Genomic DNA, 72,089 nt, shown 5'->3' on the forward strand with positions numbered 1-72,089 from the left:
AACACCAACCTTGTCGCTCTATTGACTTCAAACACATCCGGACAACCCCTCTGTGGAATCCTCTTCATCGTATCAATGATATAGACCTCATCAGACATGAGACAAATAAGTCCCTTTTATAATTAAACTTCACACTTCACTCTTTTGGGAGTTTGCCTCTTTCGAGCATCACTCGGAAGCTTCTCCTCATCTTTACCCGAGTCCGACTCGATGAATTGCAAATCATCCATTCAAAACTATACTTCTCGTATTCTGACATGTCCGTTCTCGAAGCTTGTAGTACGCTTGGGGGCTACGCCGCACTCGGGGGCTGCATCTCATTTGGAATGACACTCTCCTGAGTGGTCGAGTACTTCATCATCAGTCAGATCCTTCACTTCAACAAGTGCATTCGATCCGTCACTTTGACAAGTTTTATAATCACCCAGACGCTCTGCACGCCATATTCATTCCTACTCAGACTCAGTTGGCACGCCGGTCTTGTTGTGTCGCAACCACACTACACCGACCTCATCGCTACATTAGCTTCGAAAGCATCTGGCTAACTCCTTCGAAAACCATTTCAGCCACTTGGCTGGACACGCAATCTTTCACTCGGCTGCCCCGCGTGTCATCACTCGGCCACCCCGCGCATCACCACTTGGCTGGACACGTAGTCCTTCACTCGGCCACCTCGCGCATCCTCACTCAAACGCCCCACACGGCGCCACTCGGTTGTGCATGTCTTCACCACTCGGCCACCCCGCGCGTCACCACTCGGTTGTGCATGTCTTCACCACTCGGCCGCCCCGCGCGTCGTCACTCTGTTGTACACATCCGTACCCCTCGGTCGCCCCGCGCGTCGCCACTTGGCTGGATATGTAATCCTACATTCGACCACCTTGCACGTCATCACTAGTCGGCCGCCCCGCGCGTCGCCACTCGGTTGGACACGTCTTCACCACTCGGCCGCTACGTGCGGTGCCACTCGGCCACCCCACGCGTCACCATTCGGTTGGACACGTATTCACCACTCGGCCGCTCCGCGCATCACCACGCGGTTGTGCACGTCTTCACCACTCGGACCGCCCCGCGCGTCGTCGCTCGGTTGTACGCATCATCGCCCCTCGGCCGCCTCGCGTGCCACCATCGATTGGACATGTCTTTACCTCTACACCCCCAACACGGGAATGACTAAGTTACTCGTATGATCAAACCTCATATCACACTCTGTAGCAAACTTACCTCTTTCGAGCATCACTCGGGGGCTACGCACAGCCGTTGGCCACGCTGCCCTTAGAGGTTATGCCCATTCGATCAACCCATTGATCGCATCAGGAATATATTTCTGACCATACATGCTCGTTCCGCCGAAAATCTATAAGGGTAGTACTGTCCACTCGGACGATCGCCCAAATCATTTCTTGAAGTCAACTTCAGGACTGCAAAAGGGTGAAAATGACTCTCCTCTACAGATACACTTGGCCCTTATCCTAGGCTCCAAGGCGTCAGTTTCACAAACTTGGAGTCAGATATGGCATGTGTTGGTGTTCCCCCGGGATAATGAGTGGCATCTCTCTGGAGACTCAGCCCACACACTAGCCTCGCCACTCGGGTTTCATGGCACGTCCATGACAGACCACTAGTCTATCTCCCCCGGGAGACATACGAGTGCCACCAAGTTTTTCCTAGTCAACATACCCCGATCAGTTGGGAAGCACGTCCACTCGGACAAATACCCCTTTCACGCAAAATCCAACGGTCAATATAAGAAGTATTACTAGAACGATTACTCCCTAGAGTGTCCAGCTTTTTTCTACAGTCGGCAGTTTCAAAGCCGAATTCATTCACCGTGCCGAGAGCATGAAGATTTACCTGCTTGACCGAGTTCCAGGTTGAATTTGTTCCGTGTCGAGTGCACATAGATCAGTCCGTCTGACTCAGTTCCAGGCTGAGCTTATTTACCATGTCAAGCGCCTGAAGATGCATCCGATTGACTCAATTTCAAACAAAGATATTTACCGTGCCGACTGCATGGAGGTTTACCGGGAGACTTAAACCCTCTGCCAGACTCATCTAGTCCGACAGAGGCTCAGGGACTACACCCAGTGGGTGCACTCAGTGTGCCCCCACTGGAAGAGAACTCAGAAGGAAACATTTTGCTTGATGTAAAACCAGCTCTAGAATTACTCTACCTCCGAGTCAGAGAAGAACAAGTTCGATCAGTACCTGCTAAGAAGATTTTTAGTTCTCTCAGACCCCCGCTGACTGCCCGCAGTCAACGGCGGTCTCGGGGACTACACCTAGTGGGTGCACTCAGCGTGCCCCCACTGGAGTAATCTCCACTCGGTACGGCCTGACCAGTCCGAGTGACGAACAACAACAAAAAAGGACAGGCTCTAAGACTCCCGCCGACTGCCCGCAGTCGACGGCAGTCTCGGGGACTACACCCAGTGGGTGCACTTAGCGTGCCCCCACTGGAATGGTATCCACTCGGAACGGTCCGCCCGGTCTGAGTGACGGCCAAACAAAAAAAAGACACGTTCCAGGCGTGAAGAAATTCCGAGTAATCAGTTACTCGATGCAGGACCAGCTCCAAATCGCTCCAAAAAATTCATATAAGATGAGTTTAACATTCCTTCGTTGGACCTGTTCCGAGCCTTCTTCTAGGACTCAAAGCGTCACACGTTTGGATCCAGAACCGACTCATATTGACGTTCCCCCAGGATAAAGAATGGCATCTCTCCGAGAGAACAGTCCATGCGTCAATCCTGTTGCCCGGATTTAATGACACACCCATACTTTGATCACGAGTTAACCTCTTCCGAGAGATGAACAAATGTCACCTAGTTGCTCCTCGCGGGCACTTACCCCCAGATCAGTCGGGAAGCATAGTGCCAGAATCCATTGAGATTTTGTTCAAACCATGGTTGTCTGAAAGCACGATGACAAGTACCGAGTATTTCCATAATCACTCGGACCAAATTGTGTCTTCCACAAACTCGTTCTGCAAAATCGCAATCGATTCGGGGGCTAATGTTGGGGATACACATAATAGGTAGGCCCACGAAGGGTCGAAATATCATAAAGCATGGGGTCCACACAACATGTGGGTCCAGATAAATTTCATACAGGCATACTATCCACTCGACCAAGCAGCATACCATCCACTCGACCAAGATGACAGTTCGCCACTCGACCGTATGACTCACTCGGATATACGAAGACCAGTAGGCAGCAAAGCAGTCGGCATCATTCTCATAGTGAGGGCTTGGTAGTGGGCTGGTATTATGGCATTCATGCCCCACTTTGTAACATAGGAGGTGGGGGTGGCGCACTCTATATAAGCCACCCCACCACTAGACGAGGGGGCCTTTTTCTTCCACCTCTCTCTCTTTTTCACCATTAGTCTCACGACTATGGGGATCCATTCTCCTCACATTGTAATCTCCGGATACATACTAAGATAAAACAAAGCCTCTCCGGAGCACGAGACGTAGGGTTGTTATCTCCACCGTGAGAGGCCCGAACTCGCTAAAACCACCGTGTCACCCATATGCATCTCGATAGATCATGCTCCTTTATCCTACCCCTTTCTTATTGTCGAAACCGTTACCACAACAGCGGCCCCCCTTTTTCCTTCTCCCTCTCCCTCTCTTTCCTTCTCTCCTATTCCGAATAAGAAAGAGGAGGGGAATCCTACTTGGATTGGGGAGTCCTAGTAGGATTCCCCACACCTGGCGCGCCCCCTTAGGGCCGGCCACCTCTTCCCTCCCCTCCTTTGTATACGTGGCCAGGGGGCACCCCATAGACACACAAGTTGATTGTTTAGCCGTGTGTGGTGCCCCCCTCCACAGATTTCCACCTCGGTCATATTGTTGTAGTGCTTAGGCGAAGCCCTGCGCCGGTAACTTCATCATCACCGTCATCACGCCGCCGTGCTGACGAAACTCTTCCTCGACCTCAGCTAGATCTAGAGTTCGTGGGATGTCACTGAGCTGAACGTGTGCAGATCATGGAGGTGCCGCACCTTCGGTGCTAGGATCGGTCGGATCGTGAAGACGTACGACTATATCAACCGCGTTGTCATAATGCTTCCGCTTTCGGTCTATAAGGGTACGTAGACAACACTCTTCCCTCTCGTTGCTATGCATCACCTAGATAGATCTTACGTGTGCATAGGAAAAATTTGAAATTACTACGTTCCCCAACATCCTCATGGTTCCCCATCGTCAGTCCTACGTGGTGGACGTGCCCGATGCCCCCATATTTGTCCCATAGTTGGGTTGGATATGAGGGGTGCCGGTCAGCCTGGGCGTTTGAGGCGCCCGTTTGGGTCAAATTTTCATGACCGGCCTCAAACGCCCGGGCGGGCTTTTGAGGCGCCCGTTTGGGTCAAATTTTCATGACCGGTCAGTGACCGGGCGGGCCGCCCGGGCGTTTGAGGCCGGTTTGGGGCACCCGGCTATAGATTCTCTAAGTCCCAACAATCGGATTCTGAGCCAAGGACTAGCAGCCGACAATAGGAGACGAAGGGAGCAGTTGGCTATATGCTAGCAGTCGATGGCTACGTAGGTTACCTCTCGACCACAATGTCTTAAAGATGCAGTCACCTAAGGGTGGAATAATCTAGTTACAATGTCTTAAAGATGGCAGTCACCCAATGGTGGAATAATCTAATTAAATACATCAGCTAATAGTAATAAATGTCAAAAAACAGTCGGCCACACCCGAGGCCATAAACAACATTAATACCAGCCCATTATGTACCCCTCCTAGCACACTCTATATAAGCCAGGAGGGGAGCATCTGGCTGAGGGTGAAAGATCCATGCCTTTTACATTACGCCAAAAGCTAAGAGCACAATATCACCTCCACCATAGTTGGCCCAAATCTGTATAATTCCTTGCGCGTGCTTCTACCTACACCGTTTGATAGATACTATTGCATCTACATTCTTACACTGTAGTATTGTCGGGATCACGTGAACCGTCATCTAGGGCCGCCGTCCCGTCATTCATGTCCTGAGCCACCGCCAACCCTCTGCCTCATAACGCCCCAACTATGGAGGGAACATTGGAAGGCAACTCCTTCCACTTCTGACCAAACATCAGCCACCGGACCTAAGTCAACGCCTCCATCGCTGGCGTGCATCCGATGCAACCGCCAAACCACCGACATCATCGCGCCATAGCGACCCATGGCCCTACCAACGGCCACACAGGCCGCCGCCACCACCCCACACTACTAGTCGACGCCCAGTCACCGGATCTAACCGGAGATGGCCAAGCATAGAACCACCATCGGCCACACACTACTGGGGAAAAGCCTATACACAGAACTTTAGCAGTAGCGCATGTTAAAAAAAGGCGCTACTGCTAGACAGCAGTAGCGCGTGCGAAATAACCGCGTTGCAGATACACATATAGCAGTAGCGTGTCCCTTTGTAAAAGCGCTACTACAAAAATTCCCACCACTAAGCCGATCAGCTACACATAGTAGTAGTGCTCTTTTAGAAACACCGTTGCCGCTAATTTTGTTGTAGCAGCGCGTTTATGTGTAAGGCGCTACTGCTAACGAAAATAAAAGAAAATGAAAAACAAGTAGAAAAGTAAATGAAAATGAAAGAAATAGAAAAAGGTAAAAAATAAAATGTAAAGAAAAATAAATGAAAAAAGGGAAAAAGAAGAAAGAAATAGTAGTAGCGCATTTGAGGAAACGCGTTGTAGCTAACTTAGCTACAGCGCGTTTTCAGGAACACGCTATCGTTATGTTTCACTTAAACAGCGGTTTCCCTCCCCCCCCCCCCCCGGCCACCACTTCTCCCCCAAATCCCTCTCCCTTGCCGTTGTCTCCCCAATTAGCCATCGCCCCACTTCGTCGTTGTCTCCTGTCGGCATGGACGCCCGCAACCTCACCGTCTCCCTCCGAGGCCGCCGTCATCCTCGGCGCCGCCGCCCGAGGCCGCCCTCAGCCTCACTGCCGCCGCCCTCGACCTCACCATCGCCGCCCTCGACCTCACCATCGCCCGAGCCCGCCCAGGCCCGCCGCTGCCCATGCCCGAGCCCGCCCTCTCCGCCCCTGCCTCCGTCACCGAGCACCTCCCCGCCACCGTCTCTCCCCTCTCTGTAAGTCCCCCACCCCCCCCCCCCCCACTCCTCTCTCTCTCTGCATTTTAGAGCAAAAATTAGTAGAGCAAAAGTTAGTTTATAGCAAAAAATTTAGTTTAGAGCAAAGGATGTTAAGTAGTAGATGTTAGAGTAAAAATTAGTTTAGAGCAAAAAATTTGGTTTACATCAAAAGTTAGTTAGGGCAGTAGGGTTTAATTAGGGTAGATGCTGCTTGTAGTATATAGTGATACTAGTGGATGTTAATTAGGTTAGGGCAGTAGTGGTACTAGTAGATGTTAATTAGATGTTTTTTAGTTAGGGCAGTAGAGCTTTGCTAGGTTAATTAAGTTAGTAGTGCTGCTAGTGGTAGTGGTACAATATGTTAATTAGGTGAAGTTAAATGAATAACCTAAATGAATGAAATTAGTAGTTAACTGAATGTTTTTCCTTTCATCAGTATAGAGCACTAAAGTTAACTGAATATGCTCTATTAGTAGTTAAATGAATTTTCTTCTACACTTTGTTTTTGAATTAGCTTGTGAAATTTGGACATGTGGTTGCTCGTGTATACATGTGTTGCGGTGTCGAAGATGGATATTTGAACACTGTTTCCAGGGAATGAAGCTGAGTGGCCTATGTTTTGCCGGAATGTTGATTCATTTCCATTCCAGCAAATTTCAGGTTCCCGATTTGTCCATTTTTTAGCAAAGGTCATGCCAAAAAATTTCGTGAATTTCGGCATGACTTGTGCTACAAACTAGGACATATCAATTGCCTGGGATTTGCCGCACCGGGAAGGAGTCAACGTTCCTGCAAAACATAGGCCTTTTTTATGTCATTATTCATTTTATTAGGTCTAGAATTAATTGACTAGATTTAATCGTAGGAAACATAGCTACCAACGATTAAGGATAGGGTTCTGGTTATTGCGACGATGTCTACCTGGCGGCAGATGAATTTTTGACCCTTGCCGACGATCAACCGATGTTGTTGCTGGGCCCACCGGTCGCATCGGGGACTGAAACCGACACGCAGACCGGTGCCGAGACTGAGACCGGCACTAAGACCGAGACCAGCGTTGAGACTCAGACCGGCATTGAGACCGACGCTGAGACTGAGACCGACGCTGAGACTGAGACCGGCGCTGCCTCGGGGAGCGGAGCCGGTGTAGAACCGAAAGCAAAGAGGCAACGGCATCCTAACAAACTAAGGACTACTAGACTGGTGGTCACGGAGGTGGACGACGACAATTTTGAGCCAAACGCACCCGAGGAAGTGCGCGCGTGCTACAACAATCAAATAGGCTGCATCATACGGACAACCGCCACCATCAACGATGAGAAACTACAGAAGATAGATAATATGAGGCCCTCCCTCCTAAAGAAGGTGCACCAGATATTCTTGTTCCCGGGCCGGAATGAAAAGGATTATAAAGATCCAGATAAGGACCCAGCAATGAAGAAGATAAACAAACACGCCATGAGCAAGTTTAGCGACGCGTTGGCCGCCTGGAAAACAAGAGTGAAAGCAAGGATCATCGACAAAAAGGAACCCTACTCCGAGATTGTAAAGGATAATCCGACAATCACAGCAGAGCACTTTGAAATATTCAAGGCAGCTTGCGAGGCCGAAGCTACCAAAAAAAGTCAAAGTACATGAAGGGGCTTTAACAGAAGAACATTGGGTGCCACCACCTCGAAAGTCGTGGTTACGGCGGGAAGAGGTCCATATGGGCCAAGGAGGACGCGGAAGCCGCGAGTCTGGGCATCCCAGACCCCTTGGCGGAGTTCACCATCTCGCAGGAGCGTGACGTCCTCAGGGCCCGACACCGTTGGGACCCAGTGAAGAAGGTTTTCGAGACGAATGCGGTCACGGTGGAGTTCATGAGACTGCTGGTAATTTTAGTTTCTGATCAATTCGACTGCACGTTAGTCATATTTGTAAACAATCCTTGTGCCTTTTGCAGAGAGAGAAGCACAGGATTGCGGCCGAAAGCGACTCGCCGTCTGAGGCGTTGGCGAGGCCCAAGTGGGACACTCCATTCAACCGGGAGTTGAACGTATTGAAAGGACTCCCGATGGAGACTCAGCCGTCGTATGGACGTGTGCATGGTGTCGGAGACGGCGCCACGTGGAAGAAGTACTACCGTGAGACCACAGAGGAGAGAACGGAAAGACGGGGGTTAACTGAAGAAAACATCGACAAGAAGGTCGAGATTGCGGTTGAGAAGAAATCATCTCAAACAGTCGCAATAGCGGTAGCTGCCGCAAAATAGGTGGTTGTAGATATGTTTACTTCCTTGGTTCTGGCCGTTTTCAATTGGACCAGGCAAAATCCAGAAAAAAATGCAGCGGACTTTCCCCTTGCTGACTTCTTGGGGAGCAGCTCGACTAGCGTTGCACCAGCACCTGCAGCTGCAGTTGCTCCCGCACTTGCTCCGGCACCGGACGTGCTCGGCGGTGCTTTGTCTTTGGCTGAGCTCGACGCCCTCACGGTATCTGTCACACTGGCCCCCTTCAATAAATGTATAATCTCCCGTTTTTGTTGCCTTTCGGATGTTTCACGTCGCAGACTTTTCTTTGCAGGCCGATGAAACCCCGTGCACCATATTGTACACCATCGGCGACCAGAAGGTGGATGTGGGGAAGGCTATGATATTGAAGCCGAAGGAACCATTATTCCATAGCCGGCTGATCCCCCCGAACGTCTTCAAGGTTTCTGTGGCCAGTGTCAAACCGGGCCACGAGAATTTGCCTCCTCTGGTACTAGTGGGGGATGATGATGAGACCCCGCGACGGCTTGGAGATTGTTGCAATGGGTGGGTCCTGTTGTGGCCAAAGAGCCTGCTTAGTCTGGAGGCGACCGGGAGCACACCCACGAGCACGCAGTTAGGTATGAACATCAACACCTCACCTACCCAATTAGTGTCGGCTATCGTGTTGGGTGATAGCGGAGGGGGTGAGGAAAAGGCTCCATTAGTCGCTGGTGACGTCGCCATAGATGAGGATGAGGATGACGATGACACTCAACAGTATGTCTATACTGGCGCCTACTTAGGGTTTGAGCATCATGAGCCGGTGCCTGAATTGCCGTCTCCGGAGGCTGAACGTGTTATGGACGACCTTCCGGTAGTAAAGAAGTCTAGCAAGAGATCGAGGAAAGGCAAAAAAGTTGATTCTATGATCCAGCCGCCTCAGCAGCCTTGGGTTCAAGACCGTATAGATGTCCCCGGTGCAGATAAATGGCATATCCCCGGTCAACCAATCCTACCTGTAGCAGCGCTAGGGGCCAGATTCGGTGATCTAAGGAGACTTCATGACGACGTGCTATGAATAGCGAAAGGCCTCATCGCCTCGAAAGATCCAAGATACCCACTCTATGTGGTTAACGTTCCGCGGCAATTATCGTACGTCGACACATTCCCCGCGGAGAAGTTCTTCCTTCGATTCGATTACATATTCGACATGTTTCACATGAAGAAGCTGGATTTTACGTGTGTCCGCCTTTATGCCTTGCACATGAACTACATCATCGAGGTTGAGCAGATACCTCATATCTGTGTCGCTAACCCGTACTTCATGCATGAGGGCTTCTTGGGAGTCTGCGCAAAGCACCATGAATACGCGAGGGAATACATCGTCAATTTCATGCTCGCCAATAAGGACACAGAGGCGATTCTCGTGCCTTATCATCCCCTGTAAGTCATCCGCGCAGATATCCTTCCTTCGATTTCAATCATTCATTTGCACGGTGGAGGCTAATTAATTTGAGGTGTACTTATTTTGTGCAGCGGCGTGCACGCCGTCCCCATCATCCTCTACCCCCGATACTCCCACGCTCTTTACTTGGACTCGTCGAAGAACATTAACAAAAAGGATTACACCCACATCAAGGATGTTCTCGACAGTGCTATGTTTTACTACGACGCACGGGGTGGAGAGGTCAAGAACAAGAAGAGAAGGGACAGCAGGCCCGCCTTCAGCCATAAGACCGACTTCTGCTACATCCAGCAACCGAGTGATTCTCTTAATGATGGATTCTATGTCCTACACCACATGCTGGAGTACAGATGGGATCACCAGAACCTTTGCCTGTCACCTACATCTGGCGATGCCCATATTCTGCAATGGGCAAAGAACGTAGGAGATATCGAGGATCATCGACTTCAAGCTGAGTTCTATCACATCCAGCGCGAACTTGCCCAAATCATCATGAAGGAGGTCGTCGAAAAAACAGGGATGTTCTACGAAGAAGGACAAATGTCACGGGAAGACGTCCGAACACGGGTAGCCGCTCAGCGTCTCGACCTGAAGCCTTTCACTAGGCTCGGGGACTATCTCCCTGACTTGGATGGATGGCACGTCATGTTGGAGTGATTGTCGATATATGACAATGTGTCCATTTAGTCCATACTTTCTGTATGACCAAACTTTGAGTTATGCACGACGAAACTTTATTTGTGATGTAATTAAACCGTCTTCCTCGACTAGCGACAATCACTAGTTAGGGCATTTTGGGTACGATCAACTTTGTTATTTATGCTTATGATATGTTGCTTCTATTCTTGCCAAGTCCGTCTCTTTCTTTTGCTCAACTATATATGTTGCATATCATCGACTCATGTGACGATGCAGGTGCATAGATCATCGATGGCGAAGAAGTGCTACGCCAGGAGTATATATACGACGAGTGGCCGGAATGTTAGGCCTAGGTGTACCGGTTTCCGAGCGACAGGTAGTAGTTAGTTTAGGTTCACGCTAATGCGAGAGAGGGATACAAACTCATGTACTGCATAGTTCCGCTCTCACTCAAAGTGATAGCTCTTCTCGTGTATATCATTGTTTAGATGGATAATGATGTAGTTGCAAGTAATCGAGACTTGTATCGGTATTTTCGAGATGATGACGAGAGACCACTTTGTGTTGGATGATGATTATGATGATGCCATGATTTGATGAGACTATTTGTATGTATATGCTATGATTACATTTGTATGTGTATGATATGGTAAAGATTATCATATAAAGCCTATTCAAATAAAAAACAAATATGCAGAAAAAACTAATAAAACTAGTAGTGGCGCTGCCTTACCAGTAGTGCTTCCTGCTAAAAAGCACTGCAGATATTAGCAGCAGCTCTCTGCACTAAAGCGCGCTACTGCTAGCCATGTATAGCAGTAGCTGAAGGAAATATGCCCTAGAGGCAATAATAAAGTTATTATTTATTTCCTTATATCATGACAAATGTTTATTATTCATGCTAGAATTGTATTAACTGGAAACATAATACATGTGTGAGTACATAGACAAATAGAGTGTCACTAGTATGCCTCTACTAGACTAGCTCGTTAATCAAAGATGGTTATGTTTCCTAACCATGAACAAAGAGTTGTTGTTTGATTAACGGGATCACATCATTAGGTGAATGATCTGATTGACATGACCCATTCCATTAGCTTAGCACCCGATCGTTTAGTATGTTGCTATTGCTTTCTTCATGACTTATGCATGTTCCTATTACTATGAGATTATGCAACTCCCGTCTGCCGGAGGAACACTTTGTGTGCTACCAAACGTCACAACGTAACTGGGTGATTATAAAGGTGCTCTACAGGTGTCTCCAAAGGTAGATGTTGGGTTGGCGTATTTCGAGATTAGGATTTGTCACTCCGATTGTCGGAGAGGTATCTCTGGGCCCTCTCGGAGAGGTATCTCTGGACAATCGGAGTGACAAATCCTAATCTCGAAATACGCCAACCCAACATCTACCTTTGGAGACACCTGTAGAGCACCTTTATAATCACCCAGTTACGTTGTGACGTTTGGTAGCACACAAAGTATTCTTCCGGCAGACGGGAGTTGCATAATCCCATAGTCATAGGAACATGTATAAGTCATGAAGAAAGCAATAACAACATACTAAACGATCGGGTGCTAAGCTAATGGAATGGGTCATGTCAATCAGATCATTCACCTAATGATGTGATCCCGTTAATCAAACAACAACTCTTTGTTCATGGTTAGGAAACATAACCATCTTTGATTAACGAGCTAGTCTAGTAGAGGCATACTAGTGACACTCTGTTTGTCTATGTATTCACACATGTATTATGTTTCCGGTTAATACAATTCTAGCATGAATAATAAACATTTATCATGATATAAGGAAATAAATAATAACTTTATTATTGCCTCTAGGGCATATTTCCTTCACATACGCCATTGGACACAAGGTGAACTCGCTCCTCTCCGAACCATCACTTTCTACATGTGAGATATGGCTACTACCTCCAACGTGTGTTCTATGCATGATCAGGTACTTGGAGGAAAGCCACGAAGTCACCACATCCAACGGAACAGCTAGCGAGGACGCCAAGTACAAGGACCAAGAGAAGAAGTTGTGCGAAGCTACAGCCAACGGCCGGCTGGCCCAGCCCGGATGTCCGGCCCCTGAGGACCCGAGCCGAATCTACGGACGACCGGAGCCACCGGACGTCCGACGACTCCCAGCGCCCGGACGACCGCCAGACACCGGACGTCCGACACTCTCTAGCACCCGGACGACCGACGCCGACCGGACGTCCGACACCACATATTCAGAGCCAAAACGCCGGACGTCCGACATGCACCGGACGACCGGACCCTCGTGAGCCACCGGACGTCCGGTACCTGTCGGACGTCCGACGCCTGTGCGCCCGCCCGTGTGTTGGGCCGAAGCCACTTACCCTTTCATTCGCCTAGACTATATATACTCCTCCACCTCCTCCTAGTTAGGGTTAGCATTGGTTTAGCTCATACTTAGAGATAGAGCTACGCTCATCTATATCAGATCTCCTCCGTGCGAGAGACTGCGTCCTCTTCGGAGAAGATCCCATTGGATTCAAGCCCCCTTTCTAAGGGAAGATCCCCCCGTGGATTCAAGACCTCCTCACGGAGAAGAACCAGTTACCTCTTGTATCATCCGTTGTTGACTTTGGATCTTGTATCTCACCTTTGTGTTCATCGATCTAGCGCATGTGTGATCTATTCTTGTCGGTTGAGTGAATTCTCTCGTGTTTCCTCTTGTGTTTCCCTCGTTTTTCCCTCGTGTTCATCGCGGGATCCGCTCCTTTCGTGAAAGATCGGCCTATAGGGTTCCTACCCTACATCATCTTGGCATCAGAGCTTAGGTTTATCACGAATTTGGAGCCTCCCCGATGTGTTTTCTAGCCTAATTTTGTTGTGTTCTTTCCCCAATTTCGAAAATCCCCACCAAAAATAGCCCCAAATTTTTTTGTGATTTGTTGGTTTGATGAAGTTTTGTTGATTTTGATCCATGGATTTTCTTGGTTTCAAGTGGATCTAGCATCTCCCCAATTTTCCCCACTTTCCATCCACGAAATCTCATCAATTTTGACCCCAAAATCCCCAAATTCCACCAAAAATCGCGTCCCGGATTTGAAATCTCGCATCGACACCGACCACCGGACGACCGTCACTTTACCGGACGTCCGGAGCCCCTGGAATGACCGGACGTCCGTCATCTACCGGACGACCGGAACCCCTAACCCGGATGGAAATTAGCGGATTTCCGAGCTCACCGGACGTCCGGCCACCGGACATCCGTCCATTAGCGGACTTCCGCTACCTGTAAAAACTGACTTCGGCTGATTTTTGTTTCGGCCATAACTAATTCATCCGAACTCCGATTTTGACGTTCTTTAGCTCGTTTTGAAGATCTTGACATCCTCCTTCCCACAAAAATACCACCAAAATATTTTGACTCCATCAAATTTTGAAAATTTTGGCATCTTTGCCTAGGGCTTCCACCACATCATCCGCTACACCACCACCGACTTCGGCAACCTAACCAATTTTGTTCCCCATCACATTAGTGGTTGCTTGAGGAGTGATTTGAGTCTCCTAAGGTGTCTAGACTACTTAGGGACGGTTGCTTCTTCATCAACCACCACCACCACTTCCGCATAGGCTTGACCACTATACACTTCCGCCACCCCAACTTAACCCAATTTTGCTTGTGTTGTGAGTTGTGTCTCCTAAGGTGTTTCGGCTACTTAGGGACCGTGCTTCCAACTCTGACACCGTGTATAGTACACCATCATAACCTCCACTTCCGCATTGCGTACTCCACAACCCATCATTGCATTTCCACAATCCCTTTGAGCTTCCGCAACCACCACCGCATCCCGCTACCACCATTTTGACATTTAACGTTTGAGATTTTGAGTTCGCGGTTTTTCCGTTTCCTAAGGTGTTTCGGCTACTTAGGGACGAGTCTCCATCATCTTGGTATCTCCATCAAGATCACCGCAACTCATCATCGACACGGACGGTAACCTCCATATCATCTCGGTATCGTGGTACCCCTCCATTGTACATTCCCCTTGCAATTGCATTGATAACCCCCTAGCCCATTTTGCGTCACTTGCCTATCGAGACTAGCCGATTAGGAAGGCTGAACTTATCTAACATGTCACTCTTCCCGGCAAAGATACCTTGAGATGATTTTCAGCCAAATTAACCTCCGAAGCTCTTTCATCTCGGGGAATACAAGTCGTTTAGTTACTCACGACACAAGAAAAAAGAAAAAATAATCAAGAAAGTGCTCTCATCCAAAGAACATGCAAGGTGGCAGTAGTACTACATACCAGGAGGCTACCTTGGCCTAGGTGCGGGGTTCGCCACCGGATCAGACCCTGCCGGGGGAACGGACTTGGTGCCTAGGTCATCCCTAATAGAGCATCGACATCGATGGCCGACAGGAACGGCGGTTCCCTCGGGGATTTTGGAGCTACGAGCCTATGACTGGGTCGTGCTGCCTGCCGCCCCAGCAATGACGGCCATTAACGAGTACTCCCTCCGTCCGCTAGAAAGTGTGCATCTAGGTATTTCAAGACAAATTAACAAATTTTGCACAAACCCCCTTCCTCCCCTCATTTAAGCTACTGGCAGATGTGGTGCTGCTTCGATTCAAGTGTACAATTAATGCAAACATAAAGCAAAAAAGCAATCCAAACACCAGAAAGTACTTGGCGCCAGAGAGTTTAGCTCCACTTTCACTGTTCTCGCTACTTAAACTAGTAAGATAACAATAGTACTTGGCGCCAGAGAAATTAGAAGAGGCGCCATGTTTAAGAATTGGAACCCAAGTGTCTAACCCAGCCACAAAAAAGCAGCTCACATGAAGCAAACGGTACACCACAAATTCACTATCCATGGCCATGGACTTGAACATGAAGCAAATGGGAAAACAAACTTTTGCCATCTTAAAAAGCAACAGGAAAATTTGCCATGTTGAAAAAGTAAAACTTCAGATTAGGCAAATTTGCATGTTAATTGTGAAAAGGGCACATGAATTTGCCATGGTATAATTAAGAACATACAAAAATACAATGCATTTTAAGTTGCCAAAAAAATGAGTATTATTAAAAAAAATGGAAGTGTGATCTGGAAAAATAAAATTGCCATCTTAAACTTTAAAACTGCCATCCTCTAGGTAAAAAAATGTCGTGAATAAATAAAAAATTAGCATTTTCTTACAAAAAAACATAGAAACATAAATTCATAAATGCGATGCTCTGTAGTATGAAGATTGCCCTGCTACTTTATAAAATTGTCATTTCTCCAATTTATAAATTTACTATGATAAGTAAGCATGACATGCCAATAAAAATTAAAATGACATCCTCTTATCTATCCGTGTGTGTGTTTCCGTGTGTCACATATTGCTATTGGTCTACTTGTTTCACTTGCGAATTTGTGAATCTCTTTCAACATTATTGACTCTTGCTAACATTTTACATCAAATTTTTGTGCCACTATCCTCACCAAGCTCCACCATAAGCCTTACTTGTATAGGTGTGAGAAACCGACAAGAATTGGTACCAATTGTGCTATTTCCTTGCCCACATTGGAGTGATCATTGATCCACTTTCAACTTCGGTCAAGGTACATTTGGTATTCGTTCTTCTCTTTCTACCACTCACACTTTTCTCTTGGAGTGATGGATCGGTAAGGCATTTCATCTCCGGTCTTCCACAACAACGACGGCGTGAACAACTACATCACCAAAGTGTCAATCTTCGATCTACAACGACAAATGCAAGGCGCACAATCAAGATTGCGAGAGCATATCAAGAACATCTCCATCGACATTCGTCACTCCGAAGCAAGGAAAAGGGACTACATCGACAAGAAGCTTTCCGCACATAAAGAGGAGCAAGATGCAAGGATGGAGGAGATTAGAGCCTTGATCAAGTCTTCTTCCCCTTCATCATCCTCAAGGCGGCGACATTCATGCCACAAGTCTTCGGAGCGCCCAAGCGATGCAAGCGCAAGTCGTCCACGTCCACATCTCCAAGGCGACCACCATCACGTTCGTGATACACATCGTCATGAAGGGCAATTCACCTCCAAGCATCATGTGCACGACGACGACGAACGACATCTACTACGTGCTCAAGCACGACAACGAAATCATCATCATGAAGATGCTCCACAAGCGCAAGTGCACAAGTCCCAACAAGCACTACCTCACGCCAAGTCGAAGCTTCATGAGCACAAAAGAAGACCGCGAGACGACCACCACAAAGACGGCGCTATGGCTACATCAACCACTTCGGCATATTCGCCAAGTGTTCTCAAGGCATCTTCGCCTTTGGACGTACGGCATCTTCGCCTACTTCCCACGTGTACGCCTACATCGACTTCATCAAGTCCAAGGCGACTACCTACAAGCGAGGGCGACACTTCCATCTTCGGAAGCCCCCCAAGGAAGATGGCCGAGCATGGGAACTTCCCTTCGGTCATGGAGACGAGCTACGAGGTGCCACATCATTTGGGCCTCCTACAACAAGACGGCAACAAGAAGGTCGACCTTGGGCCATCCCCTTCGACCACGGCGACGAGCACGAACCTCTTCAACAACATGAAGACGGCGCCCATATTGGACTCAAACTCTGAGTCAAGCTACGAGACCGCTCATGAGACCTTATCTTTGGTCTTCGAGGAGAGTGATGATGTGCCATCTTCGGCGTTCATCCACGGCTACGACCACGACATGATTGAGCATGGAGACATTTGCACCAACATCTCTCCGACAACGACCTGTGACGAGATGCCCCAATTGCCATGTGAGGAGAGCCACCACCACATGAGTGACATGAGTGACTCCACCACACGTGACATTGAGAGCATTTCCTATGAGAGGATGAGTGTGACCACCACTAGCCCCACACTTGAGAGCATGCCACACATCCTATGTGAGGTTGAGTGCCATTTGAGTGACTCCACCAACCATATGAGTGAGAGCAACCGAGAGGGAGTGAGTGAGCCACAACACTTAGTGAGTGAGGTAGTTGACACGGCATGTGAGGCCACTTTGATTTCTAACGACTTAACCTCTACTCCTAGTATGTTTTCTTCTTTGGTGCTAGGTCTCCTACATGACGACATGCCTATCCTCGACGAGTACATGCCTCCAATGGAGACAACGATGGCCATGGTGGACGATGATGCACCCCCCACATGGTTCCATCAAGATGAAGATGACCACGACTCGGTCTTCGACACCTCACCTACAACACATGAGCGATGCTACAAAGGTAACATAGGTGATGGTGCTTCTCTTGTCCCACTAGTGGACTATTTTACGAATGATTGCTTGCATGATGTTGACACACCTATACCCATGCTTCATGCTAGTGCGACTTCTTCATGTCATGACTTACCAATTTATGATAAATATGATGATGAGCATGTTGATTTGCCTAGTTGTGATGCTATGCTCCATAGGATATCATGTGAAAATTCTATTGGTCACATCATGTTTGACAATCCATTAACCTTGTCATATGCTATGAGTGAGATATCCCATATTGCATTATCCCAATCTCAACATAGTGACTATGCATGCCCCATTACAATAAATCCCATTTGCACTTATGGTATAGATGACGAGATGATGGTCATTGGCTTTTGTTTTTCATGTGATGATATTGCCATGCTTCCTTTACATGATTTGCGCAATTCATCTACTATGCCATGCCATGATCACATTGTACCAAATATGCTTTGTTTTGGATGTTGTCATAATTGTTTGCACCGTATGCATTCCATGAATAACAATGCTCTACATATTTCTTGTGATGCATTACACACTTTGAGTCTCCATTATGCTATACATAACAACAAACCTATCATGATGGATGACATGTTTCTATATCACGCATCTCATTTATTCGAGCATTGGATATTTTGTGCTAACCAACAAAAGTACGTGCGCATCATGATGGATGATGTGTATATCTACCACGCACACACAATTTTCCCTTTGTCTTTGTTTTGTGTAGGTACTCACGTATACTCGTCAACTTCTCAATCCCATGAGTTGACGAAATGAGCTCTTGAGAGCAATGATGACTTGGGATCCCGTGGACTTTCATTCCCACCATTCCTTTTGCGCAAGGACTACGCGCATCTCTTTTACTTGTCTCTCACACGGCTATGGGCTATTTACCACTTGTCACCTTATGCTCATTTTCCCGTGTTCACTTTGCATGTTATTTTTACTCCTATGCCTTTGCCATGCAATTGTGACCCTTGCTTGCATCTACCCATGATTCACCATTATGCTACTCCTATGTGTATTTGCATGCTTGGTGGAGATCCTTGTTGCTATTGCCATGTTTATCATGTGCCCCATGCTATTGATGCTATTTTGCTCACATCTTGCCTTTATGCTTGTGAAATGTCTTGTGCATTATTCATGACCCCTATTTGCACACATGACATACTTGACATGATTCCTTCTAGTACGTTGCATCTTCGCACTACTAGCTTGCTTGCCTTGATTCACATGATTGCTTGCTTTGTCGCATCACCCATGTTCCATTCTTACTTGCTTTCTTGGGTTGATGACGTATATATTCATGCCTCTCACATGATATATTTTGTTCATTGTCGCTTGCCTCCAATTGTTGCATCTATGCTTATTGATCGTGGAGACTTGGACACCTTAATTGTGATGCATGCTTGCTTGATTACGCCTATTGTATTTGGTTATTCTCGCGTCATATGCCTCCATACTATGAAATGCTCCCTTGTCCTTTCTTATGATGAGCATGATGCATCCACTTGTTGGGTATTTTACCGCACGAATGATAGGTTTTCCGCTAACCTAATTTGTTTTTCCGAGTGTTTGTCGTGTTCTTTCATGTTGAAGGATTCACAAGGCGATGCCGTCATGACACAATTTGGTCATGTGGAGGCATACACGATGTGCAACACCAACATTTGTGAGAATCTCCTAAAGGTGAACTCCTTCCCTTTGAGCCATCCTCAAATATGCATATTTGATGGGTCACTCTTTCATTGTTGTTTCCTTCTTCTTGTCTACATGTTACATCTATTGGATGGAGGACCGACATTGGAGATGGGACCCATGGACCTTCAAGTTGAGGAGCGCTCGGATTTATTGGATGCACCTGCGAACCTCCACTCATGCCACAACATCGAGGATTGGTATACCAACACCTCCATATTTGTTGATTGTGTTCACACATGTCATGCTCGATGAACATATCATACACATGACAAATTTGCATCTTATGCATGGATTGACTCACATCATGATTGCCTTGTTGCATCTTGTATTCCCATGTCATCCATGATATATGAGCTTGTGCATTTCATTAGCAAATTTGTTGTGATATACCATGATGGCATATTCATACATCATGATCTTATTGCCTACCATCAATTGCATGATCACATCACATTGAGCATCCATTACCATATTCATGCTTTTGATAAACCGTCTCACTATGACATCATTTTGCACCGTGGTTGCATTCATCATATTCTTGCTTTTGCTACCATGAATGTTGTGCATACATTTCCATATCTTTTGGATAAAGCTTCATGCACCTTGTTATGATCAATCTTGTTGCACAGACTCATTCTTACATGATGGACACTTTGTGTGCTCTAACCATTGTATTTCCGAGTGTCGTTTGTGTTTGCTCTTTTTGCATGTATACCACTCCAGCGACACCTTGGAGTACTTGGATTGCGCAACGTCTTCCACTCCGTCCAACTACATGTCCGTCCACGACTACCGTTTCCATGGTGATGAGGATCACGATCCGAGGTCGGATCTTTCCCAAGGGAGGGGAGATGATGCGGAGCATCCTACGTTCATCCCCATGTACACTCCGACTACTCTCCAAACCCCAAGTGGACATATGACGAGACCTCGAACATACGCCATTGGACACAAGGTGAACTCGCTCCTCTCCGAACCATCACTTTCTACATGTGAGATATGGCTACTACCTCCAACGTGTGTTCTATGCATGATCAGGTACTTGGAGGAAATCCATGAAGTCACCACATCCAACGGAACAGCTAGCGAGGACGCCAAGTACAAGGACCAAGAGAAGAAGCTGCGCGAAGCTACAGCCACCGGATGACCGGCCCAGCCCGGACGTCCGGCCCCTGAGGACCCGAGCCGAATCTACGGACGACCGGAGCCACCGGACGTCCGACGACTCCCAACGCCCGGACGACCGCCAGACACCGGACGTCCGACTCTCTCCAGCGCCCGGACGACCGACGCCGACCGGACGTCCGACACCACCTATTCAGAGCCAAAACGCCGGACGTCCGACATGCACCGGACGACCGGACCCTCATGAGCCACCAGACGTCCAGTACCTGTCGGACGTCCGACGCCTGTGCGCCCACCCGTGTGTTGGGCCGAAGCCACTTACCCTTTCATTCGCCTAGACTATATATACTCCTCCACCTCCTCCTAGTTAGGGTTAGCGTTGGTTTAGCTCATACTTAGAGATAGAGCTACGCTCATCCATATCAGATCTCCTCCGTGTGAGAGACTGCGGCCTCTTCGGAGAAGATCCCATTGGATTCAAGCCCCCTTTCTAAGGGAAGATCCCCCCGTGGATTCAAGACCTCCTCACGGAGAAGAACCGGTTACCTCTTGTATCGTCCCTTGTTGACTTTGGATCTTGTATCTCACCTTTGTGTTCATCGATCTAGCGCATGTGTGATCTATTCTTTTCAGGTGAGTGAATTCTCTCGTGTTTCCTCTTGTGTTTCCCTCGTTTTCCCCTCGTGTTCATCGCGGATCCGCTCCTTTCGTGAAAGATCGGTCTATAGGGTTCCTACCCTACATCACCCCTCGTAGGTGACCAGCCGCCCTCGCCTTATCAAGGATGGTCACAAGGGCATCCAGTGGTAGGTCGAAACAAGAGGTTTTTTACGGTACCATGGTACTCCTTAGGTAGGGGTGGAAGTACGGGTTAAATCCAACCCTTGGTTTAAAAGGGTAGTTTGGGTAATGTTTATTTAATTTTTGATCTAATTCCCTGCCGATTGGCTGGTTGAGAAGTCACTGACGCCTCCCTGATCGAGTTACCGTGCACAGCCATGGCTGTGTCCTTCCCACACGGCCCATTGCATGCATCTACCGCCGCCTGTGCTAACTTTAGTCGCTGACAAGGCCTCTCAGACGCATGCCTTATCTCAGTACTTGCCAGGCCATCAGCCAGTTGCATCGTTGGAGTTCTTCAATCTTGCAGTTGCAATTATTAAATTTTATGCGTCTCTCCTTCATAGTTGGAAGATGCTAACAAATCTTCCTGATGCATCGCTACGTGTGATTCCAGGGCGAGATTTCCGGCTGATCCGCTATGGATGTTGATCTCATCCCGTAATTAGTGGGGAATTAAATACCACCCTCACGTTATACCACGTTAATTACCAATTTACCCTTGAAATCAAGGTACTCCTCAACTTTTGGCTGTGGTACTCCCAGGTTTCCATATTGGAGTACCAAACAAATGTATCCATCAGATTAGAGAAAATGAATGGCTCATATTAACTTGTGGGTACCATAAAAGAGCTCCGAAACAAAGGCAAAAGATTCACCTCATCTATTAGTTAAGGAGTCTAGAGTTGCTTTTACAAAAGCCACGAGAAGGTTACATGGCCGCTACTCTCCCGGTATAATACAGCCCAAATGGTTTGCGCCCACAATGACCTAAAACTTGCCTTCGCTTTGAATGTTTGATTGTAGGATGGACAAGTGGGTAGACTTGTGGCGGAAGATCCTAACATTTCTCTCACATCAAATGGTCCAACAAGTTAGCATGGTAGGGGAGGCTAACTGGCTAACACTTTCTGGTTCGGCCTATTGGTGCTTGACATATTGATCCACCAATCCTTAATAAAGAGCTCATCAATTAATAATGAAGTGTTGATAATTAATGATGAAGTGCCGATGTAGTCGAGGTTGAGCACCTCTTCATCATTTCTCATAGTCCGACCAACAGATTTGATGGTCTGTTTGCGAAGCGGACAAAGGCCGCAGTTTGGCCATCCTTTTTTTCCACCTCTCTGCCGTCCCAATACAATTTTGAATTGCAACCAAGCGAAGAATTAACTAATAACCATCGACGGTTCCTGTATATATAGAGCAGCTAGTGAGCTATGTTGCACAGGAGCTGGTACAATATATCAATGCCGACGGCATTCTTGCTGACCGCCCTGCTCCTGGCGGCAGCGGCAGCCACCAACGAGGCGACAGGGAGCCTCGTCGTGACCCATGGCTGCGCGACGAGCTGCGGCGGCGTGGACATCCCCTACCCTTTCGGCATCGGCGGCGGCTGCTTCCGCAAGGGCTTCGAGATCGAGTGCATCAACAGCAGCCACGCTGTGCTCGCCGGCACGTCCATCCGGGTGATGCGCCTGTCGTCGGACCGGGCCGAGTCGCTGGTGATGCTCCCCATTGGATGGATGTGCTTTAACGCCTCCAGCCCCAGCGAAGCTTCGGATTTCAGCTACGCCGAGACGGAGATGAACAAGGACGGCGTGTACCGCATCTCCAACACGCACAACATGCTCGTCGTCCTCGGCTGTAACACCTTCGCCTACACCGCCAGCGGGAAGACGCAGGGCGGCACCGACGCCTACACCTACTACACCGGGTGCATGTCCTTCTGCAACAACTCGGCCAGCGCGCAGGACGGCCTCTGCGCCGGCGTCGGCTGCTGCCGCCTCGACATCCCGCCGGGCCTCACCGGCAACTACTTCAAGTTCCGCGCCTACAACCACTCCACCATGATGGACTACAGCCCCTGCGACTACGCCTTCCTCGTCGACAGGAACAACTACACCTTCCGCCGCTCCGACCTCCGCATGGACACCAACCGGACCTCGCCCGTGTGGCTCGACTGGGCCATCCGCGGCAACGGTTCCGTCGATATCACCGCCGGCGACGTGTTGTCGTGCACGCAGGCGCCCAAGACGGGTCAGTATGCCTGCGTCAGCGCGTACAGCGACTGCGTGGATTCCACCAATGGGCCTGGCTACAACTGCAAGTGCTCCGAAGGCTACGAGGGCAACGCCTACCTTGCCGACGGATGCACCAGTAAGTAGGAGTACTTTCTGTGAGATTCTATGAAATTCGTTGAATTTCGGTAATCTCAGTAGTCCCTGAAATATTTACCTTTCCACCAAATTATTTCAGTAGTATACAGGAATTTAAATATTTTCCATTTTTTCAAATATTTAATTGAATCCAATAGAGTAGTTCGGCCCTCTGAACGAAATGCAAACCGAAATTGATTTCGGTTGCTTGCTGGATTTTGTCTAAAACTGAAAGAGAAAACCGGTAGTACTGCTCCTACTAGTACGCTGTAGTTGTACACCCTCTGTTTTATACTGTGCTAACATGGTGACATTTTTTACTTAGCATTTAGTAACTTTGACCGTCAATCTTTGATTGAAATATGTACGAACAGATCAAATATGAAACTAGTATTTTTCTTGACAAATTTGATGGTGTAGTTTCCGGCCAATACATATGAAGATCTTTTTTTTTCTTGTTAATCAGTGCTCAAAATAGAAGTCTGACTGCATGTTTTCTAAGACACCGTTGTTATTAGAAATATGGTTTAAGGAGGTCGATCGATGCCCTAATGACTATTTTTGTGAATTTGCGCAACACAGATATAGATGAATGTGCACATCCAGCAAAGTATCCTTGCTACGGTATCTGCAAGGACACTCAAGGATCTTACCAATGCACCTGTCATCCAGGTTATGAGAGCGATGACCCAAGAACTGGACCCTGCGCTCCAAAGTTCCCACTTGTTGCACAGATTTCCATAGGTAACCTCAGGCAAACTACTTTGAATCTTTTGATTTTGCTAATTATCAGTTCCGCAAATATTTAATTTATCTACGTTCACTTAAAATAGACAACACAAATTAAGTAATCTTTATATGCAGCTCTTATTATATGTACTCCCCTTGTCCCAAAATTCTTGTCTTAGTATGTATCTAGACACGTTTTATACATTCCTATCTAGACAAATCTAAGACAAGAATTTTGGGATGGAGGTAATATTTTGTTATAGTTTAGTCCCTCCTAGAGTTATCTAGCTAGCTGAATGAGTGGGTAGATGTGAGGGGAGTGATGAGTATTGTTTGAGATCTACAAGTGACCTGACTTAACAAAGTTCGAGTCAACTGATGAACAAGAGCAGTTTTAAGAGGGACCATGTTAAAATTTGCCGATGAACAAACAATTCCCCACCGAGGGCCACAATCTTATAGTATCATGTAGGCTCTGAGATGCGAGTACATTCAATTCAGTATCTTACTTTTCTTTAAGTTAAATATATACAGTTACTCAAAGCAATGTGTAAACTTTAAAAATGAACTTACTGAATTTGTTAGCAGAACAATAATCAGGATATTTTTCATTAAAATATTTAGGTTTGCTTATTTGTCCATATATAGGTGTAATAGGTGGTACACTTGTCATCGCATTTGTGGCATTCATTATTATTATTCGAAAAGAGAAGCGGAAGACCAGAGAGTTTTATGAGAAAAATGGTGGTCTTACCTTGGAGAAAGCTAAAGTTATAAAGCTTTTCAAAAAGGAGGAGCTCAAGCCAATTTTGAAAAGTAGCAATTTAATTGGAAAAGGTGGCTTTGGTGAAGTTTACAAGGGGGTTGTTGATAACATACTAGTTGCAGTAAAGAAACCAATTAGTGGTAATGTGCTGGAGAACAAGCAATTTGCAAATGAAGTCATCATACAGTCTCAAGTCATCCACAAGAACATTGTTAAGCTTATAGGTTGTTGCCTAGAAGTGGATACCCCCATGCTAGTGTACGAGTTCATTTCCAAAGGAAGCTTGCATGACATTCTTCACGAGTCTGACAAGAGGGAGCCGCTCAACTTGGATGTGTGCCTAAGCATTGTTGTGGAATCGGCACATGGTCTAGCTTATATGCATTCCCAAGCCCATACCAAAATCTTGCACGGTAATGTTAAACCAGCCAATATACTTTTGGATGACAACTTTGTGCCAAAGATCTCAGACTTTGGCATATCGAGGTTGATTGCAATAGATAAGGAACACACTGCAAATGTCATTGGTGACATGACTTATATGGATCCAGTATACCTGCAAACAGGTCGACTGACTGAAAAAAGTGATGTCTACAGTTTTGGGGTTGTCATCTTAGAGGTCATTAGCAGGAAGAAGGCCACTCATTCCGACAATAACAGCTTAGTGACGAGTTTCCTTGAGTGTCATAAAGAAGGGAAGAAAGCAACTGAGTTGTTTGATAAGGAAATTGTCGTAGCAGGAGATTTGGAGCTTCTTGACACTCTGGCAGGTATTGCTGTGGAATGTCTTAACCTGGATGTGGATCAAAGACCATCAATGACAGATGTCGTGACGCGTCTTCTCACATTTAATAGATCCCGTGTGTTGTAACTTGGTCTCTGGGTTGAGTTTTAACACGTATGAATATTAATCATGCATCACACTTCTTTCCATTCCAAAGTCAGAGTGCATCTCCCGGTAAGATAGGTAACTATTGAGGTGTGATTTTTCTGTATTTGCTGTTGTGAGAAGTAGAGGAGGCCATCCTGAGTTTTTGAAATTTTGCAGTATTGTAGCAAGTAATTAACTGTGTGGTTTATGTGACCAAATTTCTGAATAACTAGATGAAACCCCACGTGTTGCTGTCGAAATTGAAGCCAAAAAACTTAAGCGAAAAACAATACAAATTGATAAGTTAATTAAGATAGCTTGTACGTTGAGAAACACAGACCTACATAATGCTATCGCCAACTGATTACTTGAACGTTTGTTTGTTAGTTTGCTCCTTGGATGTTGCCTACCCTGTCTTTTGCTTTTCTGGTTACGTATAATCTTGAGTGACATTCTGGGGTTGTTATCATGAGACGGATATACGTGTCTTCTCCTTTACCCCACCTCTCAATGTTGTATGACTAATCAACAACATGGGAAAAATATATTAGAAACTGCTATGATACTTAGTTAACATGGCATTCAATAATGGTGATAACAATGGAAATTTATACGATGCAATGAAGATAAAGGGCTTTCTTACACTTTTTTTAAAAGAGGGAGAGAACCTCAGCCTCTACAACGAGTGATGTACACAAACATATATTATTAATTATTTTTTCTTACATGAGCAACAATAGTTTTTTTCCCGCAAAAAACAGTCTTTAAATTAGAGGTTCAAAAATAATTGACTAAAAATAACATATTTAGAAACAACATGAGGGAGAAGGGATTATCCTTTGACTAAATTATAAAGATTACACCGGTCCATCTCACTTGCATCTTGATCATAAAAACTTCCGTCCTCTTCATGGCCCGCAACATATCATAGGAGGTGTCGATTCGTTGGTTGGTTGTCATCAAGGCTAATCTGTGATAATAGTATATATTATTCACTGATTTATGACCGGTGAATCGTGCCTCCCACGGATTCATCTCCTCTACAACTTATCTTGACCTCCCGCTCAGAATGGATCGCATATCCCATGGATTGATGCTTTTGCTGCTTGTCGGGAACTACAAGTGACTACTACTATGGATCGCCGCTCGCTCATTCGTTTGTCGCGACCTCACACAAATTGACCCCCTCATGAAGCGATCCTAGTCGCCCACCCAAATCAAACAAAGAGAGAGTAGGTTGGTTTGGTCTGGGCATGAGAAGGGGGTCACATCTCGCCACACTAGATTTTAAGCACGAGAGTGGTAGTGGACCGTGATATTCACGGTTCCGGTCCAAAATATAGTTATTTTAGCATGAAATTTAGCGGGACCAAAAATATTTCTATAGAAAATCCAACTAATCCACACAATAGTTGTGCGAGTCGCGACTACGTTAGGTTGAGGTTTTTATTTTCATTTGAACTTTAGACCCGGAATCGGATTCGAAATATTTTAGCGGGAAAATACATCTAAGCGGTGCAACAAGGAGAACAACATTTGTGTGGAGCCCGAACACATAAGACACCGAGTTGACGGCTTCTATAAGTTTGGAGAGCGGCAGAACACTTTGTTATGTAAGTGGTTGCGTAATAGCTATAGCTTCATGTAATTCACGCATCTTCGTCCATGTCCGAATTCAACGTCAACTCTCAATCCGCGCCAATACAAGTATTTCATCTTGTTCTCCATTATTTTATGTGAAATAGACATCATAGTGTAGCAATACAAGTGGCAAATAAATATACTTGCTTTTTTTCAGTAACCACCATGTGCAAGAATATATAAAAAGTGCAAGAAGTGATGAAAGTGAAATGCAGATAAATACACATAAAATCATGGACCAAATTTGGGATGACAACAGATGGAGAAGGCTACCCACATGTATATATGTGATCGGGGCGTCGCGGTTCTTCGTTCTCATGGACAATCAGGTGGCAACGACAGTGTACAGCGAAGAGAAACATGTCATTCCGCTCGCCGAATTTTGGCATGCAACCAGGAGCAGAATATTTTGACGGGAAATTTTGGCAAGGGAGCGAATATTCCAACAAGAAAGTTGGGTAGCAGGAGAGGGAGGAGTAGTAGGTGCTATGGGCAAGGTGGCGGGTAGAGTGAAGAGATGGCATAAAGAAGTTGTAGGAGAGTTGGAGGGGCGGCTCAAAAAGGCTCGATCTGACCTTGAAAGGCGTATGAAGGATCAAGTCTCTGAATATAAAGTTAGGGAGGAAGCAAGACTGCGGGGAGTGGTGCGCGACTTGGAGGATAAGAAGAACATCAAGGCGAAGCAACGTACCCACATAACCTGGATCAAGGACGGGAATAGGAGTACTCGATATTTTATGGCCTATGCATCAGCGAGGAAGAAGGCTAATAGAGTGAAGGAGTTGAAGAGGGAGGATGGATCCATGGTGAAGGAAGGAGAGGGTTTATCTGACTATGTCTGCTCTCTTTTTTCAGGAACTCTTCACCTCACATAGTGGTTCCAATTTGGCTGACCTTATTGAGAAAGTGGAGCCAAGGGTCACTACCGCCATGCAGGATATGCTTAATGCTGAATTTTCCCGAGAAGAAATCAAGGCCGCTCTTGATCATATCGGGGATCTCAAGGCCTCGGGACCGGACGGGATGCCGTCCATTATCTATAAGAAGCACTGGCACTTTATGGGGGACAAGATTGTAGACGAGGTCCTCGCCGTGTTGAATGGTGGTGAGATTCCATCAAGTTGGAATGATACAGTAGTTGTGCTCATACACCAAAGGTTAAGAACCCAAACAGGATTAAAGACCTACGGCCAATATCATCTCTATAGTTTGCTCTTTATTGATGGGTTGCTCCCTCGATGCCTCTTGTATGTCCTTGAGTTTGATGGAGATATACCTCACCACGCGTCATTTCTTCAGGTTGCCTCTAGTCGGGAGGACGCGAAGGCCCGATTAGGAAGGCTGAACTTATCTAACATGTCACTCTTCCCGGCAAAGATACCTTGAGATGATTTTCAGCCAAATTAACCTCCGAAGCTCTTTCATCTCGGGGAATACAAGTCGTTTAGTTACTCACGACACAAGAAAAAAGAAAAAATAGTCAAGAAAGTGCTCTCATCCAAAGAACATGCAAGGTGGCAGTAGTACTACATACCAGGAGGCTACCTTGGCCTAGGTGCGGGGTTCGCCACCGGATCAGACCCTGCTGGGGGAACGGACTTGGTGCCCAGGTCATCCCTAATAGAGCATCGACATCGATGGCCGACAGGAACGGCGGTTCCCTCGGGGATTTTGGAGCTACGAGCCTATGACTGGGTCGTGCTGCCTGCCGCCCCAGCAATGACGGCCATTAACGAGTACTCCCTCCGTCCGCTAGAAAGTGTGCATCTAGGTATTTCAAGACAAATTAACAAATTTTGCACAAACCCCCTTCCTCCCCTCATTTAAGCTACTAGCAGATGTGGTGCTGCTTCGATTCAAGTGTACAATTAATGCAAACATAAAGCAAAAAAGCAATCCAAACACCAGAAAGTACTTGGCGCCAGAGAGTTTAGCTCCACTTTCACTGTTCTCGCTACTTAAACTAGTAAGATAACAATAGTACTTGGCGCCAGAGAAATTAGAAGAGGCGCCATGTTTAAGAATTGGAACCCAAGTGTCTAACCCAGCCACAAAAAAGCAGCTCACATGAAGCAAACGGTACACCACAAATTCACTATCCATGGCCATGGACTTGAACATGAAGCAAAAGGGAAAACAAACTTTTGCCATCTTAAAAAGCAACAGGAAAATTTGCCATGTTGAAAAAGTAAAACTTCAGATTAGGCAAATTTGCATGTTAATTGTGAAAAAGGCACATGAATTTGCCATGGTATAATTAAGAACATACAAAAATACAATGCATTTTAAGTTGCCAAAAAAATGAGTATTATTAAAAAAAATGGAAGTGTGATCTGGAAAAATAAAATTGCCATCTTAAACTTTAAAACTGTCATCCTCTAGGTAAAAAAATGTCATGAATAAATAAAAAATTAGCATTTTCTTACAAAAAACATAGAAACATAAATTCATAAATGCGATGCTCTGTAATATGAAGATTGCCCTGCTACTTTATAAAATTGTCATTTCTCCAATTTATAAATTTACTATGATAAGTAAGCATGACATGCCAATAAAAATTAAAATGACATCCTCTTATTAATAAAACTGTCAACAATAATAAAAATTCCATGCTCTGAATAATTTTACCATCCTGATTATTATAATAAAACAGGAATGCTCCTAATAATAAAAACTACATGTTATTAATAAAAAAATGGCATGCTCTTTATCATAAAACTCACATCCCCTTGATAGTACAAATGCCATTTTACTAATTATTAAAATGACACACTCTTAATAAAACAAATGCCATGTGAGAAAGTAAAAAAAAATTCCAAAAAATGTTATGACTGCGTGATAAAATTTCCCAAAAAACTTGCCATGGGGGCATTCCGGAAAGACCTAAAACTTGCAATGCTACCTATGATAAAAATACACATGGCAAGTTTGAAATCTTCCCCTCTAAAAAATAGGGATTTTTATTTTCAAAATATGAAAATGGCATTTTAGAAGAAAAAAATCAAATGAAAAAATAATTTTTGAAAACTAATGTATCTGAGTGCATGTGTTCACAGACCGGCTTCAGCCCAAGTTGTTAGTGTGCATGGCGAGGGTCTGGTGTAGCATTTCAACCCACTCAAAAAAACCCAGTAAAAATGGTGTATCATTTCCGTATACCCGAATAATGACGCGTTCGGAAGGAAACCGGGCACCTGCACGGCTGCACGTAATTACGGAGTAGTAGCATTTTGCTTGGACCCGTAATGTTTTTGTGTGTGAATGACTTGGACCTGTTATGTAGTAATCTCTAACGTTCTGGATCCTGTACTCTGGCTTAATTTTGGTTAATGTTTTTTGATCTTAAAAAAACATTTTGGCGTGTGATAATCAATGTGGTTGACCGTGCACCTACGTGCCATAGGCCACAGTGCACAGGGCAGGGCGGTCCGAGAGAGAGCAGCACATACACATACTCGATCAAACCCACGGTCAGGCGCGTTCACACTAGACGGAAGTGGTGAGGCAGGCTCATTTACATCGGGCAGGCCGGAGTAAGTGCACCCAAGGATAGCGGGGTACTTCGAACTTTATTTCTTCTCCGCTAGCTACAGAGAGGGACGCAGAGTGAGCTCGACCGACCCAAGAGGCAACCCCGCGCGAGACTTTGGCGTTGACCGGCGCGCGCCGTCGTCTCCCCGTCCCCGGCGGCGAGCTCTGCTGGTTGCGATCTGAGGTTTGCTGTGCGTCTCCTTTCCTTCTTCATCCCCATTTTTGTTTCGAGGTACTACTTCGTTGGAGGGCGTTCGAGGTTCGTCTCGTGTCTTCGGGGTTTGGGCTCGGGGTGTTTTAAACACAGCACACAAAGAAGAAGTCTGGATCTGTTTTTATGGCCTCCGTGACTTCACTAGCTAGCTAGTATTTCACCGTGGTGCAGTGTCCTCACGCGCAGTTCAGAATGTCCATTCTTTTTCTTATACATCGCGCGGTGATTGTTGGATCTTGCTTCGTTTGTTCCATTGGTCTGCTTAAGATTGGAGGCTGCTTTAGTTACGTTGTTTTGTATTGTGTAAGCTGCGTGATAAGGTATTTGCGCTATTAATTTCATCATGCCACCATTCATGACCATCCACAGCCTAGATTGCCCTCAGCATTTCATCCTACGTAGCACTATATTTTTTTAGGGAAACGTAGCACTGTATTTTTGTTTTCATTTTTTTGAGAAACTTTATTTTTGTTTTCATATGAACGTAGACTATAGAGAGAAGAATTCGAAAAAAGAAAGACTACATATATATATATATAGAGAGAGAGAGAGAGAGAGAGAGAGAAGAGAGAGGAGAGAACGGTTTACTGGGACTGGGCCGTTCGCAGCCCACCTAAATTCGTACGTGGCCACCCATCGAGCCACCTCCCGGCCCGAGCCTTCCTTTTTTTTCCAGCCGCCGACCCGCTGGAGCAGATCGGGTCGTCTCCGGCGCCGTCGTCCTCCCCGCGCTGCCTCCCCCCGCCACTGGCACCAGCTCGACCTGATCTCCCTCTCGCTATCAATGCTGCACCTCCCTCCATGGTGCTCAACCGGCATCAGCTCGGTCTTCCTGCTTCCAGTAGCTCGCTCCGCGCCGGCCGGCTCCAGCGCGGACGGCGACGAGGTGGCGCTCCGTGCAGCACCTTCACCGTGCGCACGAACGTGGCGCTCGACGTCCTTGCAATTAGCGGCTTGTGTTGCATATATGCATTTTAGACGATGTTTTTGAGGATGTTACTTCCATTCTGCGGTCAGTCCTCTGCAATCTCATATGGACACATAGAGGAACAGAGAATTAAAGGTTGATTTCAAGAAAAGGCTAGTGTGCATTTGTAGATTTGCAGCTTGTAGCTTAGGTTTTCTTCATGGATGCATGGTTAGGGAAACAATGATGTGTACGTATATGCTTGGCACACTAATGTCTGAAAAAATCAGCATGAAGTGTTCAGATATATTGCTGAAGAGTTAGGTAGTCTGCTCCCGAGGAATTGTATGTTTCGTGGATGATTAGGCATTCTGCAATCATTTATACACAGAGAAAAGCTAGCAATTAAAGATTGACTTCCAACAAAGGCTAATGTGCATTTTAGATTTGCAGGTTGTAGTATTCAACAGTAGTAATGCACTTGCAGATCTACTTCATGGATGTATGGTTAGAGACAATGATGCATATATGCTTGACACACTAATGTCTGAAGAAATTAATGCAATGTTCAGACATATTGTTGAAGAATTAGGTTGTGTGCTACTGAGTAATTCTGTAATTGTATGTTTCTTGTATGATTAGGCGTTGTGCAACTTAACAATGGGTAACTTATAAACTTTGCAGTGCAATTTTACAATGAGTAACTTCTAGAGTTTATAGTGCTATTCTTGCGTAGGTAGACCGTGTAGTGACATCTGTGCTAATTAAACATGACACAAGTAGATCTAGTGGTATTTTGGAAATTGTTTTCTTGCTCATATCCATGGGAAAACAGTAGGAAATAGTAACACAATATCAGCTAGTCAGAACACAATAATAGTCCAGGGATACCGTATTATAGACTTTTCATCAGACAACCTAGACCATAAGCTCAAACGACAGAAAACAAAAAGAATGACTGCATTTGTTTAGCTGCTTTTTTCCACTGCTATTCAGTGGGCAGTTAAGCTTAAGCCGTCTCCTCGAGCCGAAAATAAGTAGGCCTTAGTATGGCTGCGGGACATGTAGTTGGTAGAAAAAGTCCCAAATGCCCATGGGTGCTCGATGATGTTTCAGTCCTGATTCGGCACGGTTTATTGGGTTTTGTTATGACATATAGCACAAATCATATATTTGGCACATGTTTTTAATGGAAATGAACATTTTTTTATGAAGTGAAATGATGCAAAGAACAATGTTTTAATGTAGTTAAAAGCATTTAAAGGTGATACAAAGTTATCTAAAGATGATTATATACAACCAATCTGTGTTACGCACACATTAAGAAATTGTTCGTAGACACTGGAGCAGATCAGAGAACAAGAGATTGCACACTTTGAAGAAATCGTTATCACACAAAATTAACTAGAATGTGGGATGCTGCTGGCATAAGCGGGCCTCCCAAGGTCAGTGTGCACCTTGATGATTTACTTTGGCGTCTACTATATATTGCTTTGTTCTTCGGTTTGCTAGCATTTTGTGTGCAAGTTCCATATTCCCATCTATGGTTCCATATAAAGCAGTGACTTCTGTTGCACAGGCAATGTCGACGGCATTCTTGCTGCCTGCGGTGCTCCTGGTGGCAGCGGCAGCCACCACGGAGGCGACCAAGAACCTCGTCGTGACTCGTGGCTGCGTGACGAGCTGCGGTGGCGTGGACATCCCCTACCCCTTCGGCATCGGCAGCAGCTGCTTCCGCAAGGGCTTTGAGATAGAGTGCATCAACAACAGCCCTGTGCTTGCCGGCACGTCCATTCACGTGGTACACCTGTCGGGGGATCCTGCAGAGTCGTTGGTGATGCTCCCTGTTGGGTGGCAGTGCTACAACACAAGCAGCCCAGACAAGGTGGAGGCCAGCAGCCATGGTGAGACGGAGATGAACAAGCATGGTGTGTACCGCCTGTCCAACACGCACAACATGCTCGTCATCCTAGGCTGCAACACCATGGGCAACATTGGGAGCGTCAGAACCACGCGCGACGTCGACGAATACTCCTACTACATGGGGTGCATGACCTTCTGCAACTACTCGGCGACCGCGCAGGATGGCCTCTGCGCCAGTGTCGGGTGTTGCCACGTCGACATCCCGCCGGGGCTCACTCACAACTACTTCTATTTCCGTGTGTACGACCACACCGGCATGATGGACTTCAGCCCATGCGACTACGCCTTCCTCGTCGACAGGACCAACTACACCTTTCGGCGCTCTGACCTCCTCAGGGACACAAACCGGACCTCACCGGTGTGGCTGGACTGGGCCATTCGCGGCGATGACGACTCCACCTCATTATCGTGCGCTGAAGCGGCCAAGGCCACGACGACGGAGTACGCCTGCGTCAGCAATCACAGCGACTGTGTCAACGCCACCAATGGGCCTGGTTACAACTGCAGGTGCTCCAAAGGCTACCAGGGCAACGCCTACCTTGTCAACGGCTGCAGCAGTAAGACCGACGCTTTGCTTCGTACAACTATGACTTTCTTTATTGATCAATGTCCTAATGTAGCGATTATTATATGAATTTGCACAATACAGACATAGATGAATGTGCGGATCCAGCAAAGTATCCTTGCAAAGGTGTATGCAGGGACACCGAAGGATCTTACCAATGCACCTGTGGTCCAGGTTATGGGAGCGATGACCCGAAAACTCAACGCTGTACTCCAAAGTTCCCACTTGCTGCACAGATTTGCATAGGTAACCTCAGACGACTTACTACATCTCAGTATGTATCAGTTTCGCTATCCTGTCTCTCTATAAATATAGTCCTGTTATGTATATTTTAGTATTTTGTACGATATATACTATAGTTCAGCCCCCTGTAGAGTTACCTACCTGAGTGGAAGGGTTATGTGTAGGACGTTTTTGAGTGGGGTGATGATTATTGTTCGGGACTTGAAAAGCATGTGAAAATATATCTGAAAGAACTTCGGCCACCTGGTAACACTATCGTATAGGATATGAGACACGGTGTATGTTCAGTTTCAGTATCTTGCAACCCTTGTTATTAATATTTGCAGTGCTTCTAAGTGGGGAGTAAACTCAAATGTTAACTTGCTATCTTTTGTTGACGGAATAATAATCAGAAATTTTTTAGTTAGTTACGTTTGCTTCGTTGTTCATATAGGTACAATAGGTGGTGCACTTGTCATCGCATTTACGGCATTTGTCATTATTATTTGGAAAGAGAAGCGGAAGACCAAAGAGTTCTATGAGAAAAATGGTGGTCTTAGTTATAAAGCTTTTCAAAAAGGAGGAGCTCAAGCCAGTTTTAAAGATTAGCAATTTAATTGGAAAAGGTGGCTTTGGTGAAGTTTACAAGGGGGTTGTTGATGACATACTAGTCGCAGTAAAGAAACCAATTAGTGGTAATGTGCTGGAGAACAAGCAATTTGCAAATGAAGTCATCATCCAATCCCAAGTCATCCACAAGAACATTGTTAGGCTCATAGGTTGTTGCCTAGAAGTGGATACCCCCATGCTAGTGTACGAGTTCATTTCCAAAGGAAGTTTGCATGACATTCTTCACAGGGTTGACAACAAGGAGCCTCTCAACTTGGATGTGCGTCTAAGCATTGTTGCAGAATCAGCACATGGTCTAGCTTATATGCATTCACAGGCCCATACCAAAATCCTGCACGGTGATGTTAAACCAGCAAATATACTTTTGGATGACAGCTTTGTGCCAAAGATCTCTGACTTTGGCATATGAAGGTTGATTGCAATAGACAAGGAACACACTGCAAATGTCATTGGTGACATGACTTATATGGACCCAGTATACCTACAAACAGGCCTATTGACTGAAAAAAGTGATGTCTACAGTTTCGGGGTTGTCATCTTAGAGGTCATTAGCAGGAAGAAGGCCACTCATTCTGACAACAACAGCTTGGTGACGAGTTTCCTCGAGTGCCACAAAGAGAAGAAGAAAGCAACCGAGTTGTTTGATAAGGAAATTGCAACCACAGGAAATTTGGAGCTTCTTGACACACTAGCAGGGATTGCTGTGGGATGTCTCAACCTTGATGTGGATCAAAGGCCATCAATGACAGACGTTGTGGCGCGCCTTCTCACATTGAATCGATCACGTATGGTGTAACTTGGTTTGCGGAGTTGAGTTTTAGCAACATGTATGAACCTTTATTGTGCATCACATTTATTCCCATTCCAAAGTCGAAGTGCATCTTCAAGTAAGATATGCAACTTTCGATGTGTGAACCTTCACTTATTGTATTTGCTGCTCTGAGAGGTAGGGGTTTCAGAGAACTTGTAGTACGAATGTAGCAAGTAATCATGTGTTTTATGTGACCAAATGTATGGATTAATTAATTAAATTAAATGTGATGTTGCGATTTGCTCTTGCTCCTGGAAACCTCAACGGGCTCGCCATGAAACAGTGCATTCCATGGCAATATCTAGGGGTGATCGTAAGAATTCAGAGATCTGCTAGAGTATTCTCAAGCATGAAATTCTTTTTCTTGACCATACGTTTCCAATTCAAGGGTTCCTTGTGATTATGCACTAGAGTGATTTGCAAGGGTGTATCATGCTGTATACTGATACCGGAGGAAGCTCGTCGTCGTCGTCGCTAGCTAGCCAGCGTTGAGAAACTCAGAGCAACGTTGAAAGCAGAACCAAAGCTGCTTTGAGGGAGAGAGACCGACAGAAAACCAGGCTTCCTCGCCATCAAAACAACAAGTTGAACAAATCATTTTGTATGTATGCAGTTCGAGTCTTTTGCTCTAGGTTCAAGTTTATGAATACTGCAGATTTGCAAACAACGCAATTTGACAGGTTGAACCGTCGGGCTGCAATTGTTTCCTTCTTAAAGATGTTTTTTTCTCAATCAGAGCAGCTGGCTTCTGGAGTCGCTGGAGTGTTGCGACTCGTTGTAATCAGCTGTAACTGATGTGGCCTCATAATGTTCCTCATCTCTTATAAGTAGATATATGGCTTAATGGATAATTCTGCATGGCCACCACATTACCTGATGAGCACTGGGTTGAATTTAGTTTTAGAGTGAGTGACACGGAACAAGTATCTCCATTGACCGCTCAACTCTCTGCCTCTTTCAGTAAACTCCAGTATGTGGCACTGGCCTGGTAAATTCCTCCAAAATAATTGAAAATAAAATAAAATAAACACATCACAAGTACATAACCTAGGTGATAAAAATGATCATGAACGGAAAAACAAACACTACAACGCACCCAAGCTCAATCGAACTGAAACAATGTGATAACTGATAATACATGTTGCAACAAAGTAATGATGATTACGGCATTCCAAGACTGAACAGACCAGCAATAAGCATGCAAGTACGCTGGACATTCAAACAGGAGAGAAAAATCAGTCAACACAATAATGGTGCTTCAAGTTTTCCATGGGCCGTGAGTAAAAACGGCTGCAGAGAATTCTTAGAGCCGAAGGATTTGCTTCTCTTGCCTCCCTACTCAGCTGCTACCACGACAGGTTATTAAAAGAATGGCATGTCTGCATATTAATCGGAAGGAGGATTATCAGAAGAACTGCTACTTGTTGTGCACACCATTATTCAGTTATGCCCCGTTTGCACAATGTTGCTGGAGCTAGCTATGCCCTCATATTCAGTTAACTGGCAGTCTTCAGGATAAGATCTTACGCTTGAAGAACTCTCTGGCTGTTACTTCTTTTCATGGAACTAATCATATTGGTTGCCTGGAGCATCTGGATCACCAGAAATGATTACATCTTCAACAACAAAAACCCGCCTCTACAGATGCAGGAAATTTTTTAAGTATGAGTTGGAAAATGGTCCTTTGTCGCGTTCAGAGAGCTTCTTATGCTAGCTTTGTAGAATGGGTTGCCCGGTTCTTCTAAATCTATGTACTCCCTCCGTTCCTAAATATAAGTCTTTTTAGACATTTCAAATGGACTACAACATACGGATGTATGTAGACATATTTTAGAGTGTACATTCACTCATTTTGCTCCTTATGTAGTCACTTATTGGAATCTCTAAAAAGACTTATATTTGGGGACGGAGGGAGTATTTGCTTGTAATTATCTGCATGTATGTTTCATGTAAACTATTTTTTAATTAATTGAAATGTGAAGTATGTTAACCACCTACTGTTTTGTCCTAAAAAAACTAGGCGTACTCAGCTGTAGTTAATAATGAGTAATGATGTAAGATAAGAAACCATGCCAGTTCAAATTGTTTGGTGAAGCTGGCGCACAACTCACAAGTGATGTGAGCTCATATTGTTCTTAATCTTATATATACATATAGCTTAATAGCTAATTCAGCATGTCTAACACAACACCTGTTGAACATTGTTCTGAATTTAGTTTTAGAATGCAGGAACATGATGTATCACCATTGACTGACATTGACCTGGTGAAGTTCTCTAACTTATAATTAGACAAAGAGCATAACCTAGGTGAAAGATCAGCAAGGGGAAACCAAACTTTACAACGCACCCAGGCCATCATCTATTGATCGAACTGAAATGATGTGATAACTGATACAAGTTGCGCTTGCGCAATGAAGTAATGATGCTTATGGTATTCCAACGTTAGTTTATCAGGAAAAAAAAGTCCCTCTGGGGATGTGCATGTGTTGTCAGCTGCACAACTTCCCTTTTTCTGGGGAATGCATAGCTGCCAAAAAAAAATCCCTGGCTGGAGTTCATGTCTTTTGTTGTCTTTTCTTAGGTGATGTCTTGGGTTAATGATACTCCATGAGTTCATCGGTCTGCACAAAAATCTAACTTCGCTAACAATGCTGATAGCTTGTGCCATCTATCTGGGGAATCTATTGTACCATATAGCTAGTATATGCTGATAGGTTCTCTTTTTCATTCTGCCCCCTCCTCTACTCCAACAAGGAACAAGCAACCAAAGCAAGAATATACATCATCATCCTAAGCTTCTTTCTGATTTTGTCTAGTACACGAGCGATTCGGCACTAGTGAAAGATCTAGCAAATCACATTTCTTCTTCCCATTCAAAAGTCAGTTCATGAACTGATGATACATATGGGCAATGCATCCTTATGATGGTTTTGTGGGTGTTCTCTACTAACACTGAATTCAAAATCTGCAAAAGAGAAAGGAGCTGCAGGTGTGATAACTGCGGAACCTCGGCGTCGATGGAGGGATCACTTCTCCGGCGCCGGAGCAGGAGCCGCCTCCTCGGCGGGCGGCTTCTCGGCCTGCGCCATGGCCTCCTGGCGCGCGCGGAGGGCGGCGAGGACGGAGACGGCGGGCATCTGGAGGCACCCGAGGAGGTACTGGTAGGACTGCACCCTGGTGGGCATGGCCTCGAGCTGCGCGAAGTCGTCGGGGCCGTAGAGGCGGCCCTCGTAGACGGCGCCGGTGAAGTCGTTGAGCTGGAGGCGCCACTCCTTCTGGAAGTCGCGGTAGGGGCGGAGCGCCGGCGGGATCTCGTCGGAGCGCACGAAGAGCCAGGCGTTCATGCCGCGGGCGCAGGGGCGGAGCGACTCCCAGCGCGTGCCCTCGACCGCCGCCGCGAGGTCCGAGTTCTTGGCGACCAGCAGCCGCGCCGTGGAGGGGAGCGAGGCGCGGATGCTGCGGAGCTGCGCCACCGTGAAGCCGTGGCACCAGATGCCCGCGAGGAGCTGGCACCCGTCCAGCTCGCGCCGGAGCGCCTCCTGGCGCGCCCGCTCCACCGCCAGCCGGATCGGCGGCAGCGCAACCCCGGCGGCGCTGCGCACGGACGTCATAGTCGGCGGTGGCGGTGGCGGCGGCGGCGGCGAGGGTTCTGGGGGGCGGCGTTGCGTCTGACTTTCGGCTGGGGGAGCTGCTATGTGCGATTTGCAGAGAGCCTCCAGCTGGGCCAGCCCAGTACTGTGAGATCTGTTGTTGTAGCCATAGAGGTTGTAGCATTGGGGAGCTCTCGTGTTACTGTGGCGATGGATTTTATTATTATTTTCGAACATTTTCTAGGAAAAAAAGCAAAAATTTCTTTTGAAATGCGAAATTTTTTTTAGTTTCTATTTTTGGGGAAACATGAGCGATTTTGAAAACATGAATATTTTTCGAATTTGTGAACATTTTTGGAACATAGGAACTCTTCTTGAGTTCCCAAATAGTTTTTGGAAAATGTGAATATTTTAAAAAAAATTCTAACAGTTTGCCATTAAAAAATTCTCCATGTATTGAAAAATGCAGACCATGTAATCAAAAAATGTTAATATTATATTTGGAAAATGTTAAATGTATACATAGAAAATGTAGATACATACCAAAAGTGTACAATGTGTGTGTAAAAACTAGTTTTCAAAAAAATGTTAATCATCTAGTTAAAAAATGTTTCTGATGTATACAAAAAAATTAGAATGTGTACTGAGAAAGGTCAACATATGTTGAACAAAGATAAAACCAATGAAAGTCGACAAAGAAACAACGAAGCGAAGAAAAACATACAGACCGAATAAATACAAAAAAGGCGAAATTAAAAATCGAAGAAAATCAATGAAAAAGAATGAAAAAGGTAAAAAAAAAACCAGAAAGAAACAAAGGAAAACAAAGAAAAATCGATGGAAACCATCAAAGAAACAAAGAAAAATAAGAAAATAGGAAAGAAGAAAAAACAATGAAAACGGAGAAAGAAACTACAGAAAACAAAAAAAAGAAGGAAAGGAAAAACTAAGTAAAGACCAGGAATAAAACAAAGTAAAGCGATGAAAAAATCAAAGAAAAAAAAAACAAAGAAACCCATAAAGATAGAAAAATCCGAAAGAAAAATGAAAAATAATAAAACATAACAAAATGTGGCGTACGCTACCAACGTGCAATCAAGCGCGCCCGAACAATCAGTTGATCAAGAGCTAAGAAACGGGCTAACCTAGTTTTGTACAGAATAGAAAAAGCGTTCAGCGAGATAGAAGGTAGTCTTGCAGTAAGCGAGATATAGCTCTTGCACAATTTGTCAGAACTTGCGACAAATAGGAAGTTCTTTTGACACACGAGGCTTGTACTAGAATGTGTAAGTAATGGGCCTCACTGAGCTTTTCTGGATCGTACAAATATTCAAATAAGGCCATTTTTTTTTCTTACCATCGTTGAAGCCCGAGCGCTTGTTACCTTTGTTTAATCCACTAAACTTTTCTAACTTGTCTCAATTTTTTTAGACTTTTCTAAATCAAAAAGGGTAATTCTGGGAGCAACTAGTTGGAGGGTTCCCCCTGTGGAATTTCTCATTCGACGCATATTGTGTCAATTAACGCCACTTCGCACATGAATTCGCTCGCTAGTGGTTCCTTGGGACGGCGCATTTGAAAACACACGTTCTCGGGTTTTGGAAACCTCCCGGAAGGTTTCAGTCTGGTTGTTTATTTCCTTTTTCCTTTTTCATGTTCTTTTATTTTACTGGTTTTGTATGCCTTTTTTTAAATGTCCTTTTTAAACAAATCGGAATTTAAAAAATGTCCATGTTTTCCAAAAATTAAAAAACATTCCATGTTCATATATTTATTGTCAAATTCAGAGAATGTTCTTGTTTAAAAAATGTCCGGATTTTTTCTAGAATGTTTGAGTTTCTAAACTTGTTCAAAATTCCAAGAAATATTCCCAATTTCAAAAAAAAAATTGTGATTTCAAAAATTGCTCATGATTGTAAAAAATATTTTTATTTTCTAAATATGATCATGGTTTCCAAAAATGTTCGCCTTTTATAAAAAAATTGACGCCTTAAAAAATTGTTCATAATTTTGAAAATGTTTTGCATTCTACAACATAGTTTTCTTAAAACCTAGAAAAATCATGTGCTACAGTGTCAATACCTTCTGACATGTATAAATATGTGGGGGCCGGGCACTCAATTTCAAGTATAGTTCGGTCGGACTGTTTTGGCTCTCTAAGTTGCATACGACGTTGTATCGAGGTGATCCAAAAAAACATAATTATTTGTCTTGAGGAGACGAAGAAATTTCATGGTGAGATATTTATCATTTGAGTCAATCTTAGTTACATTTATAACCATGCCAAAATCTGGTGTCAGCCATGTATGTAGAAACAAAACCTAAATGTGTTGTGTGTTGACAATTTCGTGCAATTGCATTTACATACAAATTGGACCCAAATTTTACCGACTCATATGTGAGGATGGAGTCGGGAGAGATGGCTAGCTCACCCGCTAGGAGGGGTGGGAAGGAGGAAGCAACCATAAGTGAACTCGTCATCCTAGTGCTGGAGAGAACAGGAAAGGATGGAGAGGCGAAGAGCTCCTCCTCCTCTTCTAGCCTAGCCTCTAGGAGGGCTCGTAGGGGATAGTTGCATCAAGGAGGGGGTGGCCCCGCGTGAGGCAAACATCGCCATCGACGTTGGGGACGGGGCGGGTCGGAGCTGAATCCGCATGAGGCCGGGGAAGATCCACGACGATGAGCTCTCTCGAGGGGGTTGGTTGACGGTATGGTGAGGTGTCCAACAGCTAGAGGAGAGGAGAAGCACTTGAAGATAGAAAGAATAATTATCTCTCTATGGTTAGGATCTTTTATATGGACTGGCCAAGGAGTGCATTGCGGTCGGCCTTAACCTAGGCGTAAAATCACACTGACGTGCCGAAATGTAAGCGCATCAGATATGAATGGTACAATGGGAACAGGACAAAGTAGACTTCTGGTAGGTGATATTGGGCAGGTTCATTGATGATCTAGGCATGCTGCCCAAGAAGCCAGCTAGTACATCGGTACAATCAACGAGAAGATTAACAAGGCCAAAAGCACCACCTCATGGATTTTGCAAGATTCATGTTGATGCAGCCATTGCGAGGAACCAAATCAGAGGTGCAGCAACGACTGTTTGCAGGGATTTACAGGGTAATTTTATGGGAAGTTCAGCACTAGTGATCGAAGGCATAACTGACAACGCCACCATGGAGGCTATAGCCTTCCGGGAGGCTTTGGCTCTGGCTGAAGATCTTCAGATAAACAATTTTGTCGTAGCTTCAGACCCGAAACAGATCATCAGTGACACTAAGAAGGGGACCCAGGGAGCATATGGTTCAATCATTAGAGAAATCAAGCATAGATCTGCCTTTTTCAATTGTAATTTCTTGTTTGGAAGTCTTGCTACAAATGTGGATGCTGATAGGTTAGCCAAGTTTTCGAACTATCTTGATCAGGGTAGACATGTTTGGTTGCTACAACCACATCATCCCTTCTGCATTCCTCTCCTTCGGGAGTTTGATCAATAAAGCTTGGGTTTCCCCTAAAAATGGCGATATTGGCCCATCTGTGATGACATCACTAATCGGTCATATATACGACTGTTTAATGATAACTTTTTCGTTCAAGTTAGACCGTTTGAGATATTTATTACTGACTTGTAATATATATAATCGGTCATTGATGATTGTTGGAACATAAGCCTCGGAGAGAAGCCATTCGGTCGCCACAACATACAGCAAATTAACCCCTTCCAGTGCCAAAGCCAACATGTTGTTGCTTAGTAGGTGAAGAAAATTAAACCGTAGACATGTCCGCTAACAAGTCATCAGTAGGGTGGAAGAGTAATCCGGGTTTGTTAATTAGGCCAATAATAGTTTAGGAGGAAATACGTGTCAAACCTGACAGTTTAGGGGGTTAAACATAATTATCTCTTTCTGATCAATCCTTTATATTTTGAATTCTTTCTCACCAATCTGGGCTGAACTACTGTGCTCCTAAATGGAATCTCTGGCCTGTTAGATCCTCCAAAAAGGTATCTGGTCCATTAAGAACTCAAGAAAAGTTGGCCTGTTTCAACGCAACGACTATATCTCGCTGTTTTCCACCGTCCGTCTGACTGGGCATGCCGATGGTTTTGCAAAGCTTATAAGCTACAGCCTACAGCGTTTTTTCTGTGGTTTTGGAACCTTCTATGGCCGTTTTTTTCCTTTCTTTTAATTTGCCCGTTTTAGTTTTGTTTTTTATTTTCATGTTCCCTTTTCGGTTTTTTTCTTCCAATTTTTCTTATTTTTCATTTCCATGTTTTTCATAAAAATAGGTCTGAACAGTTTTTGGTATGTCATATTTAAAAACAATTCTATTTTTCTATGATTCCACGAAATTTTTTTATATATCATGACCATTCTTAAAAATTTGTCCGTTTTGTGAACATTTTTACGTTTTGTGAACATTTTTAAATTTCATGAATTTTTAAACGTGCTAACATGAATGGTATGACAAATTTTAAAAACTAGATGAACATTTTTTAATACATGACCAACATTTTTTAATGCATGTATAAGAACATTCTTTGAAATACGCAAAAAAAAGCTACAGTTTGAAGCGTTTTTTGTGTGGTTTTGGAACCTTCTATGGTCGGTTTTTAAATTTGTTTTACTTTAACGGTTTTTGAGTTTTGATTTCCTTTAATTTTCATGTTCCTTTTTAGTTTTCTTTTTTTCTTCCAGTTATTTTATTTTCCTCTTTTTTTCTTTTCCATTTTCCATGTTATTTTTATAAAAATAGGAGCGAACAGTTATTTGTATGTCATATTTGACAATTCTATGAATTTCTTTTATATGTCATGACCATTTTTAAAATTTGTGAACATTTTTTGAATGGTACCAAAAAATTGTAAAACTAGATGGATATTTTTGAAGACACGACTAATTTTTTTTAATACATGTATAAGAACATTCTTTCAAATACGCGTGAATGCTTCTAACACACCATGAACATTTTGATTTAGGCTAGGAATAATGTTTTAAAGACACGATGAATTTTTTTATACATCGTGAACTTTTTTATAAAATAAGTAAAATAAAATTATTTCCACAGAAATTCATTTTTTTTGAAGAAAAAACACAAAGATGTATGTTTTTTAGAAATAGAAAATCATACGATTTTTGGGTATATATAAAATTGTATATGGCCTCCTTTTAGCAACTAAACCATACATAGCCAACTCAACTAAATTGGCGACCATAGGGTGTAGTGGGCCAGCCTAATCCACGAGACAGAGGCTAGCGTCCTGTCAGTCACGCAATAAGCGAGACCTAGACGTGCCCCAGTTTCATTGCAGTACAACTCCTTTTAAAAAATACTTATAATTTTGCATAAGACTGTGGAACTCCTCGGCGTGTTTAACCGAAAAATGCTTTCACCCTGCTTTATATATAAAGCAAACCGTCACAAGCCAACAAGATTCGAACAGTCCAACACAACACACACGACATCAGACACCAGAGTACACAAAACAGGTGAACCACAAAATGGGTTTTGCTCAGGGCACAACTTAACAAGGCCTAAAACCCCCAAAACAGGCACATGCCGAGAGAGTTTTTCGAGAGACAGTTCATTTACGAAATTCCATGTTAACATGGTAATTTCTACGCGAATCTTGCAGGAAGCCATGTACATAACTTCTAATCTCCTTGGGACACAGAAATACTTCAAGTAGTGCTGCGGTTTCTGTGTTCCTGCAAAATTCCATGTAACTACAGAGACGATACATTTTTTTTATGGCACGTGCTTGCAAAAGCATAGGCACGTCACCAAAACCATATGACAGACCAGGATTGGGGGGAGGGGTAAAAAGATGGCCTTGTTTCAGTGCAGTAAATTATAAAGGTAAACATATGACTTTTGCATAAAACAGGGGAAGTCCTTGTTCTGTTTCAAATGCAATCTTTTTTCGAGAAATAGTGACCCTTTGGATGCACATTTAGATAATTCCATGTTAACGTGGAAATTTCTACGTGGATCATGAAGGAAGCATATAACTTCTAGTCTCTTTGGGACGCATCGATACTTCAAGTAGCACTGTAATTTCCTCGGAATTCCTGCAAAATCCCCGTGTAACTGCGAAGACAGTACATTCTTTTTGTGCCTGATTCATCGTCACAAATTTCTTTGGATAGTTTGTGCAGGGCCAGGTCTATCTCGTGGATTGTATTATTTTGTAACCGCACGGTCGACAGCGATGGGTCGTGCAAGATCAGTATAGGTGTTGTGTCACCATCAAAATCAAATTTTGTGTGAATATAAATGTTGGCTGCATATGTATCTCGACAGCTCTACTGAGTGGAGCAACATTTCACATGATCTCTTTCGTCCTGAGCATCAAAAGTCCAACAATATAATATCTTTTGAATATATGGTATATGATGTATTGTGTTGATCAACTCTATGCACTCACACCTATATAAACAAAAGCTGGATCTGGCCAATCTGAAGTTCTGAACACATAGTAGTATACAACTTGTTTCATTCAACTATGTCATTTGGCTCTGTGGATATATGCTGCCTCTTGCTTGCCATGATAAGCTATCCACCTTAAGAACATATTAAGTCTCTGTTTGGAGCAGAATACTTTAGCAGAAAATAATTCAGCTCTCGGAAAATCAAGAAAAAAAATGGGGTTTACAAATGGGATTTGAAGTTCTGAATTTTTTATGTCACCTCCAGTATTCATGGATACCACACTAGTGAATAATGCATAGGTTTAAGAAGGGATTAACAAAATCCAGATCATGATGACCAGTTCACTAATCATGGCTATTCAACTCCCTTTTTCTTATATAAGGGGCAGTGTGCTAAAGTGAGTACATGTGTTAAGTTGATAGTATATTACACATCTGCAGGGTGTACAAGATTATCTCCAATAAACAAAGCATGGTACAAACAACAAGACCAGCTTTTAAAAAGAACTCATTCGAGTACAACTAATACAAGGAATCACCATCAACCTCCAGCATAAACAATGCCATCAGGCCTAATATAGTACTGCTGCGCCCACCATTCATACTTTAATCCCCCTCTAGTCCATGTCATGCTATAAGATTATTACAATCAGGTTGCGAATTAACGTAAGCAGTGACGCAATTCCGACAGGCCAAGGATATACATATATTTCCTCTCAAAGGAATCATGCCAAAAGGAGAGAGAGAGACCCACCACATGGAAGCGAAAAAGCAAGGACATCCTCAATCCTTAAAAAACCCAAATTGGGCTTTATTTATTTATTTTACTTTTGTCGATGCTATGCATAAGAGCACTTCTTCTTTCGAGACCGTTACAAACTGTCATTGACATTGAAGCCTTAACAACAAGTACAAAATTACGAGGTCTAATGCTGATGATTACTCTACACTACAGCTTTTTGTTCCACAAAAGTTGTATATGTACCATATAATTGTGCATCTTACCCCCTAAAAGCCAAATTCAGTGGGTCAAACTTGTTACTTTCGTACAAAAAAAGTTTTTTCTCAAATGAAAATTAACCACACCTTAAAGATTTCACTAATTAATTTGATGGTTGGGGGGTTGTAGTGTCTTAGTGTTGAAGATGGGTGGTTGTACTTTAAGTTTTCAGCTTGTTTTTCTATGGTACCTGATGGTTGTTTGTCGGTGATCTAATGGAGCTGTTGCGTGAATATTTTTAGGCCTCCTTTCTTGGAACGAATAATGAAATGACAGAACTGACGAAGGCATCAAAATACTATAATGTTACACGTCGACACCTGTACGACGGTTATCATAGCCATTTTGAAATTGTACCCTCGCTTGATTCTTTAAGTTGCATTATTGTAGCCACCAAATCAAGCTCAGCAGATATTTTGTTTCTCCTCAGCCGATGACCAGTTTGACTCTTGCAAACACAGATTGGATGTGTCATTTGTGCGGATTTCCTATCATTATTTTCTAGGATTTTGAGATTTCAACGATGTGCTTGTGAGTATTAATAGGACTAGCTTCTTTCTTATTATTGATGAAAACATCTCAAAATATATTATTTTCCCAATTCTCACTGTGAATTTTTTTGAGGATATAAACAAGAACTCAAACATCACGCATAATACCAATATCTTTCTTCTTACCATTGGAAACGTGCCTAAGCCATGTGAAAATGGATGCCAGAAAGCCGTAATAGCGCCACCTAGTGTTTTTACAGCTGAAGTTGGAGACCGACGGAACTCGATTTCTTGTGTGAGAACTATAAGATAACTAAACAAATTAGCCTTATGGCCTTGAATTTTATTTTGGTCCAGTTTCTGTTGACACCAAATTTGCCTTTCAAGCGATTCCCTTGGTAGGGGTTTCGTGCCATTTGATATATAATCTCATGTTGCTTCCATGGTAAAGTTGATGTGGTCCTTCCTTCCTCATCAAAACCAGCAAAAAGTATTTCCTACTTGTCTGCTTCAAATTTTGCTTGATGAACACCTTCAGAGGCATATCGAGGCAAGTAAACAAAAGTAATACAATCATGGGATTGGAGGGTGGCAGTAGATCTAGTAGCATGCATGCATCTTCCAGTTCTTTCTTCTCAAAGGGAACGAAACCGAGTCCTGTTTGGACCAAAGGGTTTTGATAATTCCCGCAAAAGTAAACTTGTTTCCTGCGAAAATTCGTGTCGAATTCATCTGTTTCGCACATGCCCTCTGGTGGAACAAATGCATGCGAGTGTGCACGGTTCTCGATTCAGTCGCATATTTGGAGGGCATCTATCTATCTATATGCATCTCTTTCAAAAAAAAAATCTTTATCTTATCTAGCAGTGATCTTACTACTGCATAGGGTGGCTGTCAAAAACATGTGCCCTTTCACGTGACGGATTCCCTCTCCAAACTTTTGGCCGACCAGTGACTCGATCGACGCCGAGAGATGCCGTCGGGTATATTTCACCATCCCCGACAGAGAAGCTTTTTACCTGACAAAATCACTGCAGCGTCCCGTCGGATTTAACAGCAGACGAGGTCATGCGTCACTCCATGCTACTGTCTTCAAACAGTTCTGAATTTGTTCTGGAGGAAATTACACAGGAAACTGTCATAGTCCAACTGCTCTAGTGCTTCTGAAGTATCTGTTTTTGTTCCATGCTATTTTTATTGATGTAACCATTCATACTTTTTTGGAAACCATCCATTTCAGAGAGATATTTTTCCATTGGAGATCACCATTTTTAGTAATTGACATTTCTAGGCATACTTTCTAGCAATTCTACAGAATTTAGGAGTCATGTAGATTACTTCTTTTCAATATCATGAAGTCCATAATTGTTTTAGATATTATCTCAAGACTCAAGTATTTATATTCTTGCACCAGATGCTTTGGCATCCGTTAGAGCCAAATCTTGTAACAGTGCAAGAACAAACAACAGTGCAATTCAGCAGTGGTGGTTGGCTGTAGAGCAAAAACAAGAGCCAACTGACATCCAAGAAAAGGGACTGGAATAATTCCCAAAGTAAAGGTTCCTCTTATCTTATGGTATCGGTACTGCTGAATTTCAGTGACAGGTTTGTCTACAACAATGGTATAAATCCATCTCAGATGGTGAGATGAGCTGAGGTTAGTATCTGACAGCGAGAATTATGGGACCAATGCGCCGATGCAGAGAGCGCAGAGAAGAAGGGACATTTCACTTTGGGCAGCATGGGAAATACAGTCATGAATCCAATCCACTACATGAAACCACCCCGGCGCAAGACCGAAAACGCTGAAACGCCGGAGGGGCAAAAAGATACTGGCTTCCCAGAAAATTTACAGTATGGCTTCTTTTTCAGCGGGGGTGGTGGTGGTGGTGTTGGTTGCTTGACGATGATGATGGCGCCATCGGGTCGAAGCGGAATGAGGCCGATGGGGCGCCGGGGGCAGCTGCCGCGGCGGTTTTGGAGAATCCTGATGATGCTGCAGCGGACGATGACGACGAGAAGAGTGGCATGGGTTGTGTTGGAGGAGGGTGGCTCACCCTCCATGCCCAGGTTGGAACAGCCCCTGTGGCCACCTCTGGCCTCCTGCTATGATCTCTGGCTGCTTCCTGCATAAATGAAGAATAATTTAGCTTGCTCATGTAGGATAAATTCAACAAAATTGGCAGAAATTGGATTGTTCTTTGTTTCTTTTGTAGAATCAGTCTAATTCCTATCGCTTTGATCGACATAAAGGTGAGGTAGATATGTACTCCAGTTGAACTTGCTTTCCAGGAAAAATAAAATAAGAAAATGACACATGTGAAGATACTCTTGAAGTTTAGTAGTTGAGGAATCTGAGAGGATAATTTAGGAAAAGTAGAATGGTAAACCAATTTTGGATTTTCAAAACAAATGGCAAACTGTGTACTAATCCTATTACTATATGGTGCCGACTTGCTAGCTTTCTTTTGCTTCCAAGTAAAGCTGTGAGATGTACTCATACTATTAAAATAGTATTGGTACGATTCAGATCTCTTTTCTCGCTATAAATAAATAAAACCTCTGAACAGTGGTCATACTATTATAAATAATAGCATACAAAATAGAACACCAAAACGTTCTTAGCCACATGAAGGAATATTGACCAAATTATTGGAGTGGGCTAAATCTGAATCGTCAACTCTCTAGGATGTTCCTTTAGGAGGAAAAATCAAGCATATTTATACTATATAAATAAGTGTCTCAACTTTGTAAAGTTGAGACACTTATTTCGGGACGGAGGGAGTATATCCTATGACTAGTAGTAGTGCTACCCAATTTGACAGTTTGTGAGGACTCAAGATCCTGCATATGAAAATTGTGCTAGGAATTAATGACTCTGAACTCAACAGGGATTGGGTGGACTATGAAAATCAGGCCAACTTGAGCTATAACTGCAGCCACACGAGAAAATGTTTAATTGACGCTAAGTACAACAGTAACAGCTGCAAGGGCACTATCAGTCTGCATCAGCCAGTTCTGATTGCAAAACAGAGTGGCGTCGACATGCTCAATATGTACGGTCCGATCCATATCGGGCGTCATCAGAGCCACCATGAAAATTTTAGGTGAAAGGAGCTTTAAAATTTAGTATCACCTCACCTCATTATTTAAAAAGAGGGGATATGATTGGCCATGCCAGATTGGTGGATGCTCGGTCAGAAGGGGGTACCGATGAGGGATCGCAACCATCTCAGGGGGAGCATCGACCTGCATAACACGCAAAAGATTATTTCCAGTTGAATGTCAACTAATAATCTTCCCAAGCTATTTAATTTCTGAATGAAAAATAGATAGATAACCATAGTCAGGCAGGAAAAGTAAACATGTTACTGTGTGGTGAATATAGTTTGGGCGGCGGGTCAGCCGACGGTGAAATTTAATTTTGACAATAGCTGTAGAAGTTCCTATGAAGTAAACTAGGAAAAAGACTTTGTTACGATAGGGCATCATACTGCAGTCACTAGCATGGTGATAGTGAAACTCAATTATTAATCACATAGTGGATCAGATGGCCATACAAATCCAGCAGTGAAATTGGACTGGTTGCCCAATCTTTTAAAGAAAGCATTTGTACTTGCCTTTGGTCTCTTTAGTTCAGAGCCATCATATGATCCATGGTGGAGTTGCAGGCCAAGGCTGCTCTTATCCCTTTTGGGACTTTGTGAAGTTGGTTGAGATATGCTCAAGTTGAGGTCGACATCTGCGCCTGCCAATCGTAATAATCGAGTTCAAGTTCATCAGCTAATCGCCAACGCAGAATTTTGCCAAATTACAGATACAGACATGACAAGGTTAAAAATAAAAACAATCAACTTTCTTATCATGTTGTTACCTTCAGCAGCAACTTCATTGAGCAGCTCCGCATCATAGGTGCTCGGCTCGAAGTTGGTCACGGCCTCTCTACCATTGCATTTGATCGCCGCCTTGTCGTAAGCCCTGATTTTTCCGGGACAAGAAAAAGAAGAAGAGAAACAAAGAGAAGAGATTCGAGTTGGTACTTCGGTTGATGGAGAAAAAAGAAACAACTTTTTTATTGTGCATCAATGGGCAGAATCCAAGCTCAGGAACCTTGCAGCCTCTACTTCATTGTCGAATAGCCCAAGATATATGTACCTGCACCCAAGCATGTTGTTTGAGGAACTCCCTATCCACTGCCTACTACTATTTCATTTCATTCTTCCTGATCTATGCATCTTATTTTGAACCTAAGAACTACTGCTTAAAATACATTCCTAATGGATCATGGGATCTTGTTTGATCTGATCATGACTCTCTCTTATGAGATTCAGATTCAGATCAGATAGGCCGCAGCACAATCACATCCAGAGATGCATATGTAACTTCACAAGTGCATTCAGTGCAACATGCCATGAAGTAAGAAATGTAAAACTGGTGCAAAATGGAAAGGGGAATTTGTTCTTACTTCTTGCCGAGGAACTGGCCCATGCGCGCCTCCCACCGGCCGCACTTGTGCAGGGTGACGCCTCTGTACTTGGAGCTGCCCCGCGAGAAGCCGGTGCTCTGCCGCCGCAGCACGTGCACGAACTCCTCCTTGGATAGGCCCTTCATCTGATCCAGAACATCCACCAAACAACAACAACAACAGAGTCAGAACTCAGAATTCCTTCAGTTCATCAGTTTCAACAACAGTACTAATGCACTCTGCATCTGAATAATTTGGTTGGATGAGGAACACTGGTTGGTGGCTTTGCTGATCACCTGCTTCATGTCGTCCTCGTAGTCGCTGAGGTTGAAGTTTATGTCGGCGTCGACGCCGCGGAACTTGATCGCCGCTCGATCGTACGCCCTGCGGAACATCCCAAGGTCAATTTGGCACGGTGAAATGAACAGAGTGGAGACATAACTTCAGAGTTGCAGTACAGGTGGTTCAGGTGATGATCACATCACAATTATGTACTGCGTACGTGCTTAATTAAATTTGTACGTACCTTGCAGCAGCATGTGCAGTGTCAAACCCACCCAAGTACACCTGCTTGCCGCAATCCCTGCATTCGGCGATGAACAGGAGCAAGAAAATTTGTAAGAACTGCAAAATCAGTCGGTGATATTTGAGGAAAAAATCGGGTTTCTTTTTGGGGGTGGTTGGAGGGATTGGTGTACGGACCAGATATGGGATTCCCAGCGGCCGGTGCGGCGGTAGAAGGTCACGCCGCGGTACTGCGAGCTGCGGGAGCGCGGGCCGCGGCGGCTCTTCTTGGCCACCGGCGGCTGGGCCGCCGGCGGCGGCGGGGGCGGCGCGTGCGCCTGCTGCTGCAGCTGCAGGATCCTCATGTCCGGAGGCGGCGCCGCGGGGCGGAAGAAGCCGAGCTCGGCCCAATGCTGCGGCACGGGCATCGCCGGCGGACCGCCGCCGGCGGCCGCGGCTGGGAACAGCTCTTGGGTGACGAGTTGTTGCGGCTGCAGCACGTGCTGGTAGTAGTGCCGCGGCGGCGGAGGTGGGGGCGAGGGGGTCGCCTCCTCCTCGTCGTCGTCGGCGCCGACGTCGTTCTCGCCCTCGGCGGACGCCGAGCTCCTCAGGATGCTGAACTCGAGCACCGCCCGCGGCGCCGGCGCCGGCTGGCGCGTCGAGCTGGAGGCCTCCTCGGCCGGCGCGGCGCCCCCGCCGCAGGACGCCTCCGCGTTCAGCACCGACGACTCCGACGTCCCGGAGTCGCTCCGCGCCACCGCCGCCGGCTTCTCCTCCACGTTCAGATCCAGCTCCATCGCCGAGATCACCACTTCCAAACTTCCAATCAATCAACGAGAACACCTATAGATGTATCAAACCCAAACAATCTCAATCACGAGTCGCCGGCTCGATCGATCGCTTGCTCTGCTACTTTTTCAGGAAGAAGAACCAGAGGAGGTACAGGTAGAAGCAGGTGAGTGCCGACGCGTTCTTGCGGTACATTTAGCCGCCGCCGCCTCAGTCCCAATCTTGGACGGGCATCCTACACGCCGCCGGAGATGGCGCGACGATCCTATTCCTACGGCCGCTAGCTAACCTCAGGATTCAAGAAGAACAATTTTACATGGACGGCCAATCCGGCCGGCGGTGTCAGAAAGGTGGGAGCTTTTGGAGTGAAGGGTATATGCAACAAAAGCTTGGCTAGCTCCGGCGAGCGGCGGTGGGAAACGGCCGGAGACGGGGACGAAAGGGCGGAGTAGAGAGGGTGTGTGGAGAGGGTGGAAAAAGAGGCCGGTATATATAGAAAGCGGGGTCGCCGGAAGTAGCCGGTGGCAGCCGGTTATCCTTAAAACCATTCCGCATTTGGGCGTCCTTCTTTTCTTCCTTTTGTTATCTCAAGTCTCCTACTAGCTTTATTTGGTATTTTTGTTGGGGGCAAATTATAAGGAGCAAACGAAAGAAAGTCAATTATTTCAAACTATCTACTGCTTCAGTAAAAATTCTACTAGTATATAAACTTTGTAATTTCAATGATGTTTTCAAGACTTTTGAGGACAGTCGATTGGTCTTACTGGTAGATCACCACCGCATTTCTACGATTCTATTGAACACTCATAGAATTTTGTTTGAGAAAATCAGAAAAAATTAATTATTAGATGAGAAGAATACAGAGCCGTTCCATGCGGATACTCTGCATTGCGACACTGGCTAGCGACGAGTTTTTTTTGGTCGTCTGCGCAATTCACCTTTTGATTACTTTTCACCGGGTGTTTAGGGCTATAATCGTAACGGACAACCTTTCCAGCTCATCTGCTTATCGTGTTGGCGAGCCAAAACCTGTCTACGTTCTTATTCACAGTTAGATGGAAAAGCATTAAGAGGCGAATTGAGTAGGCGGTGGGTGGATAACGAGCTAGCTCGGATCGATTTATTCAAACTCAATTAAGCTTCCATATTTAAAAAATAAAAGAGACATTTACCGATAAGACTTTAGAAAGCCTAAACCCACTAAACCTAAGGCTATAATCGTACGGGATCAATCTTTGCGGCTCATTAGCTTAGCGTGCTTGGCTAGTCAAAGCCAATCTAGTTCTTATCCATCCTTCAAAGATGGAAGAATATTAAGAGGTGAATTAAGTAGACGATGGGTGGATAACGAGCTAGCTTGGCTTGATTTATTCGAACTCAATTAAGCTTCCTTATTTTCTTAAATATAAGAGACATTTACCGATCAGACCTTTAGAAAGCCTGACCCTGCTAAACCTAAGGCTATAATCGTAACGGGTCAATCTTTCTAGCTCATCAGCTCTGTGTGCTTGGCGAGCCAAAGCCAGTCTAGTTCTTATCCACCATTCGAAGATGGAAGAATATTAAGAAACGAATTAAGTAGACGATGGGTGGACATTGACCTAGCTCAGTCGGTTTATTCGAACCCAATTAAGCTATCATGTTCTTGAAAATATGATACACATTTGTTGATCTGGCCTTTAGAAAGCCCAACCTCACGAAATCTAAGGCCATAGGCCATAATAGTAACCGGGCAATCTTTCCAGCTCACCACTTTATTGTTTTTAGCAAGCCAAAGCCAGTCTACGTTCTTATCAACACTCGAAAGATGGAAGAACACTAAGAGGCAAATTAAGCAGAAGATTGGTAGATAACGAGCTAGTTCGGCTTGAGTTATTCAAACCCACTTAAGCATCGATGTTCTTAAAAACATAGAAGACATTTGCCCGTCTGGGCATTAGGAAACCCCACCCCACTAAACCCGAGCCCAAGCCTAACACAGGCCCAGATAAATAAACATCACACATTTCTATTTATAATATTATTTTAATTTTTGTAATTATTTGCTAGGTAAATAAATATTGTGCTCACTCAGGATGGAGTGAACATTTACTTTGGATCAGATGGAGTATTATAAACATTTCCTCAAAATCCTATTTTTTGCTGATCTTGGCCATTTTTTGAGCTTTTTGGTCGGCCCTCAATCTAGAGCCCGAGCCCAGGCCAACCGTCGGGCTTCGGGTTAGGGCCACTAGACAGGGCTTCTCATGCCCAGGTTTACCTCAAACTAACATGGTGCAAAGGTAATTGTGCACCAAGCTAAGTTACACACTCTGTAAGGGCTGTCCAACCCTAATGTCCCAAGAGGATCGACAGGGACATACATGCATGATGTGTGAATATTGGAAACCACGGGGGAGGAGTGTAATTTCGAATAAATGGGAGAAAAGAAATCATCAGGGGCGACGTGGAGCTCTACTAGCTACGCATTTATGACATTTTGTATTGTATGTATATGTATTTGATCTAAGTTGGCCGGGTACACACCTGCATAAATTATTTGGGTGTGTGTCCCCTTTTACTAATGGACCACGAGGAGCACACTGGTTGAATGTGCACACCTCATCGGCGGACCACGTGTGCCACTTGATGCATCTTGGACAGCTCATCGCCCCCCATGATTCGATCGTATCGATCCATCCCACGTAGTACTCTCGGAGCTACCTATGCCTAGGTTTCCGGCCGTCGGATTCATCCAGGAGATTAAGGCATTTTTAGAAAGGAAAATAAATACTGGCGAAAATAAGTTCATCTAAATGACAGTCGCAAGAAAGTTGTTCGTTGCAAATGGTAAAATGATGGGTGCACACCGTCAAATAAGCCCAATAAAATAAAAACATGTCCGCTATGTTTATAAGAGCATCTCCAAGGGGGACCGGCAAATCTTCCGCAACCGTGGACCACACTGTTCAGACTGCGGAAGCCCGTGTATCGGTTCGCAGGATAGTCCGGACACGATTTCTCCCGGAAATTGGAGACAAAGGTGTGAGAGGTTTGCGGGAGTCCAGACACCCGAAACATAGGACTCCGAGATCCCCGGCCACCCAATCCCCCCTTTCGGTCTCCTTTCGGTCTTATTTCCTTCCACTCCACCCCTTCACCCCCTTGCTTTGCATCCGCACTCTTCACCTCCGTCGCCGCAGCTGTTCATCTTCGGCCGCTACAGAGGCAATGCCGGACGTTCGCAACCAGCACCGCCGCACCCGGTCGCTATTTCGATGGAGCTTTCCACCCTGGAGTTGTTTGTACCCAGGTACACTCCGGCCCCTGTCGACGACCTCCAATGCCGGACACCACGCCTAACAGGTGTTTGATCAAATGCCATTGAGCTTATTTTCAAATGCTCTGTCGTTTTTAGAGTAGGAAGGATGGTAAGCTACTTGACCATAAAGGATGAGTTCTTGTGCGATGCGTGGTTGGTCGTATCCGCGGATTTCATATGCAGGAGCAGAGGAGAGCCTTCTAGAAGCAAGTGCATGAAAAGTTTCACACACGGAAGCACATTGCGTCCTACGACATGCACATCATTCAACCACGCAACGTGAGGTCATTGTCGTATCGCTGACACACTATCCAGATCAGCGTAATCAAGGTTTGCAACTTGGTTAGTCAGCTCTAGGCAAAGTGGCCATTCATGCGGACATGAAGGAGATGGTAAGTTTTACTTCCTCTCGCTCAATTATTTGATTGATTCATCCACTCAATGTTGGTCTACACATTATATGTAGCCCGTACACGCTGCCGTGGTGCACCACATGACAGAGGGACAACCATTTACGTGCACACACTGTTGGATGAAGCTAAAGGGGGAGTGTGTGGAATGACATGATCCGTTCATGAAAAACCTGCTGGACATCCAGGCTCTAGTCGAATTAGAGACAATGGTGTACTAGACTTAATTTGCATGCTATGTATGGATGAGTTGTGCTATTTTCTATTCAAACTTTGATGAATATCGGCCACTTTTCATGAATTTCATCCGGTTAGTTAAAATATGGTTTGGAATATATGCGGCTAGTGTTGGATGACATTCTCCCACATCCGTGTCCGCGAACAAATGCGGGAGGATTTTTGCGGGTTGCTGTTGGAAATGCCCTAAGTCCTCACAAAAGGTCCGCAATATATAGCTTGGCGTTTATTGCTCATTTGTTAGGACATCCATGTAAATTATCAAGAGCACGCTTGTTTATTGTGATGGTTGTTAGGGCCAGGCGAAAATTTGCATTAAATAATTCTACCAGGCACAATAAAAATTTAAAAATGAGGAATACTTATCGATTTTGCAATCTTAAGGCGCCTAAGTTTTTCTTATGTCAAGAAAGCCAAAGGGTGGCTGACTTGCTCAGCTGTAAGCTTGGGGGCTTCCCTATCAAAGTACCTAGGGTGGCTGACCACGAGGAGCACACTGGGGCTTCCCTTTCGAATGAGATCTATTTCTTCAGACATGGCTGCCTCTGAGAAGCAGCGGGACGCTGAGCTCTTGCGGGAGGCCATGGAGAAGATCATATGTATCCAATTTATCGTCTATCAACCTTCTCTGATCGATTGACTTCGTTTTCGTGGAGCCTGTGCGCTCTTGTGTGGAATTGGGGCCACTTGTCCCCTCCTATCGCCTCATTTTGTTCTGGTTGTAGTCGATGTACTGTACTTTATGTCTGACTCTTTGTATAACTCTTAGCCTGGTGTGGGCTTTATTAATTTAAAGGTGGACATTTTTTGCATCTTCATTCTAAAAAAAAGTTTTTCTTCTGTCTAAGTTAGTTTCTGAGAATTTTAAACTTAGTTTAGTGCAAAGTGCAACATGTGCTTAAAGGAAATATATAACTTGGTGAGAAAGATACAATTTTAACTTTTTATTAAACTTAATTCAGGATTTTCAAAATCCACTTGTTGAGTTAACAAGCAAAATCCTACAAAATATAGTAATGGAAGTACCAACCGTTCACTCTATAAGATCAAGAGTAAACACCTTTTGATTTTCTATGTTCTCATTTTTCGTGGTCCACACCTCCAATTTTGGGGATCTTGTTTTCTTCTAGCACACTTTAGCAAAATCATTATTTGTTCAGTGAGCTAAGCTTATACAATAAATGTGTTAGCCTTTGAAACTAAGGTTTTTATAATTCCAAAATTGTTGTCATGGAAAGGAGCGTCTAAATGAAAATCAAATTTCCCCCGGAAAAAAAAAATCAAGATCGGATTCAAATGCCTAGAACATTTTCACATGAGTGTGTGACGCCTTCAGTTCTACCACACTTTTGCACTTTTCTTTTGTACCACCGTTATACGCTGTTTCACTGTATGCATTGCTATTCTAGTCATGTGTACTCCGGGGTATACTCTTAAGGCATGTTTACCCATTAGCAAACTAGTGAGCGCTCTGCGTTTTAGTCTCACACGTGTAACGTGTACCATTGACAAATACATAAAACTGCTGGGTACCACCAGTGACACATTGATTAACACTAGCTACCGGCTAAAAACAGTCACGTAAAACTATCGAGTTCTAGCGACACATTTTTTTTTGTTGAGAAATTAGCGACGCACTAATTATTTTTTTGAATTAGTTTGAATTGCTTACCACATATGTCGATCATACATTTAGTTCACGTAGCATGAGCTCGCCGGCCAAAATAGAAAGCTTTCTAGCTAGGTCGAGCCCACGGAGTTAGAGCAGGATTTAGCCCACGTGAACAGTGCGCGTGAAAGATCAACCAGTCGAATACGAAACACCAGCAACCATTGGTCACACGTTGCTTTCGATCCACCTTAGCTAGCTGGCGCAGCCAGAACCACTAGCCGAAAAAATAAGGATCAATAGTGTATTGGCTAGGCCGGCCGTCTGAATACATAGGGAGCGAACGTCTGCTCGGTCGCTTTCTTTGCACAAGGCGATTTGTTTCAGAGTTCGATCCATTTTATCGTGCTCATGGCCAACGAGTATGCGCCTGTGAAGTCTTCCTAGTAAATATTTCTTCCGTCCGAAAAAGTTTGTCTTTTAAATGGATGTATCTAACATCAAGTTAGTGCTAGATACTTTCTTCATTTTTGTATACAAAGCCACAAACCTATATTACAGGTACCAAGACAAAAGTTAATATCTTCTAAGTCAATGTTGCAAGTTAGCTTATCTCTTTGTTTGCCGTGTAAATTAATGTGTATTTTTCTCTTTCATGCACATCAAGCCAATGCTTCCACTCCCGCATGCATGCAAGGGATAGTTAATGTCCTCCTTTACTAGTACTACGAGACAAACACCATTAATATTGCATCGATTAGTGTTAGTGGCCTTGTATATCTGCAAATTGTTATTTTGATAGTGACCTTGTATATAAAAATGAAGGGAGTACATTCATTTGAGGGACAAGTTTTAGACAAGCTTTTTGAGATAAAAGGGAGTACGAATTTAGCGTAGCTTAGGATAGTTTGATTCTTTATGGTGAAACCAACTCATCCTCGCACGGGTGCTTTCATATTTCACGGATTATGTATTTTAGGTTCTCTCGCGATGTTCTTTCAACGGAGACCCACTCGCAATGACGGGTCTAGAAAAATAATATAGGGCGGGTTCAAAGGGATGAGGATTTGTGGCTCTCGGGTGCCACACACCCCTATATATGAATATAATATTAAAAAATATACCACGAAATTTTAATAAAATCTGAAAAATTAGGATATCAAACCTGGGTGTCCGTTGTACACCCGTGTTCAATTTCGTATGGAATGGGTGCAATGGGAATCTTGATAAAAAGGTAAAAAAAACTATGTATAAAGCAAAAACTTCGGAGGATCGTATGTCGGACCGTATTTTCATTGCCATGGATATGGCTGGCATCCATTCCCCATGAAACTAGATACAGGTGTATAACGGGCACCCATGTTTAATATCCCAAAATTCAACTTTATAAATTTTCTGATATTTTTTAATGCTATATTCATATAGGGGTGTGTGGCACCTGGGAGCCTCATGCATTTGCCAGGCTCAAAGTTAACGACGAGAAAATTAAGCATCATTTTAAAGAAAATAAAATGACCTCCTAATCCTTTTGTCAGAATAACCTTAAATAGTCTCAGGTTACTGCTGGAAACATCTAGTATTTGCAGGATTTTTTCTGTACTTTCCGAAAAATATTAAAAAAAATCTCGCAAAAAAGAAAAGTATTAAATTTTGAACAAACATTTGGATCGGTCTAGCTAAATAGTCATTATCTCCCGGTTCACTTGTCCACTTAAGTTCCAAATTTCCCAGATTACTACTAAAAACATGTATTATTTACTAGATATTTTTTATTTTTTTAATGTCAAATTTTGAATCTGTTTAGCAAAACTATCTGCTAATCCTTTTGTTAGTATAAGCTTAAAACATGTTTTCTCTTCATTTCTGTAAATCTGCAAATATGTTGTGTTGGATATCAATCAAAAGTTCATGAACTGGTTAGAGTATTTTGAATCTGTTCAACAAAATAGCTACTATCCTCGTGGGGGCGACTTAAAGGAGGTCTCTGCTATTCCCCTATCAAGAGGTCAGGGAAGGCGGGAGGTAGCTTTTGGCAGAGCACGTACCTCCTCAACCCATCACCGTATTGGTAGTAATGTCCTTCCCACCCATAAAGCCAAATGTGTGCGATCGACTTTCACACAACATCTGGAAGAACATTAACATAAGCATTCAAAAGAGGATCATGTATCATATCGGTATTCATTCCATACACATACTAGGGTCCCTTCGTATCCCCGAAAACTGGGGAGTTTACTCGGACATGGAGACGGTTGATAACCCACAAGTGCAGGGGGCGTAACAGTCTCCGATGGAAGTAATACAACCCATTGATTCAACACAAGGGAGGTCAAAGAATACTTGTAAACTTTAGCAGTTGAGTTATCAATTCAACCACACCTAACACAAGTACTTTCTTGCAAAAATTATTAGTTGTAACAACAATATGATGAATAATGTGGTGGTGTTTGTAACTAAGCAATTTCACAACAGCAAAAAATACTCATCAGTTGCCAAGTACAAGTAACTTCAAGAGGGCCAACGGAAACTTTAAAACATAAGCATAGTGATGGATAATGGGATGTTGCATGGATGATTTTATATGCAAAGACAATTAATCCACGTGGGTCACTACCTAGCTCATGTTCATGATTATGTGTTATGTGTAGGCATGCATTCCATAACTTGAAAGACGTGTTTAACAAGAGACTGCCTCTCATCTACAGTCCTGCCCTTCCTTATCAAGGGGTCCTATTAGAAACTATGGGTAATTAAGGTATACCAAAAAATGCATTAACACTCTATGAATACATGTTATCCTCAACTCATAGCTACTCCCATTGATATCCCGGGTTGTCACTTTTGGGGTCTCCGGTTTGAAATTATGATAGGTTGCATACAACTTGCGTGGTACAACCAAGAACAAATAGACATAAATGACATATAAGTTCAGATCTGATATCATATTACCCGGACCCTAGTATTAAGCATTGGGCACAACAAAGTCATAACAACATCACTCCACGAAGAATCATTACACTAGGGATCATTCTCCCATCAACATGAAATCTAATACATGATAAATCCCATCCAGTTCCCATCCATCACATGTGCCTATAGCGGATTACTCAGACATAGTAGTGGAAAACATGACGGTGATGATGGAGAAGGGTTTGATGATGATGTCACCGAAGAATCCTCCTCTCTGAAGGAAATAACATAGCCTCCAAAAGCATTCCGGGAGGAAAACAATGGTGGTGGCGTCTCCATGTCGTACAAAATCCGAGATGGAGGGTTTTAGAGGCATATAAAGCTGGGGGGCACCCGAGGCTGACCATGGGACCCACCTAGCCTCCACGCACCTTGTTGAGGTGGCCCAGGCGTCAGGGTGTGATAGCCTGGATTGTGCCTTCTCTCTTTTTCCGGACTTGCCTTCTCTTTGTTTCCGGACTTGGTTTTTTGCCTTGCTTTGATTTGGGTTTTGGAATCATTTCAAATGGACTTGTCACTTGGGCATATCCTTGACTTTTACCCAAGTGACCTATCTACTCCTCATTCAACTTTATTCCTCTGATAAATCCCCCAAATAATCAAATGAATACTTTTCATAAAAGAAAAATATTCATTTTCCTCTCTGAAACTCTATTTAGAAACTTGTGCTCCAAAGCAACCCCAATTTTTCTTGCTCCAAAAAATCTGAAATAATTATTGAATATTCTTTGAACCTTGGCACACCTTCCCAAGCAAAAATATTGCATGACTTTTTATAATATTTTTGCTAGAGAAAATCATTTCTCTTCTGGCCTAAAATTACAATTTGTACAACAAGTACATTTTTCCTTGATCTTTTGGCCCTGATCTTTCTTGAGCTTGATTACCCTCCTAAGAAAACCTAAACCCCAGGAGATCAGCCCTAATGGCCTTCTAGAAGATTGCATAACTTGGCGACCAAGTTTCTGGTCAGAAACTTGCCAGCTTAGTTGAGTCAAGTCTGGTCGGCCTGGGTATGAGCTTTCAACTTTCCTAGACTAAACATTGCGTGGACTAGAGCATAGACATGGTTTGGCAGTGTTTGGGCATCGTCTTGACCATGCCAGCGTGGTGACCGCATGAAGACACGGTGCCTGGCAGCGTCTCGATGCGCTCTGGATGGCGCCTTCCTCTCTGTTCAGTGCGTGCTCGATCCAGCGCTCGCCGACGCCTGCCGCGCCGCACCTATAGCCCCGACCCATCACCATTGACCTCTCCCTGGCGCTCGCCGACGCCGGAGACGCCGCAACAAGCACGGGCACATCGTGACCAAAAGCCACAGTGCGCGCGTGCCCTTGTCCGCTTCTTCCACCGCCTCCTGTGCTCGTCCGCGAGCGTGGGCAGCTCCTGCGTTGACGCTGCGCGCTTGCCCCCTCGCACTGGAGCGTTTCGTCGCTGTTCGCTGGCTTCCAGAGAGCTTCGGCGGTGACACTTCCCTCCTCGCTCCGGCTATTTATAGCGCCCCTCCTTGCTTCCTAGCCACACACCACTCCTCACGACCTCCACAGACACGTAGACGGGCCACAGCTCGGTCGGGCAGGTCTCTAGCCGTCGCCCCGACCAGAGAACTCGGCGACCTCCGCAACAAGGCCACCACTCTCCGGTGCCTCTCGAGCTCAAGCAGCTGCTCGGACTGGGCATTGGGGGTGTGTTGGTGCTGCCTGGACGCCGCTAAGCCCTCGGAGCCGCCCCTAGCCGTCGTCTTCAACCACTCTGGTGAACCCCGTCCACCACCGAGGCTTGCGAGCTTGACCGCGAGCAGCTTCATCCACCCCAAGCCAAGCCACGGGTACGGGCAAGTGCGGCACGAGCCCAGCTTCAATCCTATCCCTCTAGCCTAGCCCCAAACCCCCTCGTCGCCGGCGTGAGCTCCGGCGAAGCGCCGCCCCTCTCTGACCTCGCTTTCCCCCCTCTCTCCTGACATGCGGGACCCACCCGTCAGCCTCACCACTCGCGCCCGAAGCGGTACGAGTGGAGGCGCACTCTCGCTTTACACCTTCGACGTCACCCCCGAGGATTTCTATTTAATTCAAATTTATTTAGAAATTTGACTAAACTTTGACCAGCCACCATTTCTAAACCATAAGTCCAAATGATTTGATTCTTTTTGCATTGTCTTTATTTCAGAAAGCTCTAGCAGCACACCAAAAGGTGGATTTTTCCTTGTTGCCTAGAATTTCTGGTAAATTTCAAAATGATTTTTGATAATTGCTTTTGTGGTTTTAAATTCTTTTCAGAAGGAGAAGCTTGTCTTGAAGCAAACCAAGAGGGGTGTGATCCTCCTCTACACTAAGGCAAGCCACACCAGCATTTGGATGATGTTATTTAAATATCTATGATTTTCTACTTGAATATGAGTTTTTATTTGCATTTAAAATTTGATATATATATATATATATGTGTGTGTGTGTGTGTGTGTGTGTGTTGTTGATTGCTAGTTAGTTTACCATGCTTGATATGCTTGTTTTAGTTACTGGTTAAATGCATGAACTTGTTTGGTCAAGTAGAATAAGATTTTGCACTAGTTATATTGCTATGGTAAATAATGATAGTTCTTTTATGAAGTGATATTTTTCATTTAAATGATGAGCTAATAAAAATATTGCTTGATAATAAAAATGAGTTATAACCAGAGAAGTTTTGATCTTGAGTAGTGCAAGATAATTATGTTGATAAGATTGATCCATGTCTATGATTTGTTTGTGTTGCATGTCGATTAGTTGCATGGTTATGGCATAGTATCATTGTTATTTTATAAAAAGTTTTTGTCAAAGTTAAATTGGATTAAGTTCAACTTGAATATGATGTTGATCACATCATGGTGCCACTGAATCGGGTTTTTATTCAGTGCAACCACATTTACCTTGTGGGAAGGTCTTGATTCAGTCCTTTGTTGTGCCTCTCACTGATGCCTCCCGCGAGGGAAGGTTATGGGCGTGCATACCCTGGCCCGGTAAGCAGACATAACCTTGTGTGCTCGTTTTTTAATTTTTTGGTACCTTGTCCCTGTTTGGGACCGTTTTGCCACGACGGTGGCCGTTGGTGTCTTTGGTAGACACGGGGCCACCCAAGACGTAGCCCTGAGAGGGAGTTGGTCGGAGTGGCCGGGAGAGTGCCATGACAAAGGGAGGGTTTCGCCGAAATGCTTTGGTCCACCCGAATGGGAGTGCGAGGCCAGTGTTCCGTAGTGTGGGTAAAGTGCGCTACCTCTGCAGAGTGTATTTAATCTATCGATAGCCACGTCCTCGGTTATGGGCATAGCTCGGAAGTAAGTCACACCATGGATCAAATTTTATAATTAATCTTGCAAACTAAAATGATTGTTGTGGTGCATTGTGTTTTGTGTGATTCATGAACTCGTGAGTTGTTCATGAGTGTTTGGTTTTAGTTGTGACCCAGGTATGGGTACCGTTTGGTTACGAGATAACCGTCTGGTAAGCGAGTCCGTGAGACTCGGTGCATGTATTGGTTTGCATCTGTAGTAGTTCTTGCCTTGCATTAATCTGATTAATTGTCATGATATTGTATGTCATCGTGCTTATGATTGTTGTGAGCTTGCAAGTACATTCAATGTACTGACCTGGCATGTTATGCCAGCTTTAGGCAAGTTGGTTCAAATCGAAGCGCATCTAGTGTCTAGGCCGTGTCCACGTCAATGTCCCTGTGCTATGGAGTTTCCACTTCGTCGTTCTTCCGTTGTCGCGCAGTTCGTGTTATCGAGGCCCTCGCCATGTTCATTAAATAATGTACATACTATTCAGCAGCACCGTGTGTGCCGCTTGGCCTCGTATCTCAATGTAATGTCAGACTTATGTAATCTGCTAGCATCAATAAAGCGGTTGTTTCTGTACCATGTTGTTGTGTATTGCCAGAAGACTAGATCTCTGGGCTGGCAATGCAAAGTAAACCGGTTTCTCTGAGCCGGGGTGCCACAACGCTTGGTATCAGAGCCGCGCTGATTGTAGGACACGCTATATCGTTAGTGCGTTAGTGAAACGGTAGGTAGCTTCGTTTGAGTGCCGGTAGTCATAGAAAATTGGTTGCTGCATTGCATGCATGTTTATTTGTTGTTATTACTAACCATATGGTTTGTGAGTGTAGATGACTCCAGTATCGATCTTGTACCATCCTGAGCCAACTCCGTACACATCGCCGCACCTGCTTCAGAACATGTGGCGACGACTCTACCCAGAGGGTGCTGATCCAGAGTATCAGGTGTACGGGAGCATCTGGCCGGTGCATTGTATGAGTATTATGCTGAGGTCAGTCTACACCACAGTCCCCCTTCCGGCGCTTACACTCATTCTTCTAAGGGTGGTCTTGCTTCTACGCCATCTCAGGCGGTTCAGTTTGCTTCTAAGGCTCTTGTTTCTACAACGAGGTAAGCATGCACACCCACCCAGGTGTTTTCTACTACCCATCTTTGCACGAGAATGGGTGTATCCGCTTTCCTTTGATTAATCCGGCGTGCGATCGTCCCACTAGTCACCTTTCTTGCTACATCAGAGCCAGTTATCACCTTAACTACGAGTTAGCTCGGGAGCTTTCACGCGCCCGGACAGCTCTCGCCGCTGCTCGTGCTAGGAACCCTCTTCCTACTGTCATCTACACTACTCCAGTTCCTCCAGTCTCCGTTCCACCGGTGACTTCTCAGGGTGCCGTTAACCCTCTGACGGTGACCCCTCGCAGTGCTCCTGCTGCGTGGGCTTCCCTTGTCGCTACTCCTGCCGCTCCTATGCTTAGATCCCATCCCGCTCCTGCCCTTGAGGGAGAGCCCTCGAGGCAGCGCCAGCGCGTCTCTCTTAAACCGGAGGTCTCTACTATCAGTTCAGGATCTAGAACCGGCTCAGGAGAGGAGCCTGCAGCAGCACCGTCTGAGTAGTAGACCGTTAGAGTATCGCTCTAGTTATGAGTATGATGTATGAGTGTAATCGCACACGTCATGATGCTTAGTTTCATGTATGAGGGTAATAGACCCGTTGTGATGTGTACTGTCATGTTAAGTCTATGTATAATTATGTTGGAACTTTTTATTCGCTTTGGTTTTCATTCGTTGTGTTCTTCCAGGATTTGTCATTGGCTTTCCTCCCATTTTGAAATTTTCTCATCATGGTTGCTATGTATTGGGAAAAACGAATAATAGGATGACGCGTGGAGGCAGTAGCAGTCAAGCTAGTGAGGATGTCCCTGTTCGTCGCTCCACAAGACAGGCAGGACACCCCCCCGAGCCATACCAGCCACCTCCGTCTCCACCACCACATCCGCCTTCCACTGAGCAAATTCTGCGAATGTTTGAAGAAAGAAGGAGCAACGATCTGCTGGAAATATTGAAAAGTGTGCAAGTTATGGTTGGGCAGAATGGAAACCAGAATAGTCGTCACTCCAAGCTGTCAGATTTTCAGTGAACCAAGCCTCCCAGCTTCAGTCAAGCTATTGATCCATTGGACGCCGATGATTGGTTAAGAACTATTGAAAGGAAACTGGAGATTGCTCGCACTGAAGAAGGAGACATGGTTCCCTTCGCAATGCATTATCTCGAAGGAGCTGCCGCTATATGGTGGGATAATGCCAAGGTTATATGGCCCGCGGACGAGGAAATTACTTGGAAAAAATTCAAGGATCATTTCTGCAAGTATCATATTCCCACCGGAATTATGAAAATCAAGCAGCACGAATTCCTCGCCCTCACTCAAGGCAGCATGACAGTCAGCGAGTATCTGAATAAATTCAACCATTTGGCCCGCTATTCTCTGCACGATGTGGCCACAGAAGAATGGAAGATCGACATGTTTCTTGGAGGACTGAATTAGCATCTCAGGTGCACGCTCAACATGTTTGATTTCCTGAACTTCCTGACTCTGGTGAACAAGGCCCTCATCGCAGAAAGGGAACACAAGCTCCTCCACGACAACAAGCCAGCTGTTAACAACCACAAGCACAAATTTGAGCCGAAGAAGGATATGCAACCAGTGCAGAAGGCTCGTACTTGGCAACAGACTCAAGTTGAGTAGAAACCCAACTGGCAGCCGAATGTCAACAAGACTACCACTCAAGTCAAGAATGTCGTGACCAGCCCGGTGCGTGAATATTGTCAGCGCAACAATTCATGCTTCAGCTGTGGTCAAACCGGACACGATAGTGTCCCAAGAACAACAAACAAGCAACTCCATTCCATCCGCAAGTCAACTACATGGAGCCGTATTCCGCCCCAGATATGATCTAGGGGCAAATCCATCATATCTCCCAGACGAAGCCCAAGAGGACCCGGAATTCGTCATTGGTATGTTCCTTGTTAATGACATACCCGCCGTAATATTATTTGATTCTGGGGCTTCCCACTCTTTTATTTCACGGAGTTTTGCTTCCCAAAACAATTTTCCTTGCTCGATTTTGGGCAAACACATGCTGGTACAATCCCCGGGATCCCTACTCAGAAGCAATCTCGTCTGCCATAATTTGGAAATTGACATCAAGGGCGTCAAGTTTCCAACATCTTTGATAATCATCGACTCCAACAAATTGGATGTTATTCTGGACATGAATTGGTTAACCCAATACCAATTATGCATCAGCTGCGCGACCAGAGAAGTTACCCTGAAAAATACGGAAGGTCGCATCACAAGTTTTTATGCCCGCAAGCGCATACCCATGAAAGATATGGTTTTCGCAGCCGTGGCAGAAGAGGTGGAATTAATTCCAGTGGTCAGTGAGTATCCAGATGTATTTCTTGAAGAATTACCAGGAATGCTACCAGATCGAGAATTGGAGTTTGCAATTGACTTGGTGCGCGGAACCACCCTGATACACAAGAAATGTTATCGTATGCCTTCATCCGAATTGGTGGAATTGAAGAAACAACTGAATGAGATGCTGCAGAAAGGATACATCCGCCCAAGCTCTTCACCATGGGGGTCACCAGCGATATTCGTGGATAAAAAGGATGGCAGTCTACGAATGTGCGTAGACTACCGACAGCCGGATGACGTCACCATCAAGAACAAGTATCCACTGCCAAGGATTGATGATCTGTTTGATCAACTCAGCGGGGCCAAAGTATTCTCCAAAATTGATTTGAGGACCGGATATCATCAGCTCAAGATAAAGAAGGAGGATATTCCTAAGACCATGTTCACCACTCGATACGGTCTTTATGAGTATATCGTTATGTCCTTCAGTCTCACCAATGCCCCAGCCTTCTTCATGCATATGATGAACAAGGTGTTTATGGCTTTCTTGGACAAATTTGTGGTGGTGTTCATTGACGACATACTCATTTACTCCAAGAGCAAAGATGAACACAAGGAGCATCTCCGAGCATTTTTACAAAGGCTTCGCGACCATCAACTTTATGCCAAATTCAGCAAATGTGAGTTTTGGCTCCAGCAAGTGGGATTTCTCGGGCATGTCCTCTCGGCAGAAGGAATCTCAATGGATCCAAGCAAGGTGAAGGATGTACTTGATTGGTCCACACCAATAACAGTCTCAGAAATCCGGAGTTTCCTTGGACTAGCCGGATATTATCGCCGTTTTATTGAAGCATTCTCCAAGATCGCCAAGCCAATGACTGAGCTCCTAAAGAAGGATAAGAAGTTTGAATGGACTGAGGACTGCGAACGGATTTTCAATGAGTTAAAAATTAGGCTGACATCGGCACCAGTATTAACTCTTCCAGACATCTACCGCAGTTTTGATGTCTACTGCGACGCATCCAGAAAAGGGCTTGGATGTGTACTCATGCAAGATGGCAAAGTGGTGGCTTATGCATCCCGACAACTATGGCAACACGAAGAAAACTATCCTACTCTTGATTTGGAATTGGCCGTGGTGGTGCACGCTTTGAAGATCTGGAGACACTATCTGATTGGAAAGAAGTGCCAGATATTTACCGACCACAAGAGTCTCTAGTATATATTCACCCAGCCTGATTTGAACCTTCGACAGCGACGATGGCTCGAGTTGGTTAAGGACTACGACCTCGGAATAAATTATCACCCGGGCAAAGCTAATGTAGTTTTCCCGCAAAAAGAAAATATTTCAGCAACCGATCACAACCGACAATGATCACATCCATTGCAATTTACATGGGAAGTTTTTGTGTAGCAAGAGTTGCATCATAAAAAATCAAAGTGCACCATCTTTGTTGGGAATGACAGAGTCCCAGCGATGCATTTTAGTTTCTTTGGTGTTGTTTTGACATAAGGTGCAATTGTACTCATTCATATGAAAGAACCATTCCTCTTGAGTAGACCCTCGGTGTTTATCCTATGACATAACATAAGCCAGAAGGAAATTGTATGCCTCATCCTACTAGCATATTTATAGAGCCATTTGAAAAGGATGTTGATAACCCACAAGTATAGGGGATCGCAACAGTTTTTGAGGGTAGAGTATTCAACCCAAATTTATTGATTCGACACAAGGGGAGCCAAAGAATATTCTCAAGTATTAGCAGCTGAGTTGTTAATTCAACCACACCTGGATAACTTAATATCTACAGCAAGGTATTTAGTAGCAAAGTAATATGATAGTAGTGGTAACGGCAGCAAAAGTAACGGTAACAGTTTTGGTTTTATAGTGATTGTAACAGTAGCAACAGAAAAGTAAATAGGCGAAGAACAATATATGAAAATCTCATAGGCAATGGATCAGTGATGGATAATTATGTCGGATGCGATCAATCATGCAACAGTTATAACATAGGGTGACACAGAACTAGCTCTAGTTCATCAATGTAATGTAGGCATGTATTCGGAATATAGTCATATGTGCTTATGGAAAAGAACTTGCATGACATGTTTTGTCCTACCCTCCCGTGGCAGCGGGGTCCTATTGGAAACTAAGGGGTATTAAGGCCTCCTTTTAATAGAGTACCGGACCAAAGCATTAACACATAGTGAATACATGAACTCCTCAAACTACGGTCATCACCGGTAAGTATCCCGATTATTGTCACTTCGGGGTTAATGGATCATAACACATAATAGGTGACTATTGACTTGCAAGATAGGATCAAGAACTAACATATATTCATGAAAACATAATAGGTTCAGATCTGAAATCATGGAAATCGGGCCCTAGTGAAAAGCATTAAGCATAGCAAAGGCATAGCAACATCAATCTCAGAACATAATGGATATTAGGGATCAAACCCTAACAAAACTAACTCGATTACATAATAAATCTCATCCAACCCATCACTATCTAGCAAGTCTACGATGGAATTACTCACGAACGGCGGTGAGCATCATGAAATTGGTGATGGAGGAAGGTTGATGATGACGATGGCGACGGATTCCCCTCTCCGGAGCCCCGAACGGACTCCAGATCAGCCCTCCCGAGAGAGTTTAGGGCTTGGCAGCGGTGATACGTCTCCAACGTATCTATAATTTTTGATTGTTCCATGCTATTATATTATCAACCTTGGATGTTTTATATGCATTTATATGCTATTTTATATGATTTTTGGGACTAACCTATTAACCTAAAGCCCAGTGCCAGTTTCTGTTTTCCCCTTGTTTTAGGGTTTCAAAGAAAAGGAATATCAAATGGAGTCTAAACGGAATGAAACCTTCGGAAAAGTTATTTTTGGAAAGAAAGTAACCCGGGAGACCTGGAGTCCACGTCAAGAAAGAAACGAGGAAGCCACGAGGCAGGGGGGCGCGCCCACCCCCCTGGGCGCGCCCTCCACCCTCGTGGGCCCCTCGTGGCTCCCCTGACTTATTTCTTCCGCCTATATATATATCCATATACCCTAAAACTATCGGGGAACACAATAGATCGGGAGTTCCGCCGCCAGAAGCCTCCGTAGCCACCGAAAGCCAATCTAGACCCGTTTCGGCACCCTGCCGGAGGGGCGGAATCCTTCTCCGGTGGCCATCTTCATCATCCCGGTTGAGGGAGTCCTGGATT

General features: G+C 44.6%; 3 protein-coding genes and 2 pseudogenes across 6 annotated transcripts; 3 read left to right on the top strand and 2 right to left on the bottom strand.

Moving 5' to 3' along the window:
* Nucleotides 1-5,877: 5,877 nt before the first annotated feature.
* On the top strand, nucleotides 5,878-8,146 carry LOC147989871 (uncharacterized; annotated as a pseudogene).
* Nucleotides 8,147-22,627: 14,481 nt separating this feature from the next.
* LOC125532673 (wall-associated receptor kinase 2-like) lies at nucleotides 22,628-25,902 on the top strand. The gene is made up of 3 exons (XM_087546337.1): nucleotides 22,628-23,537; nucleotides 24,119-24,280; nucleotides 24,914-25,902. The coding sequence occupies exons 1-3, from the start codon at nucleotides 22,628-22,630 to the stop codon at nucleotides 25,900-25,902; spliced, it is 2,061 nt and encodes a 686-aa protein (XP_087402463.1).
* A 5,995-nt stretch (nucleotides 25,903-31,897) lies between these two features.
* On the top strand, nucleotides 31,898-36,592 carry LOC147989872 (wall-associated receptor kinase 2-like; annotated as a pseudogene). The gene is made up of 4 exons (XR_015618143.1): nucleotides 31,898-32,300; nucleotides 33,775-34,675; nucleotides 34,768-34,929; nucleotides 35,360-36,592. The product of XR_015618143.1 is annotated as a wall-associated receptor kinase 2-like (transcript).
* A 2,602-nt stretch (nucleotides 36,593-39,194) lies between these two features.
* On the bottom strand, nucleotides 39,195-39,973 carry LOC125545491 (large ribosomal subunit protein uL10c). The gene has a single exon (XM_048709448.2). It carries the CDS (start codon nucleotides 39,956-39,958, stop codon nucleotides 39,374-39,376), a length of 585 nt encoding a protein of 194 aa, XP_048565405.1. The 5' UTR covers nucleotides 39,959-39,973; the 3' UTR covers nucleotides 39,195-39,373.
* A 9,425-nt stretch (nucleotides 39,974-49,398) lies between these two features.
* On the bottom strand, nucleotides 49,399-54,091 carry LOC125545497 (APETALA2-like protein 1). Of its 3 annotated transcripts, XM_087546338.1 has the most exons (10): nucleotides 53,769-54,091; nucleotides 53,024-53,668; nucleotides 52,848-52,904; nucleotides 52,618-52,705; nucleotides 52,322-52,467; nucleotides 51,967-52,011; nucleotides 51,731-51,834; nucleotides 51,477-51,604; nucleotides 50,998-51,105; nucleotides 49,399-49,982 (listed from the first exon to the last, which is right to left on the bottom strand). In XM_087546338.1, exons 2-10 carry the CDS (start codon nucleotides 53,620-53,622, stop codon nucleotides 49,725-49,727), a joined length of 1,533 nt encoding a protein of 510 aa, XP_087402464.1. In that variant the 5' UTR covers nucleotides 53,623-53,668; nucleotides 53,769-54,091; the 3' UTR covers nucleotides 49,399-49,724. The 3 variants fall into 3 exon arrangements, with proteins under 3 accessions (XP_087402464.1, XP_048565413.1, XP_048565418.1); XM_048709456.2 differs by having other exon boundaries at nucleotides 53,024-54,091; XM_048709461.2 differs by lacking the exon at nucleotides 51,967-52,011 and having other exon boundaries at nucleotides 53,024-54,091.
* Nucleotides 54,092-72,089: the final 17,998 nt, after the last annotated feature.

The sequence above is a fragment of the Triticum urartu genome, chromosome 1A (assembly GCF_056163025.1).
Source record: "Triticum urartu cultivar PI428250 chromosome 1A, HENAU_Tu73, whole genome shotgun sequence".
Classification (NCBI taxonomy): domain Eukaryota; kingdom Viridiplantae; phylum Streptophyta; class Magnoliopsida; order Poales; family Poaceae; genus Triticum; species Triticum urartu.

Bases quoted from the DNA above. Each gene is read 5' to 3' on its own strand.
- LOC125532673 (XM_087546337.1), top strand. From the start codon at position 22,628: ATGCCGACGGCATTCTTGCTGACCGCCCTGCTCCTGGCGGCAGCGGCA. The intron at 23,538-24,118 runs GTAAGTAGGAGT...TGCGCAACACAG, and splicing joins CCTTGCCGACGGATGCACCA to ATATAGATGAATGTGCACAT. The intron at 24,281-24,913 runs GTAACCTCAGGC...GTCCATATATAG, and splicing joins TGTTGCACAGATTTCCATAG to GTGTAATAGGTGGTACACTT.
- LOC125545491 (XM_048709448.2), bottom strand. From the start codon at position 39,958: ATGACGTCCGTGCGCAGCGCCGCCGGGGTTGCGCTGCCGCCGATCCGG.
- LOC125545497 (XM_087546338.1), bottom strand. From the start codon at position 53,622: ATGGAGCTGGATCTGAACGTGGAGGAGAAGCCGGCGGCGGTGGCGCGG. The intron at 52,012-52,321 runs GTAAGAACAAAT...GCTTGGGTGCAG, and splicing joins GGCCAGTTCCTCGGCAAGAA to GTACATATATCTTGGGCTAT. The intron at 49,983-50,997 runs GTGAGGTGATAC...TCATTTATGCAG, and splicing joins CCCTCTTTTTAAATAATGAG to GAAGCAGCCAGAGATCATAG.